This window comes from Papaver somniferum, chromosome 8 (assembly GCF_003573695.1).
Source record: "Papaver somniferum cultivar HN1 chromosome 8, ASM357369v1, whole genome shotgun sequence".
NCBI classification, from domain to species: Eukaryota; Viridiplantae; Streptophyta; class Magnoliopsida; order Ranunculales; family Papaveraceae; genus Papaver; species Papaver somniferum.
In genome coordinates this window covers 171237547-171309635 of record NC_039365.1, presented here as the reverse complement: position 1 = coordinate 171309635, position 72089 = coordinate 171237547, and the positions used below count along the sequence as shown (strand labels likewise).

General features: G+C 35.7%; 2 protein-coding genes across 2 annotated transcripts; one reads left to right on the top strand and one right to left on the bottom strand.

Moving 5' to 3' along the window:
* Nucleotides 1–22633: 22633 nt before the first annotated feature.
* On the bottom strand, nucleotides 22634–23365 carry LOC113306457. The gene has a single exon (XM_026555390.1). It carries the CDS (start codon nucleotides 23363–23365, stop codon nucleotides 22634–22636), a length of 732 nt encoding a protein of 243 aa, XP_026411175.1.
* Nucleotides 23366–27740: 4375 nt separating this feature from the next.
* On the top strand, nucleotides 27741–32906 carry LOC113303966 (ATP-dependent RNA helicase DBP2-like). The gene is made up of 9 exons (XM_026553057.1): nucleotides 27741–27773; nucleotides 30628–30720; nucleotides 30799–30963; nucleotides 31057–31152; nucleotides 31642–31716; nucleotides 31869–32030; nucleotides 32159–32239; nucleotides 32343–32441; nucleotides 32617–32906. Exons 2-9 carry the CDS (start codon nucleotides 30718–30720, stop codon nucleotides 32638–32640), a joined length of 705 nt encoding a protein of 234 aa, XP_026408842.1. The 5' UTR covers nucleotides 27741–27773; nucleotides 30628–30717; the 3' UTR covers nucleotides 32641–32906.
* Nucleotides 32907–72089: the final 39183 nt, after the last annotated feature.

The window sequence follows — 72089 nt, the reverse complement described above, 5'->3', positions numbered from 1 at the left end:
AATTCGCAAGTGAGGTTATTAGATTAGTTTGAAACTACAACTTGTGCAAAAACAAGCTTCCAAAACTGCCATCATACATTGAAGATCATCCATTGGCAGTGTACAATAATACGTATGAGAGTTTTTTTGAAACAATATATCAAGTACCATATGATAGCAAAGCCTAAAATGGTAAACCCATGAATGAAGTTGTATCAAACAAACACCATCATACCATCAGTGTAAATTTTACCACTATACTGATAGTTCCCTTACTGATTGATACCACAGATTGCAGGAAAAGCAATTACATCACCAATGAAAATTTCAGTTAGCAGTGGTTAAATAGTTATTCATACAACATGTTACAACCGTCCACAAATTCATGATTTAGAGCTAATGTTGAATCTAAAACAATGAAGCTTTTGGTGGCCATGACAAAGCAGAGGAAAACAAGGAAGAGTACTAATTATGTAATGAATGACAAGAGTTTTACCTACACTTAAACTTAGGTGGACCATGCCAATGCTCTGAACTAGGATTCAAGTAACAACTCCAACTATCTCTGAGCACAGGATCCACAAGTACTTTAGATGTTTAGTATCCGATAACCCATTCCTGAAAAAGACATAACACAAACAAGAATTAGAGAGAAACCCAACATAATACACCCAATTTTAAAACAAACAAATAAAAATTTCTCATTCACAACAAGCTACAGTAATGAAAGTATGAACCCTAATTTAACAAAAAAAAAAACAAAATCTATTCTCAAAAACCTAAGAAATCGAAATCAAAACTGAAGCAAAATACTAATTTCCATAGAATAAATCGCAAAAAATTTCATGCGTCTCAGTTCCAAATACTCTAACGACGATGAACAAAAAAAATGAGATTTTAAAACCTAAATCATACCTTTTTTTTGTTCTCAGTTACCCTAAATCGTAAGTGAAATTGACGAAAATACCTGTTTCATAATCTAAAAAACATCAAAAATTTCCCAATCCATTGCCCTGCTCTTCTTTTCTCTTCTACAAACCGAACTAAATTGAAAAACTGAGATGAAATATCAGTAAACCGCTGCACTCTCTAGGCTCTACCTTTATCCAAATCTTCTTCCCTAATATATTCTTCAAGACACGTAATTTCAATCCATATTCTGATATATATATATATATTAGTTCTTCATAAATGGAAAATTATGTATGCAGCGGATTGAATCTGAGAAGAAATTGAAAAACTGAGAAATCTCTGAAGAACGAGAGGGAAGGAAGTTGATGGAATTGAAGAACTGAACTTTAAAAATTGAGAAAGAAAAGAAGACTACTGAGAAAGAAGGAAATAAGAGAGGCGGAGATCACGAACTGCTGATTTTATTTTATTTTTGACGGAAAAAATAAGAAAAATGGATAAATATCTTTGCTGAGTTGGTAGATGAGTCTGTCAAATTTAATTGCTGAGGTGGTAGTTGACTCAATCAATAGGGTATGGACCTTTTCTAAATAAGGATATAACTGTCTATAAAACCCCAAAAGGGTGTTATCTGTATATTTCACTTAAGGGTGGCAGTTTTGGAAGCTTGTTTCCAGAGGGGGCTATTTTTATACATTAGAGTAATTATTATTTTTTTGGGTGTGAATGATGTTAAAGTTGAGGATGAGCGAGCACATGCTAAAGGTAAAGCCCCAATGGATGATGCAGGTAGAACTGATGCTAGTCCTAGGAAGCCTTTCATCCAAATTCTGATGATGATCGATGGAAGTTATATGATGTACATCCAAATTTAGTGCATTTGTGGTTCATGAGGGAATATCATTTGCCGCTGATCGATTTCTGGTAGATGGTGTTGGTCGAATCGGCTTCATGTCTATCACTATGCCGACAGATGTGAAACAATTTTTGTGGATTCTTGTAATGCAAACTTGGGATCATAATCCACCAATGCATTTCCCAGTACTTGATGCACTTTTTCCGGCTGTTGCTGATATTGGACGAGATGTTTTTGGTGTTGAACCAGTTGAAATGGCCGATCCAACAAATGAGCCCGCGATCCAGAGCATCATGCCGATCCAGTTGTTATGGCCGATCTAGAGGATGGTGATGTTACTGCACCTCATGTCCCTGGACCTCCCCAAGTTCAAACCCGAGATCGACGTATTTCATCCGGGAAACTCCATCCGAGTCACCAGGAGCCAAACTCGGAGTGTTATTCAGGGAATTCGGAGTCAGACTTGTCGTTGAAGAAAGTCGGTGGGTGAAAGAACTGTTGGCGATGAATATCATATTTTGGTTGTTACGGTTCATCACAACGAAAGGTAAGTTTGGGAAAGTGGGGATTTCAGGGGGCGTTTGATAGTTAGTTTTATTTTGGAAATATTTCTTTTTTGTGGTAATGGTGTTTGCTATTTTGGATTATATGTGGGATTTCTGGGAACAATGTGTGTGAGAAGTATTATGTTTGTTGATGATAGAGTACCCATCTTTGTTTTACAATGCTTAAATTCTGTAGGGTTTGTACAATGATTTGTGTGAATAGTGTAGGATGTGCTAGATTTAAGTTGTTCAGAGAAGCAAAGAGCATGATGGAGGTGATTCTGCTCATAGAGAGGCAAATGGTTTTGAAGTGATATAGATCAGGAGAATAAGTATGAGATCTTGTTAAGTTTTAAATAGAGTTTAGAAGACTAGTTCCACGGTATCAACTACTGAGGAAAAGAGGTTGGTGAGATTGCTCATTATCACAACATGGAAAAGCTGCAAATCATAGGTAGAACAGTAAGTATAATTGAGATTGTTATTGTTATTGTTAATTACCTTGAAGTAAGAGATCCTAGTCTCGTGAATGAAAATGATATCCTCGCTAGCGTCCATTCTGACAGTGTTGCGAGTATTATCAGAGAATGGCTTTACGATGACTTTGTAGAAGTTGAGATTCCGACGGTGATTGTGAATGTGAAAAAGCGGGGGTCTAACAACCACACCCAATATTTCGTTTAACAATCTGTATGGACTAACTCCAGTATACTTTTAAGAGAATCAACTAGACAGTCAGACTCAATCATAATAAAAGTATATCAAAAAGTTATATCTGACTTTCTCGATTTAATACTTACTCAAGCAAATAAAAATATGCGAGTCTAATTGAATACAAGAGAAATCACTTGAACGATACCAAAGACCAATGTTCAAGGATCAATCAATTTCAATTAACAACCAAAGGTTGGATTTCCCAACTGATCGATTCAACGCACAACCTGTGATATTTCAATTATATAACAAAATATAATGCAGAAAAGAAATAACACAGATACCAGAAGTTCTGTTAACGAGGAAATCGCAAATGCAGAAAAACCCCGGGACCTAGTCCATATTGAACACACACTGGATTAAGCCGCTACAGACACTAGCCTACTACAAACTAAATTCGGTCTGGACTGTGGTTGAACCCCAATCAATCTCATACTGATCCAAGGTACAGTTGCGCTCTTTACGTCTCTGATCCCAGTAGGATACTACGCATTTGATTCCCTTAGCTAATCTCACTCACAACTAAGAGTTGCTACGACCCAAAGTCGAAGACTTTAATAAACAAATATGTATCACACAGAAAAGTCTGCGGTAGAAGATAAATATGTCTCCCACAGAAATACCTACGAGTATTTGTTCCGTCTTTTGATAAATCAAGGAGAACGGGAACCAATTGATATTCCCGAAGAACAACCTATAATTATCAATCACCTCACGATAATCTTAATCGACTAGCGAAATAAGATATTGCGGAATCACAAACGATGAGATGAAGATGTTTGTGACTTCTTTTATATCTTTCCTATCGGATAAATTAATCTCAAGCCAATCTTATGATTGTACTCAAACACGATAGAAACAACAAGATCAGATCACACAACTACAAGAAAAATAGTATCGGTCTGGCTTCACAATCCCAATGAAGTCTTCAAGTCGTTAACTTACAGGGTCTCGATAGAAACCTATGTTTAAAGTAGAATCTACACTAGCTAATACAACTAGTATCACACAGGAGGTGTGGGGATTAGGTTTCCCAGTTGCTAGAGTTCTCCTTTATATAGTCTTTCAAATCAGGATTTGCAATCAATGTTAGCTTAGTAACAAAACATTCAATATTCACCGTTAGATGAAAACCTGATTAGATTCAAGCTAATATCTTTCAACCGTTAGATCGAAACTTAGCTTGTTACACATAAATAAAATGCACGTTTATCTAGGTTTGTGTATCCGTACCCAAACATGTACATTTAGTTAGTTCAACAGTAGTTAACCAAATGGTTATACATATGAGCACTTTCATATCAACCATATTCTTCTTTACCAGAACTAGTTCAAATGACTCAAACGGACTAGTTAGAGAGTTGTTCAATTGCTTAGATCTTATAGAACTATATAAGACACAATGGAAGCAAAAACGATTTGATTCACTCGAATCGATTCATGAACTTTATAGCCACGGTTTGCAAATATGCATTCCTTAGTTTATATAAGTTTAAGTTCACGAATAATCATTTTTAGAAAATAACCAACTTAAGTACGCATACTGGTACGCGGACTTAAGTACCTGGAATACGTTTGTTTTCAGTTCACAAAGTTTAGAAGAAATTCACGGGATGTCAACTTCCGACAGTATGAGTACTGGTACGTAGACTTTAGTTCCGGTTTTCCTGAGCAGCAAAGTACGCATACTTTGGTTCAAGGAATAAGGACTTACACACGTATGAGTTACCACACAATGTTTATATCCAACATGATTATATATTCTAAACTCGCATTTAAATCATTGAAACATTCTTAAAGGACGTTATATGGTTGTTGTTCACAAATCATTTTTCTTCAAAGCAATTTTCAAGTAATTGAAACTTAGTATGACTTTTGTCACTAGTAAATATGAACTTGGCCAAAGCGAAAGCTTACCAAATACATATTTAGAGAAATAGATAAGCGAGATAAACTCGGCTCGAAATAGCAAATGTATATAATCAAAGTCTATATAGCAATACGACTTTTGTCTCAAGATAGGAGATAGACTTTTGAGTGATAGATAAGTTCAAGTCTCCACATACCTTTTTAGTCGATGAAGTTCCACCAGTTCCTTGAGTAGTTCTTCATATTTGTATGATGATCTCCATGGATTCTAGAGCTCAACTACACTTTCTATCCTAGTCCGAGACTTATCTATAAGTAGATTATAAATCAAGACTTATAGTTTTGGAAACTAAATTTGACAACAAGCTTGAGATAGCACCGCTTGCGAGTTCGACCGAGCAGTGCTCTAACAATCTCCCCCTTTGTCAATTTTAGTGACAAAACTATTAATACATATGGAATACAAAATAAATAAATAAACTTTTGTAGCTTCTCTTTCACATGCCTGATCTTCTTGGTTCTTCAACATTACTCGAAATCTTCGTCACTTCCAAGTACTCCAATGATTCCAAAGGTTGTAAGTTTAACATCATCGTTGTTGAAAATACGTAGATATAACAGTGAGAAAACATGAATTCCCATGTCATTGTTACATAGTATCATAATATTATTACAAAACATCAAAGTTCAATTGTATCACAACTTCGACAACAATACTATGGTGATATGTATCACTCCCCCTTAGTCAATACTCCATCTCACATGGAAACCGCTCCCCCTTACATAATGATCCGAACACCATATGTATTTGTAGTGTGAACTACATATTAATTCTCCCCCTTTTGTCAATAAAATTGGCAAAGGTACGAAAACTAGTGGGATCCTAATGAAATTTCCATAGAGACATTTCATGACCAAAAGAAAGCACATATCAACTTTTTAGATGCAATCATATAGCCGAAGCTAAATGCTTTCATCAAGGAGTTTATAAAGATACAAGATAACCCCTATAGTTTTTCCACAGCCACACTCCCCACAAAGATTTTTTAATTAAGCACAAGTTCAATTAAGAACTCTTCCCCATAAAATGTCATTCCCGAAAGAACAATAAGAGTGACCTTACTTTCACAAGAAAAAAAGGATTTCTTTGGACATAACAAATCACATACGAATATGAATTTGAATCCAAAAATACTCAATTAAATTAACCACAAGAAAACACATGATTAATTCAATCGGAAATGCTCAACATAAGAGAACTTATGGATCCGCACAGTATGTACATAAAATATGGATCAGGGAAGATCAATACTGCGGAATAGACAAGGATTCATTCTATTTTCCATCACTATTTGCACAATGACATACAATAGACATAATCCTCGTAAAAAAAATTTCATCCTATCCTCCATCAATATTTGCATAATGACATATGATAGGCTTAAAACTTTTGTAATGTCAAAAGTTCATTCACTCTTTTATCAATACATTCATATCGACATATGAAAGACTTAACTTTTGACAAGGTATGGGACAATCTTATTTCTCAGACCAAACACACATATTCCATAACAAATTGCAATATATAAAACCATAAAGATTAATACTGCAAAAATCATCTTCCAAACAAACTTTTAGAATTTAAACAAATAAACCTAAAAACAATGAAGATGAAAACGTTGGACATAGTTATGTGTAATCACAATAATGGCTATTCCAAACTCTAGTTATTCTTCTAAACAAAGCAAGAAATAAAATTCTCATCAGAAATTTACTAGACATAATAAAATCAAAGTTCATTAAGAACCTCAACCTTTCAATGAATCCGTCAAAGAAGATATCACTGATTTCCTTTACTCTCTTGACCGTAGACACTCCATGTTCATGAGTTAGAACACTAACTTTATGATCAACAACCCGAGCAAGCTGTTTAGCCTTGACACAGTCCATGATGAGCTTCTTTTGATCCCGTATCAGAATATTTAGATTAACAAGGATTCTGGCCTGACCATCTACGAGTTGGTTTATTTGCAGTTGAAGATTTGCAAACTCGACCTTTGAATCGTTATGAAAACGAGTTAAATCCTTGAAAAAATCATTAATCCAGGAGTTTTGATCCTTTCTTGCAATCATCTTATTTAAAACCAGATCTTGAATCGACTCACATCCTTGAGTGTCTTCCTCCATATCAAGATGCACAATCTCTTGAGATTTTCCAGAGTTCTCCATAAGTTTTTTTTTCTTTTTTTTTTTTTGATAGGGATGGATTTTTACAATATAGAGCAATATATTTAATAGAGATAAGAGAAGAAACTTCTCATTAAGGAAACCCTATGAACTCATAAGAGGGGACACAGACGTTCGTGGACCAATTAAGATAAGATGGAATCCAAAACAAAAGAAAACACAAAAAGGCTCAATAATTTAAGAAGTAATTCTCGAATTAGAGTATGAGACCGACAACAACATCGAGAACTCAGATAAACGCATAAGGATCATACAACTAGTCTTGAGATTCCCAAGATTATTATCCTTGTACCCTTCAAGATAGATATAAGAATGAGATTACCTAGAATCAGGTAAATGAGTGAGATGTAATCTCACTACGAATCATGGGAGAAGGATTGTATGTTTTTTTACGCGTTTAAGTTGTGTATTTCCTTCTTTCCATCGATTATGACTAATTCCAGAAGGGTTTGTCATAAACCTTTTTAAAAAACTATCAAAAGGATTTCTCAGGGCTAAGTATAGGTCCTCTGGAAATGGGTTCCAATAGAGAAGAGAAAAAAGGTTTTCGTCTTCTTGACTTAGGTTTACCAGGCACATTCTTATAAGTCCCGGAACCATGCTTATTAATGGCACAACGGTTTGTATCAAACAGAGGAACATGCATTCTGTGATGATTACTCGAAGAGCGATCATTCTTACAAGAATTCTAGTTTTCTGTAGGGAAGGAATTCACTGAAGATGTCGTCAGACGATTTACTCCATTGATAGTAGAAATAAACAAATTATGAATATTAGAGATTTATTTCCTCCTAGAAAAACAATGAATATCATATTGATTCTTTTTGAAAAAGCGGGGGTCTAACAACACCACCCAATATTTCGCTTAGCAATCTGTATGGACTAACTCTAATATACTTTAATAGAGAATCAACTAGACAGTCAGACTCAATCTAGATTAAAGTATATCGAGGAGTTAATATCTCTCTCTTGATTTGATCTTTACTCAAGCTAACAATCAGAGAGTCTTTATCATTTACAAGGAATAACTTGTATGGTACCAAAGACCAATATCCAAGGATCAATCAATATCAATCAACAACCAAAAGTCGGATTTTCAATTGATTAATTCAAACGCATAACCTGTATTATTTCAATTATATAAACAAATATAATGCAGAAATAGAAATAACATAGACACCAAAAATTTTGTTAAAGAGGAAACCGCAAATGCAGAAAAACCTCGGGACCTAGTCCAGATTGAACACACACTGTATAAAGCCGCTACAGATACTAGCCTACTCCAAGCTAACTTCAGACTGGACTGTAGTTGAACCCCAATCAATCTCCCAATGATCCAAGGTACAATTATGCTCTTACGCCTCTGATCCCAGCAGGATACTGCGCACTTGATTCCCTTAGATGATCTCACCCACAACTAAGAGTTGCTACGACCCAAAATCGCAGGGTTTGACATTAACAAATCTATCTCACACAGACAAGTCTATCAAAGGATCAATCTGTCTCCCACAGATAAACCCTAAAGGTTTTGTTCCGTCTTTTGATAATAATCAAGGTGAACAGGAACCAATTGATAATACGATATTATATTCCCGAAGAACATCCTAGATTAATCAATCTCCTCACAATAATCTTAATCGTATGGTAGTGAAACAAGATGTTGTAGAATCACAAACGATGAGACGAAGACGTTTGTGATTACTTTTTATATCTTGCCTATCGGAGATATCAATCTCAAGCCAATCAATCTGATTGTACTCGTACGATAGAAGATGCAAGATCAGATCACACAACTACGATAAAAGTAGTATCGGTCTGGCTTCACAATCCCAATGAAGTCTTTAAGTCGTTAACCCGGTTTGAGAAAATAAAACCATATGATTAAAGGAGAATCGACTCTAGTATGAAAACTAGTATCACACGTAAGGTGTGGGGATTAGTTTTTCACAATACTAGATGTCTCATTTATATAGTCTTTCAAACCAGGGTTTTACCTTGGTCACAAACTAAACAATATCCACCGTTAGATGAAAACCTGATTTAGATTCAAGCTAATATTTCTCAACCGTTAGATCGAAAACTTAGCTTGTTATACACACTTGACAATGCACGTTTCTAGGTTTGTTAACCGTACCCAAACGTATGCAATTGTTGGTTCAATAATAGTCAACCAAAAGGTTAGCCATATGAGCATCTCATATCGACTATGTTCTTCTTCACCAGAACTCGTTAAAATGACTCAAATGAACTAGTTAGAGAGTTGTTCAATTGCAAGGAAATCTTATGTACTACACAAGACACAATTGAAGCAAGATGATTTGATTCACTCGAATCGGTTCATGAAATTTATATCCACGGTTTGCATACTGCATTCCTTAGTGTTTATAAGTTTAATTTCAAAAATCATCTTCAAATATATAACCTTCTTAAGTTCGCAAACTAGGTTTCCGGAATTAAGTAACTGCTAGAGTTTACAAAATCCAGCAGAAAATCTCGGCAAAGACCTTCCGCCGGTTCGCGGACTGGGTTCGCAGATGCAGCTAGTTTGTCAACTCCAGCAGAATTTCTCAGGATGAGAAGTTCGAAAGTTCGTGGATTGAGTTCGCGGACTTGGTAAAGCCATTCTTCCGGTTTTTCTTGATCAACAAAGTTCGCAAACTTTGGTTCAAGGAATAGGACTTATACATAAATTTGTTTCCACAACAATTCTTATGTCCATCATTGGTTATGTAATCGAAACTCTCATTTCAATCATTGAAACATTCTTAGAGGACGTTATATAGTTTTTATTCACAAACCATTTCTCGTCAAATCAATTTTCAAAGTGATTGAAACATATCATGACGTTCGTCACTAGGTAAAGATAAACTTGATTAAAGCTAAACGCTTACCAACACATATGTCGAGATATAGATAGGCGAGGTATACTCGGCTCGAAATACCAAATGTGTATAATTCAATTATATATATATATATATAGCATACGGCTTCTTGTCTCAAAGAGTAGGAGATAGAGTAGATAGAATTTTGAGTGACAGATAAGTTCAAGTCTTCACATACCTTTTTGTCGAGAAGTTCCACCGGTTCCTTGAGTAATTCTTCTTCTTTTATGATGAATCGCCATGAATTCCTTGAGCTCAACTACACTTTATATCCTAGTCCGAGACTTAGCTATAATAGACTAGAAATCATGACTTATAGTTTTGATCACTAACATTGACAAACATGCTTGAGATAACAAAGCATGCGAGGTTTACCGAGCAATGCTCTAACAATCTTCCCCTTTGTCAATTTTAGTGACAAAACTATCAATACATATGGAATACAAAAAAGATAAAGAAACTTTAGTAGCTCCTATTCCACATGTCTATTCTTCAATATTCTTCGAAATCTTCATCATTTCCAAGTACTCCAATGATCCCAAAGGTTGTAAGTTTAGTATCACCGTTGTTGAAGATCCGTAGCTATAACAATGAGAAAGCATCGGTCTCGATCATTGTTATACAGTGTCATAGTATTATTACACAGTGTCAAAGTTCTATTGTATCACAACTTTAACAATAATACTATGGTGATATGTATCACTCCCCCTTAGTCAATACTCCATCTCACATGGAAACCACTCCCCCTTACACAATGATCCGAAAACCATATGTATTTGTAGTATGAACTACATATTAATTCTCCCCCTTTATGTCAATAAAATTGGCAAAGGTACAAAAACGGGATCATAATGAAATTTCCGTAAGAGACATTTCATGACTAAAAGAAAATACATACCATATAATTTAGATGCAATCATATAGCCAACGCTAATAGCATTCATCAAGGAGTTTAAAGATACAAGATAACCCCTCTAATATTCCACAGCCGCACTCCCCTCAAGATATTACCATTAAGCACAAGTTCGAAAGAACTCTCCCCCATTTAAATGTCATTCCCGAAAGAACAACAAGAGCGGCCTTAAAGAAATGAAGGATTTCTTTGGACATATCAAATCACATACGAATATGAATTTGAATCCAAAATATACTCAATTAAATTAACCAAAAGAGAACCTATGATTAATTTAATTGGATATGCTCAACATAAGTGAACTTATGGAGACTCACAGTAATACATTATAAATTATGGATCAGGGAAGATCTTTACTGCGGAATACACAAGGATTCATTCTATTTTCCATCACTATTTGCATAACGACATACAATAGACATAATCCTTGCAAACAAAATATTTTAACCTATCTTCCATCGATAATTGACATAATAGGCCTAACTTTTGTACTTGTCAAAAGTCCATTCATTCTTATATCAATACGTGAATATCGACTTACGAAAGACTTTACTTTGACAAGGTATGGGATAATCACAATTCACAGAAGCAAACACACATATCCCATAAAACATTGCAATATATGAAACCATAAAGATTAATACTGCAAAAATCATCTTCTAATTTTTTTTAGAATTTAAACCAATAAATCTAAAAACATGAAGATGAAAACGTTGGACATAGCTATGTGTACTCACAATAATGGCTATTCCAAACTCTAGTAATCCTTCTCAAACACAATAATAAATTCTCATAAGAAGTTTCCTAGGAATCAAGACAAACTCGAATGCACATATAAGATGATTTTTCCTTAGAGGGTAGAATCAATCTTTTTCGCCCGGATTTACACCAAGAATAGTTACCAAAAGCGTATAAAAAGATTTTCTTAACAAAGAAGAACATACACAGTCATTAACGACTATGCACCATAATTCACATAAAAATGATTGTGAACATTCAAGAATCCCATAGTAATGCGTGTTACTGCCCATTCTTGAACTTCCTTCTTTGTGATTAACCAACAACATTCTTGTTAAAAGCTACAAATGAGCTTAAAAGAGTAGTACTCCAAGAATCCAAGTGCCCAAGTCCAAGAGAAGTGGAACAAGTGCGACGAGACGGAGCAAAACACTCGAAAACAAGAGGCAGGACAAATACCAATCTTAACTCATCCAAATTCAGCAATTCTCATCTCCAATTTGAATAGAGTTCAAAGAGGAATAGAATTCTAAAAGAATAGAGTCATTCCGAGTTGGTACGAAGAATTTATGGCCAAAAAAAGTTTACCGAATATCGACGTCTATAGGCAAGTATGCATACGAGTTTGCAAACGAATTTTCGTGACCTGGAGCACTATGCAAACAGGTATGCGTACTTTAGTACCTGGATTTTGATTTTAAATGATGGTATGCACACCAGGCATGTGTACCATGAAGTCCAAACATCCCGAACTACTATTTTCAAACTTAAACATATAAGAACCTTAAATACATATCAAGTTAGGTAGAAATAAATGATAAGAAAGGTATGTTGATCATTATAAGTACTCCAAGCAAATAAATAAAAGAACAAAACTTGCTCAAGTTTATAGACATACCTTTTTAGGTGAATCCAATCAAATTCTACAGCCTTACCAAACATAATATGTGCGCCCCAATTCTCGTGCTCCCCTCACCGTATACATAGCAGGGCATTCCTTGGTGAGGATGCACTTTCAACACATTCAAGTTGTGTTGAGGTGAACAATGTCTTGCTCACCACAAGTGACTTTTGGATTATCATAAAAGAGGTCGCTTTTAGAACCTTCCACATCCAAATCCAATTTTCCAAAGAACTTATTGAGTTCCAACATCATGGATAGTGCTTTCTCCATAGTCATGGAATTTTCTGGGAGATCATTCCTTTTCACACTCAAAACATCATTGAATTTCTTTGGTATCCACTTCTGATTGTGTTTAGGAACAACTGAAACCTTCTTCCCATTACTCTCTTCAAGATTTCTCGAAAGAGAATTGGATTGACTATTCTTTTGCAAGTTAGTCTTTCTCTAATTGGGAGCATCGGATCTTGTCTTCGTCTTTATGAAATTATTCTTTTGATAACCATTATGATTGTGAAAAGGCTTCGTATGACGTTTATAGGCAAATCTAGGTTTATCAAAGCACTAATTCCTTTGCCTAAAGGTTGGACAGTTACAACCTGTAACGTTAAGGGGATTAGTCTTAACATATGATCTTGGTTTCACAACTTCTTGTGATTCCCAAACAAGAATATCATGACGTTTCTCATTCCTTATACGGAAACGACATCTCCTTTCTAGGTGACCTTTATTTACGCAATAGTGGCAAACATAAGGAATGTTCTTACCCCGATCCGTGTGTGCTGACTTTGGAGGTTGATAAACTTTTCTCTTTTGAACCTTAACTGCTGGTGAAGGTATTTCACTTTTGCCATCAGTGGAAACATTTTGCTAAGAAGAATCACCAGCCTTGACAAATTTTACCTCTTTGCTAGTACTTGGAGCATCTATTCCCTTATAGCCCAATCCTCGTGTATCACGATGATTTTTACTTGATCCTAGCATAGTGGTTAACTTGCTTGAACTAGTATTGAACTTTTTCAAGTCATCTTCCAATATCTTGATTTTATCAAGAGCAGCAGCTAAATCAGCCTCAAGACGTTTTTCTCGAGCGAGAAAAACGCTTTCTCTGTCATCAAAACTAACTTGTTGAGAGTTAATCCTTGCTTCGGGTTCTGCAAGTTTCTCTTCCAACGAAAAGTACTTTTGATAAATATTATCACAATCAAGTGACTTCATATAGGTTTTCCTCAGAATCCTTGAGGATCGATTCGCAAGAACGATTCGAAAAATAAACACCTGCATAACATCTTCTCAATTTCTTGTTTTCTCGACAGAGAGGAGTCAAAAGAGGTGAGACATGAGAAGTTGTAATCTTCTTCCATGAATCCAAAAACTTAACATACTCTGAGACTTCCTCATTAACATCTCTATCAATATCTGAATCACCTTTATCAGAAAGTTCATCCAACTGTTCTTCTATGAGAGTTTCCCAATCAACAGTTTTTACATCAAGAGAATGTTTAGATATTGACTTAGATGTGACAGTTCTCTCAGGTGAATCCAAGCTTATATAATCATATGGTAATTTCTGAACTGGTACGTTATTAGAGATAGACTCATCCATAATGAGATCGATACAAACACAGACTTATAAGGTCTTTAACGTGTTTTCTTGCTCTGATACTAATTGAAAAAGCGGGGGTCTAACAACACCACCCAATATTTCTCTTAGCAATCTGTATGGACTAACTCTAATATACTTTAATAGAGAATGAACTAGACAGTCAGACTCAATCTAGATTAAAGTATATCGAGGAATTAATATCTCTCTCTTGATTTGATCTTTACTCAAGCTAACAATCAGAGAGTCTTTATCAAATACACGGAATAACTTGGATGGTACCAAAGACCAATATCCAAGGATCAATCAATATCAATCAACAACCAAAAGTCGGATTTCCAATTGATTGATTCAAACGCACAACCTGTATTATTTCAATTATATAAACAAATATAATGCGAAAATAGAAATAACATAAACACCAAAAAATTTGTTAACGAGGAAACCGAAAATGCAGAAAAACCCCGGGACCTAGTCCGGATTGAAAACACACTTTATTAAGACGCTACAGACGCTAGCCTACTCCAAGCTAACTTCGGACTGGACTGTAGTTGAACCCCAATCAATCTCCCACTGATCCAAGGTACATTTATGCTCCTACGCCTCTGATCCCAAAAGGATACTGCGCACTTGATTCCCTTAGATGATCTCACCCACCAACTAAGAGTTGCTACGACCCAAAATCGCAGGCTTTGATAATAAAAAAATCTGTCTCACACAAACAAGTCTACAAAGGATCAATCTGTCTCCCACAGATAAACCCTAAAGGTTTTGTTCCGTCTTTTGATAATAATCAAGGTGAACAAGAACCAATTGATAATCCGGTCCTATATTCCCGAAGAACAGCTTAGATTAATCAATCACCTCACAACAATCTTAATCGTATGGTAGCGAAACAAGATGTTGTGGAATCACAAACAATGAGACGAAGGCGTTTGTGATTACTTTTTATATCTTGCCTATCGGAGATATAAATCTCAAGCAAATCAATCTGATTGTACTCGTACGATAGAATTTGCAAGATCAGATCACACAACTACGATAAAAGTAGTATCGGTCTGGCTTCACAATCCCAATGAAGTCTTTAAGTCGTTAACCCGTTTTGAGAAAAGAAAACCATAGGGTTAAAGGAGAATAGACTCTAGTACGCAAACTAGTATCACACGTAAGGTGTGGGGATTAGTTTTGCACAATACTAGATGTCTCCTTTATATAGTCTTTCATATCATGGTTTTGCCTTGATCAAAAAGAAAACAATATCCACCGTTAGATGAAAACCTTATTTAGATTCAAGATAATATTTCTCAACCGTTAGATCGAAAACTTAGATTGTTATACACACTTGACAATGCATGTTTCTAAGTTTGTTAACCGTACCCAAACGTATGCACTTGTTGGTTCAATAATAGTCAACCAAAAGGTTAGACATATGAGCATCTCATATAAACCATGTTCTTCTTCACCATAACTAGTTCAAATGACTCAAATGAACTAGCTAGAGAGTTGTTCAATTGCAAGGAAATCTTATGTACTACACAAGACACAATTGAAGCAAAGATGATTTGATTCACTCGAATCGGTTCATGAACTTTATAGCCAAGGTTTTCATACTGCATTCCTTAGTCTTTATAAGTTTAAGTTCAGAAATCATCTTCAGATATATAACCTTCTTATGTTCGCAGACTAGGTTCGCGGACTTAAGCAATCGGTAGAGTTTATAAACTCCAACAGAAAATATCGGCAAAGACCTTCAGCCGGTTCGCGGACTGGGTTTGCGGACGCAGCTAGTTCGTCAACTCCAGCAGAATTTCTCGGGATGAGAAGTTCGGCAATTCGTGGATTGAGTTCGCGGACTTGGTAAAGCTATTCTTCCGGTTTTTCTTGATCAACAAAGTTCGCAAACTTTGGTTCAAGGAATAGGACTTATACATAAATGTGTTTCCACAACAATGCTTATGTCCATCATTGGTTATGTAATCTAAACTCTCATTTCAATCATTGAAACATTCTTAAATGACGTTATATAGTTGTTATTCACAAACCATTTCTCGTCAAAGTAATTTTCAAAGTGATTGAAACATATCATGACTTTCGTCACTAGGTAAAGATAAACTTGATTGAAGCGAAACGCTTAGCAACACATATTTCGAGATATAGATAGGCGAGGTATACTCGGACCGAAATACCAAATGTGTATAATCCAAGTCTATATATATAACATACGACTTCTTGTCTCAAAGAGTAGGAGATAGAGTAGATAGACTTTTGAGTAACAGATAAGTTCAAGTCTTCACATACCTTTTTGTCGAGAAGTTCCACCGGTTCCTTGAGTAGTTCTTCTTCTTTTATGATGAATCGCCATGAAGTGATTGAGCTCAACTACACTTTCTATCCTAGTCCGAGACTTAGCTATAATAGACTAGAAATCAAGACTTATAGTTTTGATCACTGACATTGACAAACATGCTTGAGATAGTAACGCATGCGAGGTTGACCGAGCAATGCTCTAACACTTTTTCCCAAAGAATGAACAGGTTCACGAAGGAGAAGCACTAACTTGCACCTGTTTTAAATTCATAGCCGTTTTAGAAGTTTATAAGACATGTAAATCATTCTTGACAGAACCCTCTTTTGGAGAACATCTCTTCGTGTGCAGTAATTCAAACTGAGAATTAGTCGGTACAGAAGAACTTCTCCTTAAATTTCCAAGGATTTGCACTGTTCATGGGCTAGAATAAGTGATGCACTTAGCCTCTCTTTTTCAACACGAAGTCTGTTTAGATCTAATGAATGCGTCTCAATCAAATGTTTTTCTCTAATTGAATCTTCCTTGATAATATCCTCAAGAACACTAATCTTTCCAAATTGATAATATCCTCACGTTGTAGAGTAGTTTCTTGAAAAGGTTTTTCGATATTGTTAGAGAAGGATTCAATGATATTATAGAGTTCCCTTTCTCGACCAAGAGACTTCCCAAATTCATCAATGAGCTGAGCATGATTCTGAAAATCAGTAGCCTCAGTTGTATTTTTTTGAGATTCTGGTGAGCTCCTTTTCAGCTTTTGCGATAGTGTCAACTGTCTCATTAGAGGAACTGATATCAACATTTGATAGAACCATATTTCTACCTCGGGATTCGGAAGAATCAACTAAGGAATGATCCTTTGAGGTGACCCCAAGACATTTGACATAGTTAAAAGCTTTCGAGGGCATTTTGGTATGCGTATATGCCAAAGATGATATTCTGTCCACAGTCTCAGATTGCTACAAACACAGACTGATAAGGTCTTTAAACGTGTTTTCCTTCCCTGACACCAATTGAAAAAGCAGGTGTCTAACTACCAAACCCAATATTTCGCTTAGCAATCTGTATGGACTAACTCCAATATACTTTTAACAGAATCAACTAGACAATCAGACTCAATCTTAATAAAAGTATATCAAAAAGTTATATCCACTTTCTATATTCAATACTTACTCAAGCAAATAGAAATCTGCGAGTCTAATTGAATACAAGAGAAATCACCTGAACGGTACCAAAGACCAATGTTCAAGGATCAATCAATTTCAATCAACAACCAAAGGTTGGATTTCCCAATTGATCGATTCAACGCACAACCTGTGATATTTCAATTATATAACAAAATATAATGCGGAAAAGAAATAACACAGACACCAGAAGTTTTGTTAACGAAGAAACCGCAAATGTAGAAAAACCCCGGGACCTAGTCCAGATTGAACACACACTGTATTAAGCCGCTACAGATACTAGCCTACTACAAACTAACTTCGGTCTGGACTGTAGTTGAACCCCAATCAATCTCACATTGAAGGTACAGTTGCACTCCTTACGTCTATGATCCCAGTAGGATACTACACACTTGATTACCTTAGCTGATCTCACTTACAACTAAGAGTTGTTACGAAGCAAAGTCGAAGACTTTAATAAAAAAAATTGTATCACACAGAAAAGTCTACGATAATAGATAAATTTGTCTCCCACAGAAATACCTACGAGTTTTTGTTTCTTTTTTCGATAAATCGAGGTGAACAAAAACCAATTGATAACCCTAACTTATATTCCCGAAGAACAACCTAGAATTATCAATCACCTCGCAATAATCTTAATCGACTAGCGAAAAAAGATATTGCGGAATCACAAACGATGAGACAAAGATGTTTGTGACTTCTTTTATATCTTGCCTATCGGAGAATTCAATCTCAAGCCAATCTTACGATTTTACTCAAACACGATAGAAACATCAAGATCAAATCACACAACTACAAGAAAAGTAGTACCGGTATGGCTTCACAATCCCAATGAAGTCTTCAAGTCGTTAACCTACAGGGTCTCGATAGAAACCTAAGGTTAAAAGAGTCGACTCTAGCTAATACAACTAGTATCACACATGAGGTTTGGGGATTAGGTTTCCCAGTTCCTAGAGTTCTCCTTTATATAGTCTTTCAAATCAGGGTTTGCAATCAATAGTATCTAAGTAACAAAGCATTCAATATTCACCATTAGATGAAAACCTGATTAGATTCAAGCTAATATCTTTCAACCGTTAGATCGAAACTTAGCTTGTTACACACAAATGAAATGGTATTTAGGTTTGTGTAACCGTACCCAAACATGTACATTTAGTTGGTTCAACAGTAGTTAACCAAATGGTTAGACATATGAGCACTTTCATATCAACCATATTCTTCTTTACCACAACTAGTTCAAGTGACTCAAATGAACTAGTTAGAGAGATGTTCAATTGCTAAGATCTTATAGAAGTATACAAGACACAATCGTAAGCAAAAACGATTTGATTCTCTAGAATCGATTCATGAACTTTATAGCCACGGTTTGCAAATATGCATTCCTTAGTTTATATAAGTTTAAGTTCAGGAATAATCGTTTTTAGAAAATAACCAACTTAAGTACGCATACTGGTACGCGGACTTAAGTACCCGGAATAAGTTTGTTTTCAGTTCACAAACCCAGCAGAAATTCACGGGATGTGAACTTACGACAGTACGCGTACTGGTACGCAGACTTTAGTTCCGGTTTTCCTGAGCAGCAAAGTATGCATACTTTGGTTCAAGGAATAAGGACTTACACACGTATGAGTCACCACACAATGTTTATATCCAACATGATTATATGTTCTAAACTCTCATTTCAATCATTGAAACATTCTTAGTGGAAGTTATATAGTTGTTGTTCACAAACCATTTTTCGTCAAAGCAATTTTCAAGTAGTTGAAATTTATTATGATTTTCGTCACTAGTAAAGATGAACTTGGCAAAAGCGAAAGCTTACCAACACATATTTCGATAAAAAGATAAGCGGGATAAACTCGGCTCGAAATAGCAAATGTGTATAATCAAAGTCTATATAGAAATACGACTTTTGTCTCAAGATATGAGATAGAGTAGATAGACTTTTGAGTGATAGATAAGTTCAAGTCTCCACATACCTTTTTAGTCGATGAAGTTCCACCAGTTCGTTGAGTAGTTCTTCGTCTTTGTATGATGATCGCCATGGAGTCTAGAGCTCAACTACTCTTTCTATCCTAGTCAGAGACTTAGCTGTAAGTAGACTAGAAATTAAGACTTATAGTTTTGGCAACTAAACTTGACAACAAGCTTGAGATAGCAACGCTTCCGAGTTCGACCGAACAATGCTCTAACAGAATGATTTGTAAAGTAAATGGGTGATTGATGTTGTTCCTCCCATCAGTAATTTTTCTGGTGTTAATAAGAATATTGTAACTCATGGACTGAGTGAAATGACTATGACTGTGATTTCTACGATTCCGGTGAGATTCACTGGTGATTTCCATAGATTTAGATACTTTGAGATATACAAATTCATACTTTCAACAAAAAACTAGTTGCATAGATAGTTTCATAGATTTTCGGTGATGAAATTCGAGTGAAAAAACGTTTAGTCGCTAGAATGGCTTCCAACGGTCATGAGAAGAAGCCGAAACGGAGAAAACTCAAACAGAATTGGGAGAGAGCGCTTTCAATCTTATAATAATTCTTAAAGAATTATTAAATAATTGTGCACAAATTAGAATTTTCCTCAAAAATAACGTTTTCCTCGAGATTACCAATGAGGAAAACGTTATTAAATTCATACTTCTTTAAGGATTGTGCATAAATTAGAATTTTAAAGAAATTATCCAATGGTGGGCGGCCACCAAACCGATCGATATTTAGGCCAGTTCCTATAGGTGTGGCAAACTCTTAAGTTTGCCATTTTTGCACCCACTATGGAGGTGGCAAACTGGCATGGCTAAGTGGCAAATTTTCCACTTAGCTAGGCCAGGTCAAGTTTCAATCGAGCGGTCGAGTCTCGACTGCTCGGTGTAGAAAACACCTGTAGGTCTTTACAAAACCGCTAACGGCTTTTATAAGACTGGACGGTCTAGTTTACACCGCTAAGTAGAATCTGATCCAACGGCCATAAATCTTTTCCACTATAAATACCACATTCCTCTACCATTTTAACTCACACCTTCTCTTCTCTACTTTTCACATTTATTAATCTAAAAGAAATTTCATCATCTAACTCTTTCATTCACTCGTATTGTATAACTTCTTTAATATATCTCAACCTAATACTCAATCTAATAGTCAAACTAAACATAAGAAGATTAGGGGTGCAAAATTTACCGTAGTCGTAGATGAAAGCATTTGCAGAAACTATGTGTTCTTTACACAAGATAGTGTCGATGGTGCCCATCAACAATCTACCAAGTTGTGGGATAACATATTTACTAAATTTCGTGATGAAACTATGAACATCAACGATCGTGATGAAAATGGATTGTCCGGTCGCTTTGTTATAATCAACGCCCAAGTTTCCTTGTATGTCGCTGCTCTAATGCAAGCTGCTCGTGGTCGAGAGAGCGGTCTTGTCGATGTTGATATCGAACGAAAGTGTCGAACTGATTGGCACCATAAACATGGGAAAAACTTTGCTTATGAAATTTGTTATCATATTTTGAAAGTGTTATCTAAATATAATCCAGAAGTGTTAGCAAACATTCAGAATGTACCTGCAAGTTCACCATATACTTCTTCTCATTCAACACCAGGTTCACAACCATCTCAAACTTCTCATATCCCTCTGGAGAATCCATTTTCTTCACCAGAAAGCACAACAAACAACAATTCCAACTTGAATGTCAATACTGCGATTAAGAGAAAATTATTAGGAAGAAACGCTGCAAGAGCAGCGAGAAAAGCTGCCCAAGAAGGAGAAGCAAGTGAAGGTGGTGGAAGTGCTTTTGATACTTTGATAGAGCATCAGACGATTGCCAGAAAAAAAAGAGCTGTAGACAGGGGCTTCTTGACTAGGGAGATGAAAAAGCATCGACAAACTCAAGAGAAATTTGTTTCAGACAATGACAAGAATAAGATTCTAAATGCAAACACCACAAAAATGAATCCCAGACAATATATGGTATGGGAGATGGAGATGGACAGGTTAGCATAGGAGTTGGAAGAAAAACTAAACAAGAGAAATTTGGAAAAACAATTTGGATTTCAAGCTAAAGATGAGGAAGACGAAGACCAAGATGAAGTAGTGCTACTTAATTAATTAATGTATCAACTTTAATTTTAATGAAGATGTAGTAGTTATGTGAATGAAATTGTTCTAGTTTTTTCATTACACTAAAACTTAAACTATTTTTTTTTCATTACATTAAAACTTAAACTTCATAACATCCATGAAAACTAATATTAAGCCTAACATCCCATACGAGTTATTAGAAACTTCTTAATAATTTGGTAATGCGCTTCGTATTCGAAATCTTTTCGTTTCCATCTTCGCTACTCGTCCCGAGTTCGTAATCCCAATACATCATTGGTCTCACCTCTAAGACGATATCGAGTGACAATCCTTTTCATAGCTATAAATCCACAAGATGTTTTTTGATAGTCATGAATCGGTAAAACAAAGCAGCACAATTCCGGTTATGAGGATTACCTGTCTCTGTGCAGAAGTCATCATGAATTTTACCCAAATAACCCATACTAGGTAAACCGTTCATCCATCGTTCTTCACCTCTCTTCGGGTAGTATATTACATAGTTTCTAGAAAGAGATAAATCTTCATCTTCAGTGAATATAGGATCATCCATAAAGTAATAACCAGAAATTAGAGAAGTTTTTGTAGAGAAGTGAGAAGTATAGAATATAGAAGTGATAAGTAGAGAATTGAAGGTGTGATTTTGAAATGGATGAAATGAATGTATATTTATAAAGGAATGTGGGCGATTGAGTCTAGACCGCTACTTTTAATGACCGTTAAAAAAATTTAAACTTAAACATATTGAAAACAAAACTATGGCACAACAAATGAAACAACACTACTCAATGAAACAACACTACTCAACAAATGAACAATAAGTTTAAACAATTAAACAATTTAAAAATAAAATAAAAATAAAATAACAAATGAAACAACACTACTCAATTCGTCCTCCATCTCTTCCAAACTCAGCCCACATATTCGCTCTGAGATCTTCCCTCAACCTGTTATACAAAGTTTTTTTCTCAAAATGACTGGTCATTTGTGCAGAGTTCCTTGCAGGTAATCCTCTTGCCGGTATAACCTCAGGCCTTAAGTCTTCATCTTGATGGTTAGTCCAATTCTTATTACGACGAGTTTCCTGGATTACCATGTTATGCATAATGATGCAAGTCAGCGTAGTCTTATGCATTTCACGAGCACTTAGATCACGATAAGGTCCACAAATGATTGCGAACTTCCGGTTCAGAATTCCAAAAGCCCGTTCCACATCCTTTATCAAATTCATTTGTCTACTATTGAAACATGAGTATGAACGAACCATTTCACCGGAAGGTGGCTGACGGTAACATTGAACTAAATTTGACCATTTTGGATAAATTCCATCTGCAAGATAATAACCATGAGTGTAGTGATTCCCGTTGATAGTGAAATTTACCTGAGGAGAAATTCCATACTTTAAATCTTCAAACAAAAGAGATTTGTGTAAAACATTTATATCGTTTTGAGATCCCGGGAGACCAAAAAAAGCATGCCATATCCAACAATCATAAGAAGCAGCATCCTCAAGGATAACCGTTGGTTTTGCGTAATGACCCTTATATTGACCGGCCCAATAGGTAGAGCATCTAGTCCATACGCAATGCATGCAGTCAAGACTACCTAGCATTCTGGGAAATCCCCTTTCCTAATTTTTCTTTAATATTTCTCTAACATCTGCATTAGTTCATTTTCGTGAATAGGTTGGACCAAAATGATTAATCATTGTTTCGCAAAAAAACGAAAAATACTTGTATGCGGTTGTTTTGCCAATGCGAAGGTACTCATCATTAGAATCTGGAGGTCTGCCATATCCTAGAATCCTCAAGGCCGAAGTAACTTTTTGTTCAGGGCTATGACCCCTAATATTCAATGCATCATATTGATAATTAAATTGAGGTTCTACCTGACAAAGCTCACCAATAATCTTTAGCACTAAATGTCGGGGCATGCAGAATCGACCTTGGAAATTTTCATCAGAGAACACACAGTCGGGAAAAAAATAATCGTACATTAGCTTCTCGTGCTATTCATCCCGACCCCGGTACGTATATCTTCTTGTGAACACTTGTTTTGGCTCTGGATCTCTAGGTATTTGCCCCGATGAATGTAGCTGCATCAAGTGGTTGGTTAGATCTTTATCTTCATCTAACTCATCATCAATTTGTTTAACTCCTGAACGAATATTCGTTGTTGTTCTTCAAATCGATCCATATGAATACACACTCCTTTGTCAGAAGAATCCACTGAGTTGAATTAAACAGATGATTAAAGGTACAGAAGAGTAAGATGATAGAATTAATGAGAAAATGAGGTGCGATTAAATTGAATTGAATTGGGAGAATTTATAGGGAGACGTGGGGGGAAATAGCCGTCACTTCACCATTTCATAATCGGCGACTACAAGACCGGTCGGTTAAGTCTCAACCTTTCAGTGGAGACTCGATCACTTAGCTTATTCCCCATAGTGGCGTGCTAGTTTTCCAGGCCAGCTGGCATGGCGAGTGGAGGGTTTAGCCAACCCCCATAAGAACCGGCCTTATAATAATTTTTACACGTGTTATCCTAGCCCATCGGCCCTATCCCGGGTATAATCGAGATAAACCAGAAATTCTTTTTTGAAAGGTACTAAAACTTTACCGTTTCCTTTTTCCATCCCACCACCGAGCCGCTCCTCGTATAAACCTTAGGAATCTATCTCCTTTGGTAAGTATCGCCCTGATTTTCAGTTATTTTCTTATTTATCAGTCTATCAGATCTGTGATTCGTGGGTCGATTTTGATTTTGTGTTAATTTATTTATTTGGAGTTTGCAACCGATTTTGATTTGATATGGGTAACAAAGCTAAATTGAGTCTCGCTAGTGAGAGTGTTTACGGGAAAAAAAAGAAGAGACATGAGAGTAATGATACCAAAAAGAGTAATAAGTGTAGTAGTGGTGGAAAATCAGAACTTGATAGTGGTAGCAATAGCAGTAGCAGAAGGGAGGAGGAACATGAAATCATTGAACAAAGTAAGAAGATTAAGATGAAGATGGGTATCAATTGGAAGCCGATGGGAAAGTGTAGTAGTGGCAACTCAAAACTTGTTATTGATAGTAATAGTTGCAGTAGCAAAAAGGAGGAAGAACATGAAATTATTGGACAGATTAAAGATAAGAAAATGGAAATGAAGATGGGTATCAATTGGAAGCCGGTGGGAAAGTGTAGTAGTGGAAACTCAAAACTTGTTATTGATAGTAGTAGTACTAGTGGAAAAAAGGAGGAAGAACATGAAATTATTGGACAGATTAAGAATACTTACTCCAACATCATCACCATACTGAGGTAAATCAACGTAAGGGTGAGCAATTACGTTGTTGTGGCTCCGAGTCATCTGATGTAACCTGTAACTAAAACTGGAACTCATGACGTCGCTGCCAGTGTTCTTCTCTAAGTTGTTCTTCATATACAAGTCCAACATTGGAAATCTAACTGTCCCGTCTTTTAGGATTGGTTTACCAACACGGAAGTAGGTATACCACCAATACTGCAAAGTACTCCATAATTTTAGTATTTTGACTAAATAATCTACATTTGTTCATAAAAATTATTTAAATTTAGTAATAATAATAGATTTAAAAATAATAATTTTGATATTTACCTGTATGATGCCCCAGAAACCAGTGAAGTTTTGATCTCCCACGGACGCTTTATCCAGCGCACAGTACAATTCTTCTAAAATTGCAGATCCCCAGTCATAATTTGGTGCTTTGTCGAGATCTTCTAAAGCTTCAATCCAACCAACATGAGCAACAACAGTTTAGTTTGGAAAGAATTCCTGACCGAATACCCATAAGATAAACATTCTTTCGAGTTCAGGATAGTCATCTACATGTTCTGGGTTTCTGGGTTTGGTTAGGAAAATATTCAAGGCCGCACATATAATCCCACCTCCTTTCAAATCTTTATAATCTCGACGCATTTCTGATTCCACAAACGAGGTACAAAGCGTCTTCCATTTACTATTTGACATCCATTCGTCTTGGTTGAATGCGGGTCTCCCATTCCACTTGGAATCCCAACAATGAAATACAAATCAAGGGGAGTAATTCCTACTACAAGTATAATATCAACTATGATTAATTCTTTTGATTATTTAAAAATTATTTAAAAAATTTAATTTAAGTTAAGTAAAAATTACCAATTTCGAAATCCATAAAATGGAATGTGTGCGTCGTCATCCACCACCTTTCTACCACTGTTTTTAGAATTTTTTTGTTATGTTTTCTAAGCTTCATTCTATAAAGCGCACGCCAAGGATATCTCTCAACCCTTTCTCAGACTGTAGGCGGTAGACCAACATAAAGAACATTTAATTCTAAAAATCCACCTCTCGTGATATAATAATCCTCAGACCGTTCATGATTCCCCGACACATGACCTGGGACTAATGATGGAGCAGCAACTATATTTGGCGAAGCAAACTCTTCTTCCCGATTTTGAAAAAAATCTACACCTGTGTGAGGCAACGGACCGATTCATTTTTCCGATCTCTTTTCTTCTTTATACTATTCTCCGCTCTTCTCACTATGTTCATATTGTATTCGAAATTTTTTATTTAGAAGAGTTTTAGAAGAAGGAAATGGCAGTGACGTGACTGAAAATGAAATCAATATAATGAACTTACATTGTTGAAATTCGACCGTTGGAAATATAGGTGTTAGAGAGTCGACCGTTAGAGACTTTGTGTCTAACGCCCGCGTTTGGACACCGAACGCCCGCGTCAGGTCTTCAAAAGCCCGAGTTCTGTCTTCCAACGCCAGAATCTGTCTTTGGGTCGCGCACCTGATGGTCCAACGCCCTACGCTTTACCACAGTAGAAAACCCAGTTTGGCCATACATGTAGGTCAACAAATGTTTGAGTTTGGCCATTGCCATAGATAGAAATTGCTCTTATGTATCAAAAAAACAAAAAACAAAAAAACAACACAAAAGTTTCATCCAATGGTGGGCCAGCCACCGAATAAGAGTTTTTATACACGTAACCCAGCCCATCCCGGGTATATAATCGAGATTAGGGGTGTGCAACGGACGGACGGTTGCGGATTAGGGGTCACCCGCGTCCAATCCGTCAATATTGCGGATTTGAAAAGTCCAACCGTGTCCGGTCCAATCACCCGCAGATTTCAAATCCGCGGATCAACGGATGATACGGACCGGATGCGGATTAACCGCAGATTTAGATAGAAAAAAAAAAGAAAAAAAGTAAAACCCAAAATAATACATGGGAGAACTAGTTTCGAGTCCTCCTTCAATTGGATATGAACCGAAACCTTTTACCTTGATTGTACTAATAGAAAGAAGGATATTTCCATCAACACCCCAAACATACGAGATCTTTAAGTTTTGCTCACGGATGCTTCATATCCTGTTAAGCACTTGGGTAGTTGGGTTCAAAACGAAAATCTAGTTCTGTACCTTCTGAAGTTTAATTGTGTTGGAATTGGCTCCATTTATTTAGGTACGTCCACTTCCTTCTCCTAATAGCGAAATCAAGAAACAATCTCAAGTGCCAGAGAATGTTGTAATCCTAATTTCAAACGATCAAGATCTGGTAATTAAATCTTTTATTGTTGGCATGTTTCATTTTGAACTGCAAACTGCTTGAGTTTACTAAGTCTGTTATTCTTACAATGGATATTTGTTCTTCTGGGTATGTGTTTTTACCGCCCCTAGAGTTTACTAAATATTCTAAATATTTCTATTAAATTCCCTTATTACCCTACGGTGCAGGTAAATCCGCGGATTGTAAAGTCCAACAGCAACCAAACCGTGTAAACGTGCGTATTTAAGAATCTCATCCATGTCCGGCCCATAACTCTTGCGGATTGAATTTCACCCGTAATTTTACGGACGGATACGGGTGAAATCGGCGGTTGCGGGTTTTTTGCACACCCCTAATCGAGATAAGCGTGAAAAAGAAGATGAAACTTTACCATTTCCTTTTCCATCCCACCGAGCCGCTCCCCGTATAAACCCTAGGCATCTACCTCCCTTGGTAAGTATCGCCCTGATTTTCAGTTATGTTCTTATTTATCAGTCTATAAGATCTGTGATTCGTGGGTCGATTTTGATTTTGTGTTAATTTATTATTTATTTGGAGTTTGCTACCGATTTTGATTTAATATGGGTAACAAAGCTAAATTGAGTCTCGCTAGTGAAAGTGTTTACGGGAAAAAAAGGAAGAGAAAGAGTAATAAGTGTAGTAGTGGTGGCAAATCAGAACTTGATAGTGGTAGCAATAGCAGCAGCAGCAGAAGGGAGGAGGAACATGAAATCATTGAACAGAGTAAGAAGATGAAGATGAAGATGGGTACCAATTGGAAGCCGATGGGAAAGTGTAGTAGTGGCAACTCAAAACTTGTTATTGATAGTAGTAGTACCAGTGGCAAAAAAGAGGAAGAACATGAAATTATTGGACAGATTAAGAATAAAAAGGTGAAGATGGATAACAATTGGAAGCCGATGGACAAGTGTAGTAGTAGTGGCAACTCAAAACTTGTTATTGATAGTAGTAGTACCAGCAGCAAAGGGGAGGAGGAACGTGAAATTATTGGACAGAGTAAGAAGATGAAGATGAAGATGGATATCAATTGGAAGCCAACGGGAAATTGTTGTAGTAGGGGCAACTCAGAATTTGTTATTGATAGTAGTAGGACCAGCAGCAAAAAGGAGGAGGAACATGAAACTATTATACAGAGTAAGAATAAGAAGATGAAGATGGATAACAATTGGAAGCCGATGGGAAAGTGTAGTGACGACAAGGTTAGGGACAGCAGCAGCAGCAGCAGCAGTATTTTCGATCACTATACAATACTGCGTGAGATATTGAGCCGGCTCCCAATCAAATCAGTCATGCGTTTCAAGTGTGTAAGCAAACATTGGCAGTTTTCAATTTGCCAAGATCAAGGTTTGATTGATTTACACTTCACTCGGTCAAAGCAGCATTGTCCAGATCTCTTTATTGTTGTTCCGCGTTATACCATGGTTGATGTCTCTAATAGAAGAAAGATTTGCGCAGAGCGCAAGAGTACAAATAGGCATGTCGATATGGGGATTATAAGTATAAACAGTCTTTTTTGCTAGGCAATTTGTTTGAAAGTGGAACATTGCAAGCCATGAGAACTACTGTTACAAAATTAGAGCAACAGTCATTTCATTATAGTGAGATTCTAAAACCTGTCAATGGTTTGATTTGTTTTGCTAACCATGGTTTAGCTGCAGTTCGCATACTGAATCCGAGTACTAGAGAATTAACACCATGGATAGCTTCATCACTTCGTCAAAACAAAAAGTACAATTTCATTGCAGATCTTGTGGTATATGGTTACCAACCTATTTCTTTGGATTTGATCCAGCCACCAAACAACACAAAGTTCTATGCGCTTGGAGGGTACGTGGACCGGTGACACGCAATTCTAACAAAGTAACTATAGGTCAAGACATACGGTGGGCTGACTTTTGTGAGGTCTTGACCGTAGGAGAGAACACTTGGAGATACGTCGACGAGAAGGTACCATTTTCGTATGCTGTAAAAGTTTCAGTTTACTCAAATGGTTTTATCTATTGGGGTCCCCGGAAAATTAAATGCATTTGACGTAGGACAAGAGAAATTCAAAGTGATTCAGGTTCCTCAAGAAATCAGAGACAAATGTAAGAATCCACCAGGAGGCTATTTGTGTGGTCCTTTCGATAGTTTAATAGACGTGGGTGGGCATATAGCTTTACTTCAACGATGGACTGGTGATGTTGTAAAGCTATGGATTTGTGGTGATGATACTTCTACTGGCAGCTACAGCAAGTGGACTGAAATTACCATGAAGTTACCATTTCAGTGGGGGGGCAGGCATGGTAGATTCCCTTACTTTCATGGTGTTGCAGGAGAGGACCGGATCATTATAGAATCCCACCCAACTTTGGCTAGAGATATAAAGAAAGTCTCTCTATATTCTTATGATTTGAAAGAGAAGACATCAACAAAAATGGCTAAAAGTGGTGTGGTTACGGATTTGGTCCCTGCTTCCTTATTTTCGAAATTAGCTTCTGTTTCCTTATTTAGATCATTTGAGGCAAGTCTTTGGCCTGTTCGAGAGTGCCGATTCAGACAGAACCAAGAAGGAGTAATTTTTTATTATGTTTGTTTTTGTTTCCTCTTGACAGTCAATAAATATTAATTCCTTAAATGTGCTTGATATATGGTGCGTGTTTGCATGCTGCAAATATAAAAGCTGTCTCAAGTTTGTACAGATTACTGTTCAATTCTTTGCAGTTTGTAGGGCTGACCTTTTGAGAGGTAAAGGAGTTCTAGAAGTGTGAATTAAACTGAAGTGATGAAAAATCAGTTGTCCTTTTTCGCAGGCAGTAATGAAACCATGTATGTGGTCTTTAGTTACTAATTATATGTTTGGTCAATGGTGTTTTGTATGATGAGTCTAGTAATTGTCGCACAGTGAATAATGAATATTGTTAACTGAGTTGCGATTCACTTTCTTAAAGTTTTTGCGTAGAGTAGGTTTTCTTGTAACTAAATCAGGAGCAAAGAACTAGAGGAAAGATGAATTAGAGAGAAAAAGTACATGACGAAAGGGCAATGTTCTGTGAAGAAAATTCTATGTGCATTTTGATAAACATGATATTTGCAGTTGGTGGCATACAACGTGGGTAAAGACCTATTTTATTTTAATGCAAACAGTCTGACATCTGACTCGTGCTGAGTCAGGGGCCGAGTCAGCGAAAAACAAACACGCTGAAAGACCTATTTTAATCAAATAGAATTTCTAGTTAACCAGAGATCGCAAATGTGATCTTTAATTCTATTTTTTATGCATTTGATATACTACGTTCTTCTACAGACTGAAGAGGTTCGTTTGCGGCTAAATGTTGATGTTACTGCTGCACCAGATTCTGCTCCTATACCTGCGCCAATTGAATCATTTACAGATATGGTACATTGTTTCCTTTTCTAGATACTACGAGTTTAACCAAGTTTCACATTGCTATAACCATGTGTAGTTTCTTTTTAGTGTTTGCACGAAAGTATCATGAAAGATATAGAGTTTCACAAGTACTCTAGACCGACCTCTATTCAGGCCCAAGCTATACCAGTTGCTCTTAATGGAAGGGATCTTTTGGGTTGTGCAGAGACTGGCAGTGGGAAAACTGCTGCTTTTGTTATTCCAATGATCCAGGTTTTCATTTTTTAGCTTTCCACCATCAATTGAGATCTGTTCATTTTTCTATTGCATTATTATATATAAGCATATTTTGTTTCGACTCTGCAGCATTGCTTAGCCCGGTCTTCTGTTCGGCGAGGTGATGGTCCTCTTGTATTAGTATTGGCACCTACCAGAGAACATGCCCAACAGATAGAGAAAGAGGTGAGGTTATTGATTATTTGCCACAAGATTAGAAATGTTTTCGCAACCGGTACTTTCGTCTTCTGTGTATTGTAAAATCAGATTTTGTGCATTTTTAAATGATGTTGCCAGGCAGCTTAGAATTATCTTCGATAATTTCCTTAGAAAAGAAAATATCTTCGTTGTTATGACTTTTTTCTATTTTATTTTTTAAACATTATAGTTACCAAAATTGAGGACATTATTCTTGGGCCGTAAGGTAACTTTTCAGGAATTTAGCACTTTTTAAAGAGCCATACAATTATCTTTCTATGAATTTTGTATACTTTATTATTATTTTACTAGTCAAATCTCAATATTGTTAGGAGCTTTGTTGTCTCTCTAGGTAGACGGCATTATAAGCTCGAGTCCACCAAATTTCGTTCAATTTGACTATTTTGAGGCCATCTTACCTTTCTTATTTACTCGTCTGCTTCTTTATTGTCCAATAATTGCTGAATATTTTCCCAGGTTAAGGCCTTCAGTAGATCCCTGGAGTCCTTCAGAACAGCTCTTGTTGTGGGTAGAACAAATATGGCAGAGCAGGTATGTTGTTGTAGCTTGTCACATGGTTGTCTTTTTGAATTTCTTGGTTTAACTGAAGTATGACGAAGAGGAATTTTAGACATGTTGTAGCTTTTGCATATCTGTGCTATTTATATTGTCTCCATTTGCACTAATGGTGTATACCATGACAGAGGTCTGAGTTGCGAGCAGGAGTAAATATTGTGGTTGCCACACCTGGAAGATTGATTGACCATTTGCAACAAGGGAACACCTGCGTCTCCAGGATCTCATTCGTTGTTTTGGATGAGGCTGACAAAATGTTGGACATGGGGTTTGAGCCACAGATAAGAGAGGTCGGCTTCATACCTAGAAATCTTGATGCTGGTTTTCATTGTCATGCAATTAGCAACTCAAGTGTTGAAACGTGCATGTGAGTGTAATAGTACATACTATTATTTATTGGTTGTTTTTTGGCTTTCAGGTGATGCGGAATATTTCCACAAAGCACCAGATGTTGATTTTTAGTGCAACTACTCCAGTAGAAATTGATGCCCTAGCACAGGTTAGATTTGGATACTGCACTTATGAATTATGATCATATATGATCATGCATTTAATAATTTTTCACCAGAAATCATTTATGCTAGTGAACCTGTGTGTAACAGAAGTACCTTACTGACCCAGTGCAAGTAATGGTTGGAAAGGCAAGTAGCCCAACAACAAATGTGCCTCAAATGCTGCAGAAGGCTCCGGAGAGTGAGAAGGTTAGCAACGTTGCTCATACTCATGATATCAGTTGTTACTGCAAAATTTTGCAAGTTTTGATATATGATATATCTTCTTTCTTAACGATACTCTTATAGTGTATGGTGGTTTATATACGTTTAAGCTGCTCTGTATGGTTCGATTAAATTGGTTCATCGGTTTTTGATTCTACAGGTGAATACGGAGGATTCTTATTAAATTATGATTCGACAATATATCATACTATGGCAAAACATGGAAGGAGAACAAACACAGCTGAATTGATGAATGATGTATCATGCTTTTAGCTTTGCCAAACACAGCTGAATTGATGAATGATGTATCATGCTTTTAGCTTTGCCAAACACAGCTGAATTCATGAATGATGTATCATGCTTTTAGCTTTGCGTGGTGATAGTTAGATGGGTGTAATGGTAAGTTATTGAATTATTGGTTGACTTTTATTTAATGCATGTATTTGTTTCTGACAATGACCCTATGGATGATCCTAATGGATACGACTTTACGGGTCTTACAGGGGTGTATTGGATTAGGATTTAGATAGATATCTGACAATTCTAAAAACTCTTAGGTATTCAATTAGGATATGTCGGGATCCATGAAATATCCGAGGTATTCAATTAGGATATATTAGGAATCTTTAAATGTCCGAGGTATTCAATTCATTTAAGATTTCTTAGTATAGTTGACGAGAAGGATATATCAGGATTGTTATAGATATTTGTAGGCAAATTATGCATATTATTATCTCAACCCAAACCACAAGAGTTACACGGATTGTAGTAGACAATTTTTTTTTTTCTTTTTTTTTTATCACATCATACTATGTCTTTTCCCCACCACTACCACACCACCAAACAACACTAGCACCACCATCGCCACCGACCACCCACCACCACCACTACTAACCACCACCATCGCCACCACACACCACCAACACTAGCGCCACCACCACCACTACTAACCACCACCATCGCCACCACACACCACCAACACTAGCGCCACCACCACCACCAACCACCACTGTCGACCATCGTCACTGACCACCACCAATAACAACCACCGCCACCACTACAAATACCACACACCACCAGCCCCACACACCACCACCATCACCTCAATTTTATTGATGGGTTTCATTTCAATTCTTATAAATCTAAATTAATCTTAGCTCAATCCAATATAATCCAAATTATATATCTATAAGAATCTATAAGATTCTTTTAAGAAACCTTATAAATCTACTAGATTCAGGTAAACTAGTATCTGTTCTTATCCATATAAATCCTGATCCAATACATCCCTGTTATTTGTATTTTTCCTTCTCGAAGTACGAAAAGTATAGATCGACGGAAGCTTTCTCCCGCAACACACCGTGTGAGACAAGGGGCCCACTTCTGCCCATTTATGATCCAGATGCTAAGAACGCTGCCCTCATCCGTTGATTCCTCTCTCGGTTGATTTCTCGGTGTTTAACCACGTTGAGTGTAGACTCTCCCCTCAAAGTATGCCATTTTGCTTGAAAAAAGTTCCTTTACTCTGTTTGATTGGTTCATAGCTCCCTAAGGATAGGGAAACGAATAAAGAGGAGAGATTATTTATTTATTATTTTTTTTATCTTTTATTTATTGAAAGCATCTGTTTAAACTTGCAGGAAGAGGTTTTAGTTGGTAGCTGATCAACAAGCACGCACCAACCCCTTTTGAATAGCAACACCCAATCTATGAAAAATAAAAGTACCTAGACCTCGGCCAGCATCATTGTTAACTAGACAATTTTTCAGACGCTTAAAAAGACAAATAGTATCTTCACTAAGCTCCCCTAAAGTAGTGAAAGCTAAAATACCCAACCATAACCATGCGGAACACATTCATCCAAGTATTTAGTGCGTTTACGCGAGATTGCTTTCGAAATAGCCTGGCCTGGAATGAAAGCTCGGACTCCCCCACCAGTGAAGGGCGAGACCCCAGTGACATCCACACACGTCTTGGCTATTTTCCCAATTAAGAACAAGGATGTCCGCTGGACGCAAGTCCTTGCTAATATTTGACGACAAACCCAAAGCAACTTCTTTACGCGCAGGAACACCAGATTTGTAGCAAATATCTATAATCACATCACGAACTAAGTCATGGCGAAATTTACTCCCAACATCATTGGCACAATGAAGCGCGTGATTCCCATAAATATCCATAGGCTTATTACAACAAGAACACGACCCGTCTTCAACAAACATAGGGATACCAAGGCGATAACAAAAAACTGTTGTGAACTGTCTAAGCCTAAGGCATTGATCTAACCCACTGATAAGGACCGCAAAAGATAATCTTGCGCATGCTTGATTTGGTTACATTGCCCCAAAATGGAGTCTCTTGCAGATAGCGTAAACTAGACAGGGATTTGCTTCTTAACTGCATCAAAATAAGTGACTTCCAGGGAGTGCATATAAGGGGGGGAAGTGTCATCAACGCAATAAGTGGAAGGCAAACCACATACCTGAATGAATTTCTGAAGAGCCAACTAATAGGCAGCACCGTAACAAAACACACCCCAAGAGCTTTATATTAAGAGAGAACCTCCTCGTGAAAGTTGATGTCTTGACTAGCAAGGCAGTTTCGTAATCTCTTAAGAAATAGAATTATGTCTTCTCCCAGTTCACCTAAGGTAGAAAAGGCTAATACGTTGAAACCACATCCATGTGCTTCGCAACTGTCCAAATGTTTGGTACGTTTACGAGTAACTACGACATTGATAGCTTGTCCTGGAGTGGAGCTACGAGTTCCAGCACTTGTTAAGGGAGAAACAACTGTAACATCAAAACATACATCCTAACCGTCTTCCCAGTTGTAGACCAGAATATCAACGGGCTTTAGATCATTTGCATTACGTGATAAAAATCCCAAGGAGACCTATTTTTTTGCAGCAACCCCTGCCTTGTAACACATGTCTGCAATAGTGTCACGAACCATATCATGCCTGAACTTCAGACCCACCTCGCTGGCGCAGTGAATAGCATGGTCGACATAAATGTCTATTGGCTTGTTGCAGATGGCACATTTACTGGCTTCGTTAGAGAATGGTATGCCAAGCCTGTACTTGAGGATGGAACTAAACTGACGTGGTCCAACAGCTTGATTCAGTCCACTTATAGGAATAGATTTGAGAAAATCCATTGCGTGCTACTTCATATTGCATTGCCACATGAAAGATTCAGTTAAAACAAAGCTAGCTGGTGACTTTTCCTTGACTGCACCAAAGTATAAAAGTGCCAAAGACTTCATATGATGAGGGGCAGTGTCATTGATGCTGAAATTGGAGGAGGATATACCACAAGCTTGCGTGAAAGTCTGGAGAGCGTGCTCATATCTTGGACTTAACATAGTTGGAAGCATACTTTATAAGGTGATGTCCTGTAAATATTTGGTATGAGCATAAGATGCTAAATAATAATACCTACATGTATCGGCCGGAGTATGGATACCAAGACCACCATCTTTAATTGGCAGGGTGGCTATATGCTGTTTAGTTAGGCCAAACCCAACGCCATCCCCAACAATCAGGCGTCGTAGATATTGCATGAGGTGTTTGTCGTAGAGAGTTATAGCATCCTATAGGAACATGGTGCTAGTAGTGTGAAGTATAATCTTGAAAACCCAGTATAGTTACGCAACAAAAAGAGTTCACTCTGCGGGTCCTGAAGCTGTTGAAACTTCTGCATTAACTGTATAGTTTTGTCAACCCTATTTAGAATCATGTCACTGCAAAATTGATCATCTAGGATAATAGGTCCTCCTAAAAGTTTCACACTACAACTTGGCTTGCCTATATCTGTAGGGAAAACATCCTCTAGACTGCTTCTAGGATCAGGTGTTGGCCAAAAGATTTGAGTCTTTCCAATGTTCATATGCAGACCTCTCTCTGGACCTTCTTGCTGTAAAATCTTCAATACTTTAGCCACTTCCATAGTATCACCTGCATGGTACCATCATCAAGATACCAAGCATGGAGATCCAAGGTGCATTTCATAGCAATCTCATTGACAAGAGGATTGAGAGTTAGAGAAAAAAGTAGGGGACCAAAGGGTCACCTTGTTGTACACCTTGATCAGATGAGAAAATTGAATCATTATAATAAAGCCTTGATGGTTTTGTGTAGCAGAATTCCACCCACCTGGATATATACTTGGACAATGTGTTCTAACCTCTCGAATCAATGTTGATCCGTCAACAAGATTAAATGCATTGCAGAAATCAATGAGCAACATAGTCTGAGTGTTACAAAGACCTTTCATCTCTAATAACCTATTTGCCGCATTATACCCTCTCCTCCACAAGGTATTCCTATACCAGATTGGTGATTTCCCAAGTAATAAGTCATGTCTTTACATACTGCAGTAGCCGCCAATTTTGAACATAATCTCTTCCATATTTTTCCGACATCAATTAGCCTTATCCCACCACCTGGTTTGAGCAGAGGAGTCAATGATGCACTTGTAATGTATTCACCCAGTATAGGAGGGCATCCACCAGAAAGCCATAGATTGATCACACCTGCGATGGACTGTAAAAGTTCTTCAGGCTGCTGCAGCTGAGCCATCCAAGGCATTTAATAAGTGTTGAGCTCTATGTGTTGATATTCCGACATCTTCTAATTCTGGGGTTGTTTAGGAATCAGTTGGTCTCATTGTGGAAATGCTTAACAGGATTTTTCAGCAATGCATAACTACCACTGTAAGCATACCTCCCCCATGTAGATTGAACTTTTTTCGAGAACCCTAAAAACATCTCTAGAAAAGGTGCTTGAACACCCTAAAAATCTAGATGCTTGGTTGCAACTTTTATTACTTCCTGCATGCACACGATATCTCTATGTACCAAAATTTTCTATGGAGGAACGTTCTGGCAATATAAAGAAACTGCAAATTGCTGCAATCAATGAAGCTCTTGTACAATGGAGAGAACTTAATGGCTATGTTATCATGGTTCAGAAACTGCTCGCATCTTCCAAGCAAACAAATATTCGCATACAGTCCAACATGAAAAAGCAAAAGAACACTAATGTTGATACTTGCAGCAGGAAGTTAAGCTACGACTATCACACAGTTTCCATTCGTATACTCTCATCCAATGGCATAACACCTTCCACACCAGATACTTTGTATGAACTCCAGCAGAAACATCCTCATGCTCCACCTCCTTATATCCATGTAGAAGATACAACTGCACTTACGATAACTACAAACACCAGGTACTTTATTTATCAAACAGTTTTATTACAATATCTTATATACCACCTCAATTGCCACACCCATTTATCCTATTTCCCACCTCATGTATTCTAGAAATAATATATCTTATATACTACCTCTTGACTTATTATTCACACCCAACATTAAAACTACCAAAATACAATCCTGAAAAAACTAACCCAAAAACAAAACAATTATACTTCTTCTCCCCACTGTCACTTTCTCCCCCATCTCTCCCAGCCGCCACCATCTCCAACCACCGATCCTCCGTAAAAAAATATTTTAAATTGCTAAGGTCAATTTGATTAATTATTGGAAGATTCATTAGAGGACATACTCGGAAAGTTGATCAGTTTCCATCCACCATTTTAATGAAACCTAAAATTAAAACTTTCTTTCTTTTTCTTTTGAAAACATGTTGATACCATTTTTTGATTGATAGATCGGAACCGATTATAAAACATGATATAAAGATAGAGTTAATGTCCCGATAGTATTAGATCATGGTTTTTCAAGATTGAAGCAAGACATCTGGTTAAGAAATTCATGACATCTAGTTTAAGAAATTTATCTTTGAACCCCGGTTCCATGAGCAGTGATTTTTGTATAATATTTGGGCGCTCTTCCCGATTAATATTTGATGAAGCACCTATCACTGATGAATCGCAAATGTTTCGTATGATGCAATTGACGGATTTAAACCCTTATAATGAATCTTATTATCCTATTACGTACTTGGTGCACTGCCTCCATACGAAGAAGTATATTTTAGATTTAACCTTTACAACTTTTTCGTCGTTAGAGTGGGAGCGGAGATAGTGGCATTTGGGTGTTGATTGGAGCTCGGAGGTGCTTTTAATGGTGCGGTGCCTCCGGATGAAGAAGTATAGTCAAATTATGTTTGACTTTTTATAGGTGGTAAATAAGAAAAAATAAAATTAAAGAAATAAAATTGTTAGAAATTCTAAGGTAGGTGGCAATTAGGAAAAGTATGGGTGGCAAATAGGTGGAACCTTCTGAGTAAGTTCAGCCACCAGAGATGAATTCTGAATTCAAGTAAAATGCTCAATCTTTCATCTTATCTGAATATATAAGACTAGGAAATTAAGAAAGAGAGATGTTAAAACATGTAACCAAGATGTGAGAGTCGGTAACCAGAGTTTTATGGTATCCACACTACTTTTATTACTGACAAGAAACATAATTCTGAATATATATGGTATCCACCACTACTTCTAATCAATTACTGACAAGAAACATAATTCTGAATATATATTTATTTGGTGTTCTATTGACATCACTTTATAAGAAAATATCATTAATGTTAGAGCATTGCTCGGTAGAACTCGCATGCGTTGCTATCTCAAGCATGTTTGTCAAGTTTAGTTGTCAAAACTATATGTCTTGATTTCTATACTACTTATAGCTAAGTCTCGATTTATGACAATTAAGTGATGTTGAGATCCAGACTCCATGGAGATCATCTTATGAAGATGAAGAACTACTCAAGGAACTAGTGGAACTTCATCCTACTAAAAGGTATGTGGAGACTTGAACTTATCTATCACTCAAAAGTCTATCTCTCTATCTCCTATTCTTGAGACAAAGTCGTATAAGTATGATAGTTTTCATACATACACATTTGCTATTTGGAGCCGATTTTACTCGCCTATCTTTTTCTCGAAATATGTGTTGGTAAGCTTTCGCTTTAACCACTTTTCATCTTAACCCGTGACGGAAGTCATGATGACGTTTCAATCTTGAAAATAGCTTTGATGACGATTGTTGTGAATAACGACTGTTATAACATTATAGAAGAATGTTTCAATTATTGAAATGTAGAGTTGAGATTACGTAACCAACTATGGATATAAGCATATATAGTGTGTTCGCACATTAGTGTATAAATCCATGTGCCGGAAACCAAGTGTGTGCTTATGTGTGCATACAATATTGGTGAAGGAGACAGGTTGGGTACGCGTACCAGCAGAAGTTTTCAAACCCAAAATTTCTGCTGAGTTTGTAAGTTTGCAAACTGTTAAACCAGTCACCTTAGGTACGCGTACCCACGGAAGTTTTCGACCTAAAATTTCTGCTGAGTTTCTAAACTCAAATCTGGTAGCTATGGTACACGTACCCGTACGCGTATCCAAGCTGGTTATATTTCTCAAATCGGAAGTTCATGAACTCACTACACGAAATCAGGGAATTCGTAACGTTGAAAAACGTTAGTATCTATATATTGTAACGTCAAAAAAAAACATTGGAAATGTGTTGTTATTATTAGTGTTACAATATTTTCTCAACGGTTCATTTCGTTACAACAAAATTTTATTAAATAACGGTTTCAATCGTTGGAATAAATACACCAACGGTTATCTAGTCAGCACAAGATTTATCTGATGTCATTTTGTTGTAACAGATAACCGTTATTGTGCAGATCGTAACAGTTGGTCTGTAACAGTTCGGTGTAACAGATACTGTAACGACGACTTTCTGTGTAACGATTAACTTATTGCCACATGTCATTCCTTGTAACAGATACAACAAAATTTTTAATCGTTGTTTAGTTGATTGTAACAGATTGGCTGTAACAGTTATTATAACGATTCACAACCATGATAACTAAGTGTAACGGCTGCCGGACGACACGTGTCAATTTGTTCTAACGTTTAAAGTAAAGGCTTCAAACATTGATGATTGATTGTAACATTTTGGATATAACAGCTTGCTGTAACGATTCGATTCGTAACAACTGACTGTAACGTTTGCCGCCACGTGTCTATCTCTTGTAACATATAGACTAACGACTTTAGAGTTGACAATTCATTGAAACAGTATTGAATTTGCCAGGTGTTCTAATTACTAACAGATGTCATAACATTGATTCGAAGTTGGTAAAAAAAATAATTTTCAAAAAAAAAAAAAACATTTTTTACTGTTATAAATAAGCTCCCATAATTGGACCCTGCAATGCAATGCAATCCATTTCTGAAGCTACATTGCAATTCATTTCTGAACCTGCAATACTGAATCTGAAACTCATAATTCATTTCTCATTCCACAGTAAGTACACTAGCAGCATAAGGAATTCATTCATTCACAAATCCATATAACAACCAATTGAACCAAGGTTTGTCTCCTAATTCATTCACATATGCGAGTATATACAGTTGTCATACTTACATTGAAAGAACTGCTTAAGCCTAAAAAAATACATGGTTCCCTATATGGTTATAATCAAATGACCAGAGTTGTGTTTTTCAGCAGTTTCTAAATATAAAAGTGTTGTTCTGCATTATACCTTGGCTGAAAAAAAGTTGTTATCAGCCAAAAGAAGCCGTCCTTTGACATCAAAGTAGCCTTAACCAGCTCATGGCATCAGCTATTTCCATCGACTCCAGTATCCTGACAAAACAACAAAAATAAAACAGAAACTCAAATTAGAAACAACTCTCGTATGAGAGAAAGATTCATTCAGTAATTTCGGCAATTCACTTACATGTTCATTGTCATTTTGAAATACATGCATTCTCATTATAGACCAACCAACTGAGCAAGATTTTTCTCATCATTCATTCAGATACCTAAGTATATGTGAGTGAAACAACTGCTCGAGGCAAAAAATCATGCACGGTTCCCTATGTTATAAGAAAATGATATGGTTATGTGTTTTCAGCAGTTTCTAATATAAGCAAGTTTCTAATGCATACATTCTCACTGTTTTTATATGAACATGGCAACCTAAGCATCAAAAGTTTATATTTGACAGACTTGTCACTGGGAATTTATATACATGGTTTCACATGTTAAATTAAGATGACAAAAAACAATGCACTGATATAGCAAGACTTTACTCACCAATTAATAGAAGTAGAGAAAAGAATGTCTCGCTTGGTACAAGTTCTTTCCCTCGCTTGGTACAGCTTTGCAAGGCAAACACTTTCTCGCTTGTTTAACCAGCTTCATGATTGACCCCCACATAGTGGGACTGATCCGCTTCAGGTGTTCGCATCAATGAATTCTCGAAAAACAAAGATAATGGTACCATCAGTCAACCAAATTTTCAGTAAGTAATGCAAGAAACTCTAATGTGTCAAGAGTTTACCCACCAACTGTAATTATGGTGGTAAGTTGTATCTTTTTGGCAGGAATCATGTGAAACACATACTCAAAGGGATCACAATAGGTAAAGCAAACAAACCTGAGATTACAATGACTTGTCAACTCTCTGCAGTAGGTATTCTCCAGCTTCAGGTGTTAGCATCAGTGAAACCTCACAAAACAAAAAGAGAATTATAGCATGTAAGTGTATCAGCCGGAGGTAGCGAATGATAACAAGGAAACTAATAATTATAATAGTTCAGTCACCAGTAAAATTAGAGAGGAGAATGTTTGGCTCGTCAGGTTAGCTGCATTAATCTCCTTCAATTACAGGGAACCTTACGACCATAACATCTCCACTCCGAAAACTCGATGGTAGTAAGTGGTTCTTTTTGGAAGAAATCATGTAACACACATACTTGAAAAGAATGAATAAATGTAGCTTGAATAGATCATAATAGGTAATGAAACAAACCTGATATTAAAATAACTTGCCAACTTTCTCCATAGTAGGTAATCTCCAGCTTCGGGTGTTAGAATCCGTGAAACCTTGCAAAACAAATAATTATTTGTCAGATGCATGGCGGCTTAATAAAGCAAATGACATATTTGAAGAGATCATAATAGGTATGGGTAACGAACCTGAGATTAAAAAGGCGACCCGTGGTATCCCATGCTCAGGGGATTTGCATATATGAAAGAAACATATCTGATAAACTTCTGTATCAACATTCTTGTCCACACCAAAGTTCCTGAAAACATACAAAAAAATGATATGAAATATCAGAAGAGGATACAAGGTTGCCCCTTTTCCCTCCTCCTTTACCTGGTCTAGGGACCGACATTTAAAATGGCGGAGTTAAAAAGGGGGGCAGTGGGACAAATAAAAGCAAGTAAATAAAAGACATCCATATATAGATACACACAAAGGAGTACAATCCAATACACTCGGAAAAGTGTATTTTTAAGAAATGTTTAAAGTGACAGAAAACTGACAGGAACTTTTTTGGGGTATACTCTAGCTAGAGAGTGAACAACGACTCCACCAAATATCAGCAACAATATGTATATGTTAGTTTAAGGAAAGCTGCACAGAAAACTATGTTTCAAACTGCTTAGTCTAGATCTTGCAGGACCAACCAGTTTGCAGGCAAGACTAAGAAGCTTTCATAGTTACACTCTAACTAAAGAGTGACTAAATCAAAAGATCACAACATAATATAAGCAGCAGCATATGTATAAAAAGTAAGGAAATCTGCACCAAAAGATAAGTTCCAAACTTCTTAATCTACCGGTTGCAAGACCAACCAGTTTGCAGTCCAGATTAAAAATCTACCTACAACATAATCAACCAATATGAAGTATTTTTCCGGGCTTTGAGGAGCATCGGTTACATGATAGTGCACATCAAAAACAGCCTCAATGCATACCTTCCTCTCTCCATGATTAACACTCATCCCGTGACATATTTATCCACGCAAGCCGGTAACCACATAACCTGTTGCGACTGTCTCCCTTTTTCTGTTAACAAGACGAACTTGAGGCTCTCCTTCAGCAGGTATAGTATTAGCAGTAGTGCCAGGTTGAAGGACGGGAGAATGGATATCAGGGACTTGTGCTCTGCTTTGATAATTGACATTGTTCTGTTGGCTTTCCATGAAACTGAAAACAACCTATAACCAAAACCAACCCATTCAATTCAATAGTTTATTAAAAAAATAATCTCTAACTATAAAAATTAAGGACGTAAATTAATTACAGATTGAAGCTCACCTTTGAGAGAACACTTAACTCCTCTTGGATCCTGTCCATCCTGCATTCATTACCAGTTGGAGTAAATGAATTGGCTTTTGCACTCGCGGATATTGAAGAACCAAATTTTCCTTGTATTGTTTGCTTCTTGGTAACAGTCGATGAAAAGCCTCGGCAATAACTTCTATTAGATTCATCACCAAAAAATTGAGTAATTGGATCATTGGTAATATCTACAACAGTCTCGAAACCAGTTGCGGATTCAGCCTTTCTCTTTTCTACGACAACCTTCACTTTTTCCTGAAATCTAAAAGAACCAAACTATGAACAATTAAATTTATTTGAACTATGAACAACATATGATGGTCCAATACTCACATATGCTTCAACTGCACTTGGATGTACAACTCCATTTTCCCTACATGAGCCAGCATCCATCTCTCACCACGGCACTCGATAACCCTACCTTCTTTTTTGGCCTGTAAAATCAATATGGTCAGTAAGGGTTGTCCAAATAAAATATTTTGATAATTTAATGTTAAGACCACTATGTTAGAAAGTACTTACAACTCTGTAGGATTTGTTGGCATGGGAGAGTCTACCTAAACAATGTCGAATCCTTCTCTTCCGCTGGTTCTCAGCATATCTAGAATACTTTGCTTGCATACCAGGCTGGTACTCATTATGCACAAATCGTTTCCAAACTGTCATCATTAACACCATAAGGGCATGCTGCATCCATCTCTTCCCGAGTTTCAAGATTTTTCAGAATGTTAAGGCGTAACTCCCATTTGAATGAACGAAACTTTTGGGGAAATATTTTTTGGACAAATGGCCTGACAAGAGACTCATCATATGCAAAACAAAATTTGCCCTGAAACGACGAAGTATTTTTGTCAGTCATAAACAATAACTAGGTAGTTGGTTTATAAATACTGATATGTATAAGTGGAGAACACCATAGAATGAAATGTATATGAGATAATAAGTTACCATGAACGTGTTCCAGACTTGGTCCTTGAATGCTGCAGGAATGAGCCTCCAGTCATTGTAGTCAATCGGAGAGTGTACTCGAATGAGTTCCCCTGCACGAGTTGCAAACTTTGATGTATATTTGCTAAATGGTCTTCCGAAATTCATCTATTTACACCAAGAGTCTGTGTGGAAGTTGTGTCTCCTCCAAGTCATAATCAGATGGAGTTTCATCATGAGATAGAAAAACTTCATGAGATAGAGATCCATTTTCATAACCACCATGAGATGGAGAACTACGAACATCAGATGCACAACCAGTTTCATTGGTAGACACAATATGATCTGAAAAGTGAGAATCCTGACTTGACAACATCTTCATACCAAACAAACCAAACAACAAACAACATATTAGGCATTTGAACTAAAATGAGAGCAAACCTAGCAGTGAACGAAAATACAAAACCCCAAATTCTGGTTGAAATCTATGGAAGGAGATTACAACCAACAAAGGTGTAGTTTTAAAGTAATAAGAACAACCTATGAAGAAAAACTTCATAACCATGTAGAAACCCTGAGATTGGTTGTAATCTATGGAAAGAGATAACAACCAAATACCAAGAATTGCAAGGAAGTAAATAACAACATACAAGTAAATCTATGAAAGGAGATACCAACCAACAAAAAACAAACCCTAATTTGAAATATATATCCGAAAGTAAAAGCTACATAGATCACCTCTGGAGAATGAACGAGGTACAGATATATATGCGAGGTAAGAGGTACGGGAGTAGAAAGGGGTATAAGTGAGAATCGCGGAAGGAGGAGGGTGAGAAAGAAGGGAAAGAAATTAAGAGGGAACTGAAATCTAAAAGATGGGGGAAATGAAATTTGAGAGGGAATAAGAAAGGGTTTCTCAAATTTGAGAGGGAATTAGAGAAGGTTTCTCAAATTTGAGAGAGAATTGAAATCTAAAAGATGTATCAGAGTGGGGATTTGAGAGGGAACAAAATTTGAGACCAAAATTGAAACCTTACTTTTTCGGACAAGGGAGAATAGTACAATAATAGATGAGAGATTTGTTTTTCTCTCAAAATATCTAGGTCAAAGGAATCCGGATCGAGGTAAAGTTGGTCAAAATTGTGGTCAAGTTGATCAAATTTGTGGTCAAGTTGGTCAAATTTGTGATCAAGTTGGTCAAAATTGTGGTCAAACACATAATCGAAAACAAAACAAGGCATACTAAGTTTGCAAGATTACCATATATAGACCTAGTGTTCTCGTCCAGGTCAGGTTTGAGAAGTCAAATATCAGGTTCGATGAAACTGCAACCTATTATGGAACTCAGCTTGCAAGATTACCATATACAGACCCAGTGTTCTCGTCTAGGTCAGGTTTGAGAAGTCAAATATCAGATTCGATGAAACTGCAACCTATTATTGAACTCAGGTTGCAAGATTACCATATACAGACCCAATGTTCTCGTCCAGGTGAGGTTTGAGAAGTCAAATATCAGATTCGATGGATCCTGAGTGGATTCTGCAACCTATTATGGAACTCATCTTGCAAGATTACTATATACAGACCCAGTATTCTCGTCCAGGTGAGGTTTAAGAAGTCAAATATCAGATTCGATGAAACTGAAACCTATTATTGAACTCAGCTTGCAAGATTACCATATATAGACCCAGTGTTCTCGTCCAGGTCAGGTTTGAGAAGTCAAATATCAGATTCGATGAAACTGCAACCTATTATGGAACTCAGATTGCAAGACTACCATATACAGACCCAGTTTTCTCGTCCAGGTAAGGTTTGAGGTGTCAAGTATATCAGATTGGATGAACTGCAACCTATTATTGAACTCAGGTTGCAAGATTACCATATACAGACCCAGTGTTCTCGTCCAGGTCAGGTTTGAGAAGTCAAATATCAATTCGATGAAACTGCAACCTATTATGGAACTCAGATTGCAAGATTACCATATACAGACCCAGTGTTCTTGTCCAGGTCCATGACGATAGTGTATATAATGTGTTCCATGACGTTCTTTTCCGTGTGCATCACGTCGACACAATGCCGTATAGTCAAGGCATAAAATGACTCAAGTTCCCAAAGAATACACTTATTGAAGAAAGCACCCGTGACAAGCTTAGAATCACCTTCCTCATCATCAGACTGATATCTCTTTCGTTTACCTGTCTCGCGGACCACTAACTTACCAGGTTTGTAATGAACATCGGCCAACTTCTCAAGCGACTGCGCTCATGTTAGTCTTAGCGGTTCACTTTTATGCTCCCGTGTCTCTAATCCAAAAAGAGTCCCATCCCTAAATGGGTGCCTTTTCTTAAGGAATATACGACAGTTAGTGTACACAATCTTGCTGCCGTAACCTAGATGGGTACTTCGAGTTTCATCAGTGCAGCAAACACACGCACAATATCCATGAATGGTAAATCCACTTAAAACACCTTGATCAGGCAAGTCATGAATGCCAAACATCAGAGTTTCTTTCAGAGTAAAATACTCCCTTTTCAAAGAATCAAAAGCTTGTACACCTTGATGCCAAAGTTTTTTTAGCGTGTTGACCAGCGGCCGCAAAAAAACATCAATGTCTTGACCCAGTGACTTACGCCCAGGTATCAATAGAGTCCTCATTTGGAATTCAGACTTCATACACATAGAAGGCGGAAGATTATAAACCACAAGTGAAAAAGCGGGGGTCTAACAACACCACCCAATATTTCGCTTAGTAATCTGTATGGACTAACTCCGCTTTACTTTTAAGAGAATCAACTAGACAACCAGACTCAATCTTAGTAAAAGTATATCAAGGGGTTAATATCTCTTCTCTTGATTTGATCTTTACTCAAGTTAATAACAATCAACGAGTCTTTATCAAATACAAGGAATAACTTGGATGGTACCAAAGACCAATATCCAAGGATCAATCAATTTAAATAAACAAACAAAGGTTGGATATTCTAATTGATAATCTTCAACACACAACATGTATTATTTCAGTTATAAAGATAAACGATATAATGCGGAAATTGAAATAACACAGACACCCGAGTTTTGTTAACGAGGAAACCGCAAATGCAGGAAAAACCCCGAGACTTAGTCCAGATTGAACACACTGTATTAAGCCGCTACAGATACTAGCCTACTACAAACTAACTTCGGTTTGGAATGTAGTTGAACCCTAATAAATATCACACTGATCCAAGGTATAGTTGCGCTCCTTACATCTCTGATCCCAGAAGGATACAACGCATTTGATTCCCTTAGTTGATCTCATCCACAACTAAGAGTTGATACGACCCAAAGTCGAAGACTTGAATAGACAAATCTGTATCACACAAACAAGTCTACCAGATAGATAAATCTGTCTCCCACACATAAACCTAATAAAGTTTATTCCGTCATTTGATAAAATCAAGGTGAACGGGAACCAATTTATAATCCGGTCTTATATTCCCGAAGAACGACATAGAGTTATCAATCACCTCACAACAATCTAAATCGTATGGTAGCGAAACTAGATGTCAGAGCATAGCTCGGTTGAACCCACCAAGCGTTGGTATTTCAACTTTGATTGTCATATTTTAGTGAACCAAAACTCATTTAAGAGTCGCTTGATTAAATGTACTAGAGTCAACTTCTTATAGTTTAGCTTGAAAGTATTAGGATATGAGACATTACAAGTATTGCGAAGACTTGAAGAAGTGAAGAAGTACGGAGATACAACCACAACATCATCCTTCCGCTTGAGGTTAGTGATATTTAACTTGAACTGTTTCATTCCCTAACGTATCTTTCAAGTCGTACATATTGAAAACAGAAAACTGCGAAGCATGAACACTCTAGATAGACATAGTATTAAGGAATACAATATGAGGTTTATTGCTTAACCATTAAACTTTGTAGATAAGACATCAACATAATCGTATGAATGCTATTGTGATTATGTATGGGTATGAGGTGAGGATTTCATCCTAGGAAACAAAGTTCTTACATGTGTTTTAAGGAAGTAAGTTCATAATCTTGTGTTGTGAACCGAAAAAGAATTCGTCAGGCGTTATTGGGGATGTTCTTCATTGCATATCTTATGAACGACCAATATATGTGATTAGTATAACCGCTCATGACTTGTTTGTGTTCTTGGTAAAACTATTCACATGGGGCCTAACTTATGTATTGGTATGACTTTTATTAGTGAAACGATCTTAAGTAATCACCTGATGGTATGATCAAGTTTGTGTGTGTAAGTCCTAACACCGGGTAAAGGGGAACCAGTCTTAGTAAGAGGTGCAACACATACATTCCTTGGAAATTATAATAAGTTGACTCTAGTACATTATGAAAACCGATTATGGAAGTGGAAATTATAAGAAGTGGACAGTGCATTCTCAGGAATTATGAAAACCGATTATGGAAATTATTAAAGAATATCTTGAGAATATTTTCGGTTTTGGAAATTCCTTGGTGTCCAAACTTCCTTGTCTATAAATACTTTGAGTTTGCATTTCGGGAAAACTAATCCTTCGTGACAGTAAACTTCCTCTGTTGTACTGTTACTGGTGAATCTGCCTATTCAGATAGGAGAGTAACCTAATTAGGTGAAATCTCTTACGACCGCTCAGTTTAAAGTCTTCTTTGGGATTGAGAAGCTCTAGCGCGTACCGTTGGTGGGAAACTAGATAATTGCAGTTTATCTTTTGTTTTCTTATTGATTGGATTGACTAATGGTGGTTGAAATTTCATTGCACCTAGTTTGTTTATGCTTGAGAATCTTCTCTTATGATATAAGATTTACTCAAACTAGTTTAAGATTTCGACAGGGATGTTTAGACTGTTGTTAGTTCTAAAGACGATCTTGTGATAATCCATTGTTAACAGATTCCATTCTGTGCGTGATTGATCACAAAAGATTCAAGTAGTTGCGTGCAGGTGTTTATTGAAGATATAAGATGATTTGAAGACAAAGAAGAGATAGAAGATTTCTGACTTGGTTATATAAATCTTTGGTGTGCACAATACTTGTTTCGGTAATAGAGGATACAATTATAATCGATTTATCCTTTTGGTATTTTGGTAGAATAGTTGTGTAGATCGACATCAATACGTTTCCTTGGGATTAAAGGTATTGATTGCAAAATCTTAACGATTACCTTTGGGTGATTGAACATAAGATAGATCTTGGAACCTGACAAAGGATTTTATGTTACGATAAACAGAAGAACCTTTGTCCAACTCATATCACTTGGTTGAAGAGAGTTGATACCAAACAGATTTGTTGTTCCTTTACTGTTTGGAAAACGAACCAAAGGAATCGGTCCAAGTACGTGACTTGTTTACAGGTCGAAGGCGTGGGAATACAGAAGGAACTAGGTGAACTATAGGTTTAGTTGCTTGGTCTCAACTATACGAAGTTGGTTTATTTTGTATAACGGCTTAATCCTGAGAGTATTCAATTCTGGACAAGGTCCCGGGGTTTTTCTACATCTGCGGTTTCCTCGTTAACAAAATCTTGCTATGTCATTTACTTTATATTTCCGCATTATAATTGTTTTATTATAATTAAAGTAAATTACACAAACATTAATTCCTATTTACTTTATAAGCAATCCTATTGTGTTTGATTAAATACGAACCTTTGTATCAAGTAAACACACTTTGTTTGTTGTATTGTCTCGATCTCATATCCATAGACGATCACACAAAGTGTGAACCGATTTGTTGTATTGTACCTCGATTCAGTCCATAGACATTCACTTTCGGATAAATGACTTATTGGAAGGAAAAGTTTTAGCTTGAGGTATATTTGGGTACCCTAGCCTTTTCAATTGGTATCAGAGCAGGCAAACACGAAAAGATCTAACAATCTGTGTTTGGTGTGATCCATCAGTTTAAAAAGGGAACTAAGTTTCTTAGTCAATTTGTTAAACTATTAGGGAAAATTGCTTCGGGTGATAGTTTTCCTTGATAACACATTAAAACTTGTAATATCGGTTTTAATGTTGGTTATCTAAAAGTGGTATATGAAATCTTCGTGCTTAACTCTTATAGGTTGTTTACAAGTTTTTTGGATTTGTAAGATCCTTTCGGTTTGACCTGTATTTGCTCGAACCTTTTTCATTTTGTGAAAAAAGGGGAGAAATATATGGAGTAAACAAGTGATTTGTAATCACTAAATAAAGGACAATTGGGCTTAAATGTTATATCTAACGAAAGAGTAAAACATTGACTAAGAGGGAAAAACATATCATATTGTTGTGTAGTCATACTATACTACAAAAGTGGAATAAAAAAGATATTCGGATTGAATATCTACTTATCTTACCTTTTAGGGGAGTATAAGCTTTGTTCTTCATATGTCAACATCGACATTTATTGATTGAATATATGCAGGTTATTGTGCTATTGAAACTTGGATCAAGCGTATGTATAATGAATTCTTGTAATTTGTTTATCCATATGTATTAAGAGCTTTCTCACTAAAATTGACAAAGGGGGAGATTGTGAGAGCAAAGCTCGGTTGAACCCACCAAGCGTTGGTATGTCAAGTTTGGTTATCATATTTTAGTGAGTCAAAACTCATCTAAGAGTCGCTTGATTATGTACTAGAGAAAACTTCGTTTAGGTTATACTAGAAAGTCTTGGAATGTTGAGATATACAAGTATTACTCGAAGACCTGAAGAACGTGAAGAAGTAATGAGCTACAACAACGACATCATCCTTCATCTTGGGGTTAGTAATATCGACTTGAATTGTTTCATTCCTAACGTATCTTTCAAGTCGTGCTATATTGAAAACATAACTGCGAAGCTGTGTGATCATAGTATTAGGGAATTAGACTACGAAGTATAACGCTTATCTTTGGAACTTCGTAGATATGACATCGACAAAATCTTATGAATGTTGTTATGATTATATGAATGGGTAAAGGTGAAGATTTCATCCTAGGAAACAATGTTTTATATTTGTTTAAAGGAATTACATTCATGAACTTGTTTTATGAATCGAAAGGAAAATCGCTAGGCTTATTGGTACGGCTATTCATTGCAAATCTTTGGATTACCAATATGTGTGAGATGGTAGAACCGATCGCACCAAACACATATATTTCTGAGTAAGTTCAGCCACCAGAGACAAATTTCAAATAAAAATGTTGAATCTTTCAACTTATCTGTAAAATACATGAAATATTAAAAGTTCTACTTCAGAAACCCTAATATTGCTGCCATATATCACTACATTCGATGAAGTTGCAGAACTACAATTCACTTCTCTTACAATAAGTGAATACATGAAATTTTTATGTTTCTGATACTGATCAGAGATATACGACTTCTAATGTGATTTTACGAATATGACCTTTGTCAAAAATTCACCATCAACGGTGAGATGCAACGTAGAACTTCGTATGAACCAAAACCTTCTTTAGAAGAGTCCCTCAAGCAGTTAACTGAAATACAAATAGGTTTGCGTTAGAAACATAGGAAAGAATTGCTCAAAATAACCTCAATTGTCAATATAGTGTTTTCCAATATTACTCTGGAAAATGAGGATATGTATTATTCACCTAATCAAGATGACGAGGTTAAAATTGGTGACACTACTTGACTTTAATAGACAACAGATCAAGATATAATTTTGTGCATCTAATATTAATTAGTGACAATCTTGAAATGACAAAATTTTTGAGTTCGACCGAACAATGCTTTAACACATTATGCTATCGAGGGGTGTACGCATGTGAAGACAAGACATTCCACGAGTAAACTTGAGATGGATTTGACTTCTCAAGATAAGGATGACCTAGTTTAAGGGCACGTAATCTACATTAATACTTCAACATGTCATAGTGACTTGTATGCATATAGATACGCCTCATTTACTTATAATCATCATTATTACTTGGGGTTTCCTTATGTGCGACAATGACTATGACTATCGTGTTATTTAATTTCCAATTACTTTCTCTATACAATAATACAACTTTATCACTTTATTCAGAAATAAATTAATAATTTCGTTAAAACAATATTAATAAAAATAACACCGTTACAGCAGATGAATTAATAAAAAAAAATATCTATGCTCAATTTACTTTGACGCGGTATAAAACAGCTGGGATACAGAAGAAACCGAATAGTATATAGGGGCTTAGAAAATCAGATCACCAATTAGTAATTTCAAAAGTTACATTAGACATGATGTAACGGAAATCGATTTTGTCGATTTTATAAAGTTAGTAATCTACTTATAAGAGATGTCCAAGACCGGTAAAGTTAGTAATTGATTTTATAAATTTAGTAATATAATTATTTTGTCGATTTTCCGGTACAAAACCGGTACCGGGATTTTACCCGTTGCAGTTATGTAGTCATCTTCATCCAAATCTATTGATACCCAAAAGATGTCCCAGACTCCAAATCGATCACATACAACGTAATCATTAATATGGGTTTGATCAGTTATTGAATTACAAAGAAATCCTCACTTTTATGTGTATTCAACAAAATCAAAAGATAACAAAAGGTACGATACTATTCTAATTAACTCAAAGAGATAAAAAAAATCAAGACAACCAATCGAGAATACAATTCATTAATAGTTTGTAGGTGTCATTCTAGTATAATGGTAAAATCACTGGGTGATGACACCAGTGACCTGAGTTCGAAACTCACCAGCATCAAATTCTTCTTTACGAAATAATTATGAAAAAAATAAAAATAAAAAGATAATTTTTTTTATAATACGACAAAATCAGATCACCAATTAGTAATTTCAAAAGCCCACGAATAATTAGTACCAATGAAAGAAACAAAAAATATGGAAAGAGCTTTACATTAAACATGGGCCAAAAGAGGAAATGGGTCTTTCTCACGTATCCACACAAGTACCAGGGTATAAATAAGAAATATGATTTTAGGCATACCAAAAACTTTCAAGGCATACAAAATAGTTTTTCCATCCTAGGTGACCTTATAAGGGGTGTCTATTGGGTAGTTCAATTACCTATATACCCTTGAACCTAAAATCAAAAAATAAACCATCCTAATCATCTCTTCTTCTTCCTCCATCCAAACCACCTTCCTTTTCTCTCAGAATTTTTTTTCATCACTGTAATTAATTATCGATTCGTGAAAGTTCGATCATCGGTTAAATTGAACTATATATTGGATCGTACAAAGAAAAAAGCAAACGTCAGGTGTTCTAAATCCTTTTCCAATCCATGAATTAAATAAGAAGAATCAATTGAAGATGAAGGTGTAAAAACTATAATTCAACCAGAAATTGAATCGCAAATTCAACCATTTGAAGCTCCAAATACTGAAATGAGGATAAGAAGTCCCTACAAACCCAATCTTTTATTTGTTGTTTTTCATGGATTGAATGGGTTAAATTGCTAAAAACTTAGGGTTTTTGACGGTTACAGTAGCGGGTTCGGCTGATAATTGAGTTGAGTTTTGAGCCGAACTGTTCTTGAAATTTCACCCTGAAAGTGTTTATGAACAGTTCGACTACACCGTAAATGTCAATTTTTAGCCGAATCCCAAAATGTGTATTAAATACGTCCCAGAACAGTGTCAGGTTCGGCTAATACCTTGCAAACCTTCCCGGCCGAACTTGAGAAATGAAATTTACCCCAGGTGGTTGTCAGGTTCGGCTGACTCGATTAGATCACTTTCAAGTCGAACATCTCTCTGTAAACACTTCAAAATATTGATTTGCAGGATCTAGGTTCGGCTATCTCGTGTTGTTGAGTTATCAGCCGAACCTTCTCTTTGCACACTCAAGTTTTTCGATCTTGTTTAGGCCATAACTTTTTCGTCCGATGTCGGAATGACCTCATTCTTTTTGCGTTGTGTTTGTTTTTTAATTATATTGAATTTGAAGATAAGATCTAATTGATTTTAATGAGTTTAATATGGACCTTGGTATTCTCCATCATTAGACTTCACTTTCTTAACACTTTTAGTAATTTCCACCTTTATTGTTTGGTTCATCCTATGAAAAGGATGCACAATAGAAAAAATATGTAATAAACATCCTAGAACAACCCCTAAATGTGTATGAACTTAAGTGTTTCATGGAAAATCAGTATCATGTTTGGCTGATGTGATTTTTTGAATATGAGCCGAACTTGGAAAAATATATAGTTCGGCTGATACGATGTTTAGAGTGAGAACCGAACCTAACTCTCAGGAATAAGTTCGGCTTGTTATTAGACTTTAATATAAGACGAACTAGGATCTTGCAAATAGGTTGGAAGTTGGAAAATGAAGGTTCGGCGTATAACGTTAACAAATTCAGCTAGCCGAACTGTTCATCAATTTAGTGGGTTCGGCTTATATTTTTAAGCCGAACATAGTCCTGGTTCGCTGAACCATGATGAAAAATACAATTTTTTGATGATTTCAAGCTACAAAAGTGAGACTAAACATAAAATAGAAGTGTACATGTGTGTTAGAAGTATTGGGTTCCTCATCTATGTATTCATCATCCGGATTTGACTCATAAAAATCATCATCTTGAGTTTGAGTTTGTGTAAAATCATTCTCATAATCTAAGAAATCAGCCATTTCTGGATCATTGTTGTAGTTGATATGTATTTCCTAGGTTTTTTAGATGAAGAATGACCCTCCTCATCCTCCATTCAATCAAGAAGAAAATTTTTCTCACTTTATCCTTCTCTCCTTCTCAATAAAAACTTTGATTTTTTTTCCCCAAATTTTTTCATCTAAACAAACCTTTATAATTCTGAGAAATATCTTAATCACTAATCCAGATTACTAACACTAATACGTAAAGGGTAGATTTGCCATTAAAAAAAAATTTGGTTAAGGGGATTTCTGAATTTGTTATTTCACATCCGTTTTTGTCTTTATTCAGTATGCCTAATAAGATTTCAGTATGCCCAAAATCATAGTTCATAAACAAGTGGTAGGTAGTGAGCGGAACAGTCAAAAGTCTGTGAGTTTAAATTGGGGAAATGTTGTAAGATTGCAGAGGAGATAAATAATTAGGGTTAGTGTTTGTGAGAGAGTTTGAAGAAGAGAGACTTGGGGTTTGAACGAATTGGATTCAGTGAAACTCTTCTTTGATCGATATGTTCCATGGGACTACCCTCGTTGGGGCAGTTCCTTACTCTGCAGTGGTTATGGGTGGAGACACCACATCAAGAATAGAAGGTAGATATGAGCTTGACCCTGAAGATAAAGATAGCATCACGGTTAAGTTTGCTGAACCAGTATTCGTTGGTAAGGTTTATATTAACTGTATTTCTTTACAGACTAGTTTTTCACCCGTCCGATGCACGGGTCTATTTCTTGCTTATGAAATGTTGGATCATGTTTTAAAATCAATTTCATTAAAAATAGATAATATATAGATTTTTTTTAATAGGGAAAGCTAAAATGTATAGAGGAAAGCTGACTACGGTCAACTAACATTGACTTTTTAAACAATATGGGTGGAAATAAAATTATATTATCAGTTCAACAAATCTAGCATATCGTCAAATGGTAACTTAGGGTTTTAATCGAATTCCCAAACATTCATGAGAGATACAATCATATAAATGTTTAATCCCTGTAATTTTTAAATCCAGTTCCTAACAGATAATGAAAAACACTTCAATTAGAAAGTAATGACTAATGAATAGAAGATGGAATAAGAAGATGGAATAAATCAGACGCTTTCTAAAAAGTAATCCATTCTTAGTCCATTCGAAGAAAACAGAATGAGATTTTTCTAGTGAGTATTAAGGAATGATTCCTTTAACAGATAATGTTCTAATGAGGCAATAGTCTCAAAAAAAATTGATTACAGTCGTTCTCATCCATAAATCCTAATGAGCGAATCGACCATTTTTTAGTGGATGATATCTTGATTTTGATTCAGTAAAAAAATCCAAAAAATCCTTTTTATTCTTGCCAAAACATCACAAATGTTAGACCCTTATATGTACGTTAAAAATGAGAAGAAAAGTATTTTGATTTGTTTTGATTAGAGTTGATCACTTTCATCATCTCAGCATTAAATATTGTCGTGAAGTATGATTCATTAATTCAGAGTAACAGACCCAAAGAACCAGTGAGATTTGTAAAAAACGACCTGCACCGTGGTCGACATTTTATGATCGGAAGTCAGCTTTCCCCTTAGATATATTAGCTTTCCCTATAAAAAAAATCAATATATATGGTCAAAAACTTATAGTGTATAAAACGTTCAATAAGATCGTGATCCTAAAGATTAATAACAAACTAATACAATAGAAAAATAAAATAATTAAATGCTATGGTTGTCCAACATTTTCAAAGATTACGACATTTAACACTTAGAGCTTCTCTAATGGAATGTATGTGAAGGTAAATGTCTAAGTCCACATAAGATAGACATTCAATTTCCCTAAAATTGTTCTCCAACCCCAATTTATTAATCAGTGTGAAGATGACATGGCTTAATTTTTGTTAGATATTGTCAAAAATAAAACATGGTTTGGATTTCTATACAAAGTATCCTCGGTATAGCCATTTTCACCATATGGGAACAACAATGGAAATTACATCGACATATAGCTTGGATGTTTTTCGTCATTAGCTTGACAATGTGAGGCTATTCTAGTAAGCTTTTGCTTACTACAATTAATTCAAATATATTAATTAACCCTTTTTAGCTCTAATAAAATCTAAAAGTTTCTAAACATAAAACATGCAATTAATCCATAAAAAATCACAAACAACACCACTGGAGCATAGCTATTTTTTTCCTCTAAATTTAAGGAGAAAATGGTATGAGGATGTCTTGTTTGTGTTGCCACCTAGGAAACACACACAACCACCATTGGAGAAACTCTTAGTATAGCTTTTCAAATTGGCTAAAAATCATGTCACTCCGATTCTTCTTTAAATTTTGACGTTCATTAAATTTTTAAAGCTCAAGATTTTGTTCTTTTGGTTTGCGAAATCATTATGTGCCTTTAATTCATCAATGAAAGTGTCTTCCAGATATACATCTATCTCCCAAAATCTTTATCAAGATTCAAAAATCGAGTAAATCCCAAAGTATAAAATACCACAGAAGTTAGACCTATTCCTTAATGATGTCTTTCCCCATAAAAAATAACTTGCGAGCTAGTATAGGCACTGGATGTATCATCTCCAAATATAGTGTTTTCTTAATCATCAAAATCAATTCAGTCAGTTCAGTTCTGCTCTTTCTACAATCCTCATGATCTCCTTGAAGTACCTTCCCTTCAACTGTGTTGCCATGTCTTTAAGTTCCATCCATTGCAGACCCATTGAGTATTAAATGTCCAGCACTTTCATCCTTACCACTACCTTATTATCGCACAATAAACATTAAGTAGCGGCAACTTTAATTCCTCTTTTCTTGCTGCATCTTCCAAGTAGTCAAACAATCTTGAATTGCAGTCGAAATGATGAAAAAACACATTTGGAAGAACTCCACACCAACAAAGGGAGAGTAGAGTATAATTGAGAAGAGTTCCCGGATAATAAGGAAAAGAAAATATAGAAAAGAAAAACAGGCTGCTATTATTCGACTTATGGAGGGAGAGTATAGTCGATCATATATATAATGAAGTTTGAGACACCGAATAGACATTTTAACTATTTTATCATTTGCACACCAAGGTTTGAGCAGAGTGCACTTCTCTCATCGGATTTTTAAAGAGTCAACAACACTTGAAACAACCTCACAGGCTAGCCACATATATTCACAATGCAAGTACAACCTTCTCATTTGAGTTGTTACATAAAAAAAAGGGTGTTCCTGTATATACCCCCATATATTACTAACGGTACCCCTTTATCTGTGTACCCATTGAATTGATCATCGTACCCCATCAAAGATATCACTTTTGCATACCCCCCGTTAAACAACCATCCACCATCATAAACTCTTTCCCCAGAACAAATCAGATCACCATTGTTAGCTCTTCCTAAAACCACTATTATTAATTCTCCCATTAAGTTAATTCTTCTAACCTCATCGTGATTTTAGGAAAAATTAGGCAAAGTTTCAAATTCAAATGCCAAACCCCCAAAATAATTCAATCCAAACCATTAGTATACCTAATATTACAGTGCTTTCTGGTAAAGATTAGAGATTATATGATGATAAAAAAAAAGATTAGGGTTAGTTTGCGGCGGGGTACTAAGATGATCATATGGGAAATCAGTTATGTAACTACTAATAGATTGTTTATTAGAGCAACAATGAAATCAGTAATTAATGTTCATAACAATTTAGGGTTTAATATCTCAACAGAAATTTATTGAGTGATTTGGGTTTTCGTGGTTTTATAAATAAAAAATTTAGGTTTTGTGTGGGTTTTATATGCGGTTGAAGAAGAAGGAGAAGACTGATGTAACTGTGGTGGTTATACCTAGTGCTCTTGGAGAAGATTTGATTATTTTTTTTTATCATGCTTGTTCAATATGAAATTTCTTAGGGTCATCTTACGGTATTCACAACCACATTATCAGTGGTCAAATCGCCTTTAAAGCAAAAAAGAAGATGATTATGATGTTTATTTTTGCGATTATGCGCAGTCTTTTCTTTTACAGGTTCAAAGAGAAGTTTTCTTTTTAGAGGGGGTATCGATATCAAAATTCTCCGATAATTAGACAATTTTTAGGCTAACTAAATCATAACTAACAACACTAACTAATGGGGTATCGTTAGTAATATATGGGGGTATATAAAGGAACGCCCTAAAAAAACCACTGAAATTCATTGTCCGTTCACCAATCCCTGCAAAACCACGCAGTGGCGTCATTAACTTTAATCTCAAATTCTGAACCAATCTTTCATCAAATTGAGCTCCCGGTTTTAAGAATAGGCTATCAAAATTCCTTCCCTATCTCCCATGCGAGTGCAAAAAAATTTACAATTGGGTACATTAAACAATTAATTTTGACATGGAAAAATTTAAATTAGAAGCTTTCATGCTCTTTGGTCTAGGTAATATACCAATGAAAATGAAAATAATAATCCATAAGAAATGGCAAGCAATCCACAAGGAATATTTTATTATAGGTTTTATGATCGAGAAGACGATAAATTGAGTATATGGGCTTTTCGTGTTGCTGATGGCGTAGATTTTCATTGTTCTTTGTTGTCACCATTTTGGATGCATGTTGGACAATATATTCCAGTGTTGCATAGGATAAGAGTCATGTAAAGTTCCCTTCGTCCGTGAATATTAAAAAATAATACTCGGTCTATTTATCAATTCTTTGTTTTATTTTAATCATTAAGACTAACTAAATATACTAACTCGAATCAAGCTGCATCAATGCCACTCCCCTCTTCTCTAGCACTCCCTTCTATCCTTGCGATGCAGATCAGCTCCGTCTCGACGGATAGACCACTGGCAATTACCACCGAAAAGCCCGTCATATTTGTTCCCTATTAACCAATTTGCATAGAAAACTTCAAACTTGCAGTCGTACCAACGATAATTCAAGATATCATACGAATGCATATTACAAATAGAAAATACAAAACCCGAAGAATGAGAAAAGGAAAAAAAATAAAATAAATAGGGTTTTGTGAACATGAAGAAGAGAACCTATATATAGGAGCAGCGAGCCTGCAAGATTTGGTTTCTCGACGATGCCGCGCAGAGAAAAATAAGGGATTGAGGGCATGGAAATTTAAGCAAGATTTTCCTCCTGGTCGGTTTTCACTCCAATCTACAGTTCTCCTTAGCTTTAGACATGAAAAATTAACCAAAAATGAAAACAAAAATATTCACATGAATGGATGAGTGAATTTATATTAGACATGGAAAGTTAACCAAAAGTGAAAAAAATATATTCACATGAATGGATGAGTTAGTTTATACCTTGATATTGCTTGAGTCATACCCGATTAAAACAGCTACAACAGGTGCATTATCAATACTTGTAAAACAAAAACAATGAAAGAAGATCAGACAAAAAAAAATCGTAAGAAAACCCTGACAGTCGGTTTTTGGAATTTGCATGAATTCTTTATATAGACCAAAATACACAATTCCATAAAATTAAAAAAAAAAGAGAAAAAAAACTGTCATGGTAATAGTATTAATCAATACCTAAAATATCTATAGTTTTTATTTATTCTTGGATATGCATATTTAACTTTTTCCAAAACATGTCAAGTATTCATAAGATCTAGGAATAAAATTAATATTTATTTTTTATGGAATTAGGAATACCGAAATTATTAAAGATATAGAAAAATATATTTTTGAATAGCAACCATAATAACCTCTTTTGTGTGAAATGAAATCTTTTTGTTATCTTTTTACGTAATTAAAAATCTAATCTTAGATAGTTTGTTTTAGAAAATATAAAAATAATATAAATGTGGGAAAATAAATTAAAAAATAACCACGATAAATAGCTGCATCCTATATAACATGTTTCAAAAGCGGTAGAGCGCATAATCTATGGCGTAAAATCACTCTTCAGTTGCACAGGCTGCGCTTATTAGTTCCATGACTTTGAAGACGTAATTAAAACTTAAAGTAGCGAAGATACATCTAAGAGAGTACACCACCTCTATGATCCTTTGGGATCAACTCCAACTGAACAAATTAATTTTTCATTGGCCACGATCTTGTTCACCAAAGCTCCAACTATGAAAACACTACTAACTCAACAAATACAAAACTGCAGACAGTAAAATTATACGAACAAAATACCCCTGCCAATGATCTCTTTTGTTACCTGATTTTATTCAACCATCCAAAAATATAAAATAAAACAAAATAAGCATAAAAATCACATGAAGTATGCAAATGATAGGTAATAAAATGGATGGAAGCAGCAACAACATCAATAAAAAACAATTTCTTCAAAAAAGAATTACCAGTTGCAAAACTCGTTTTGATGCTTCATTAAGACCTTCTAAACAAAAAAGATGGAGTACTTATACCTTGATGTTATAACTTAATATTGCTTGACTATACCGGTAATAACATGTGCATAATCGAGGATACCTGCAACAAAAAGCTAAAATACATCAAACAAAGAAAGAACAACAACAACAAAAAAAGGAAAATGCAGAAAAATAAATTAATAGAAATCAGGTTACTCGATTGCCAATATGATCATAAAAAAATAAGACATTACAATGTGTATCTATTGTATCAATTATAATTAGAACCAAGGTACAAAAATAAAAACCAAATTCTCAACCATTAGCATAATCATCAATAAATCATGCAAAAGTAAATAAATTACGTATAGGAAATAATGATGAGGAATTCAAAGCGAGAATTTTTCTTACGCTAGATGTGTGATCACAGTAGAGAAGTAGCGCCAATCAACAACACTTTTCCATATCTGCAAAACAGAAAACAACAACATATCAAACGAAGCATCCATAAAACCGAAAACCTAAAAAAAGAAAGGTAAATAGAAAATACCCAAGCCGGATTTGTGTTGGATGTTTGACTTGTGCTCTTATATAGACGGAGATAAAATACTCGGTCCGCGAGTTATAACCCCAAAGGTGTCACATCCATGCACAAAAACTCCACCAAAACAAAATGTTCACAAAAACCCCATTTAACATAAACTGTCTACATTACCCTTCTATTATTTAAATCACCACAACAAAAACAAAAATCAACCCAACCTTTAAATTTTATTATATTATCACCACGAACAACAACCCACCAGAAACATCACCACCGCTCGTCGTCGCCGCCGCCACCGACCACCTTCGTCGCCGCCGCCACCGACCACCACCGCGCCACCACCAGAAAAATGATGAAACCAAAAATTGGTTTCACCAAAATAAGATGAAACCAAATTTTGGTTTCATCATAAAAGAAAGGAGAAAGAAGAAGAAGAAAAAATGAAACACAATAAGAAGAAACCTTCCACCACCGTCAACTGCACCGCCCCCATCGCCACCACAACCATAATCACCACAACCACCACTACCATTACCTCCTTAATTAAGACTACTTTCAACAAAAAACAATCCACAATAAGATGAAACCTACCACCACCGTCAACTGCACCACCCACATCGCTGCCACAACCACCAGCACCACAACCACCACTACCATTACCCCCTCAACTACAACCAGTTTCAACAAAAAATAATCCACCTGTATCCCACCATCAAAAATTGGCTTCACAGATATTAATATTCAACAAAATGAAAAAAATACGATGAAACCTAATTAGGTTTCATCAACTTCAGCCAATTCATTACACTTTTAACAATGCAGACATACACCTCTTTAATTGTAAACCATACCAGTCTTTTATGCAACACCTGAAGCTCAAATACAACTCTCATTGCATTAGCACCACCCTTACTCAGTTAATCCATTCTTTATCACTTCCATAACTTAAGTTAAGGCCACCACTACCAACAAAACTTCTTCATCAATACCTGGAGTACCAGTACCAGACCCTGCTATACACATTCTCCCAATTCATACACACATATAATCAAAACCACCATTGTACATACAATCGAAACCACATATTGTCATTTCACCAACATAACTTCAATGATGAAACCAAACATGCCGTCTTCCAAGTCAGACCGAATAAACTAGACAAAAATCAGGTGAAACCAAAATTTGGTTTCATCATAAACTTAATTTTCATCATTAAAATCTTTGATTTCATGACAGAAAATAGGCAAGTTTACGATGAAACCAAATTTGGTTTCATCATTAGTTTACTGTTTTCACCAACCAAAACTGTCAGAATTTGATGAAACCAACTTTGGTTTCATCATAAATCTGTCATTTCCCAATAAAATATTGATTTCGACTTTGAAGATGTATCATCATTTGCTGGTGATGAAAACATCATAAGGTGGTGGTGGTGATTGTAGAGGATTGAACAAGGAGGCGGAGGTGATGTTGGGAGCGGATCTGCAGGTACTGGTGTTGATTGTAGATGAGGTGTTGTTGGTGGAAGATTTGAAGGTATTGGTGGTGGTTTTAGATGATAAAAGTAGGAGGTAGAAGTAGTGTTGGTGGCGGATCTGATGTACTGGTGGGAAAAACAAAAATAAGAGGAGGCGGTGTTGTTGATGGAAAATCTGTAGACGGAGAAGAAGAAGGTGATGATGGTGTTGATGGAGGAGAATGAGGTGATGATGGTGTTAATGGAGGAGACATAGGTTCTGTTGGTGGCGGATCTGGACACATCGGTTGGTTTGATGGTGGCGGAGCTACTGTTGGTGATAGATCTGAATAGAAATAGAAGAAAAAGAGACGAAGGTTTCGTGGAGGAGACGAAGGTGTTGCTGCTGGTGGTGACGGAGGTGTTGTTGTTGGTGGTGACGGAGGTGTTGCGATGGTGTTCATGGAGAGATATTTGTTGCTGCTGGTGTTAATGGTGGTGGGGAGATGAAGACCGCATAAATAGAAAAAAGAAAGGAGAGAAGAAGGACAAGGTAAAAAGGGTATGTTTGGCTTTTTTTAAAGTAATAAAAACTAAATTTGCACATTATTATTTGACCTGGAGTTTTTGTGTCACTTTTTAACTAAATGGTTTTTATTTATTAAAAATAATATGGCTGGACTTTTTGTACCACATGTTTGGTCACCTTGGTTTTATTTGACTAGTTTTGTAAAATAATTTATGGAATTAACATTATATTGATCAATAAAACCTAAAAAGATTATTTCTCTCTGGTTTTGGTAGATTTTAAGTTTTTGGTAGTATATTTTTAGCAAATATCCAATTTTGAATCCAATAACAAAATTTATATTAATCGATCTATTTTTTTTGGGAAATAATATCATTTTATTATCCCTTTTCAATTTTTTTTATTATATGGGAAATATTATTTTATGTATTTTTTATATAGCAAGAAAAATTATTCTATTTATTTTTATGTATTTTTTATTTATGGAAGGAAATAATAGCGAGGAAATTATTTAGAAAAGCTTTCATTGTCTTTTATTGCACTTTTCTCCATACTTTTTTATTGTCTTATTCTCAAATTTTGTTTAATGTTATGTATTGTTCATTTTCTACTAACAATGTTGATCTTCGATTTTTGTACAGGATTAACAATCACTTTTTTTTTTTGTGAAAGAGGGAACACGTTTCAACCTTCGTGTAAGTATCCGTAACTCTACATATATATTTAGGTTCTAGATTTTAATCATTTCATTGAAATTGTAATTTTAAACTATGATTAGTGTTAGTTTTATTATCAGTGTTATGCAATCCTAATTAGGGAAATTAGGATTAGTTTAATTGGACAATTGTAACTGGACAATGGACATTAGTAATTTATATTTTATGATCGATTTAATTTTATGATGGAATCGTGATGAACAACGTATTTCTTGATGCAATTTTATTTAAATTTATATATATTTTAATGATTGAAATAAATATATTATATCCAATATTTTTGGGAATGTTATATTTATTTGAGGAAAAAAAATCCTGAAAAATATTTTTGGGAAAAAAAAGATCCTACCCGAATTTTGTTTCCAGAAATACATAAATATTACCAAATAAGAAAATGGCGGGGCCAGAATCAACCAGAAGCTCCAGTTAAACACGATAAATTAAAAAATAACCACGATAAAGAGCTGCACCCTATATAACATGTTTCAAAAGCGGTAGAGCGCATAATCTATATAAAATAAAACAAAATAAATATAAACATAAACAATCACATGAAGTATGAAAATGATAGGTAATAAAATTGACGGAAGCAGCAACAACATCAATAAAAAACAATTGCTTCAAAAAAAAATTTACCAGTTGCAAAACCCGGTTTGATGCGTCAATAAGACCTGCTAAACAAAAAAGATGGAGTACTTATACCTTGATGTTATAACTTAATATTGCTTGACTATACCGGTAATAACATGTGCATAATCGAGGATACCTGCAACAAAAAGCTAAAATACATCAAACAAAGAAAGAACAACAAAGAAACGGACACCAAAAAAAAAAAAAGGAAAACCCAGAACAATTAATTAATAGAAATCAGGTTACTCAATTGCCGATATGATCACAAAAAAATAAGACATTACAATGTGTATCTATTGTATCAATTGTAATCAGAACCAAGCTACAAAAATAAAAACAAAATTCTGAATCATTAGCATAATCATCAATAAATCATGCAAAAATAAATAAATTACGTATAGGAAATAATGATGAGGAATTCAAAGCGAGAATTTTTTTCACCCTAGATGTGTGATCACAGTAGAGAAGTAGCGCCAATCAACAACACTTTTCCATATATCAGCAAAACAGAAAACAACATATCAAACGAAACATCCATAAAACCTAAACCCTAAAAAGAAAAAAAGGTAAATAGAAAAACCAAGTCGGATCTGCGTTGGATGAATGATGCTTGACTTGTGCTCTTATACAGACGAAGATAAAATAATTTCTGGAATTAGCATTATATTATCAATAAAACCTAAAAAGATTATTTGTCCCTGGTTTTGGTAGATTTTAGGTTTTTGGTAGTATATTTTTAGAAAATATCCAGTATTGAATCCAATAGCAAAATTTATATTATTCTATCTAATTTTTTTTTGGGAAATAATATCATTTATTATCCCTTTTGATTTTTTTTTATTATATGGGAGATATTATTATATTTATTTTTATGTATTTTTTATATAGCAAGAAAAATTATTTTATTTATTTTTATGTATTTTTTATTTATGGAAGGAAATAATAGTAAGGAAAATATTTTGAAAAGCTTTCGTTATCTTTTATTGCACTTTTCTCCATACTTCTTTATTGTCTTATTCTCAAATTTTGTTTAATGTTATGCATTGTTCATTTTCTACTAACAATACTGATCTTCCATTTTTGTACAGGATTAACAATCGCTTCTTTTATTTTTGTGAAAGAGGGAACACGTTTCAACCTTCGTGTAAGTATCCATAACTCTACATATATATTTAGATTCTAAATTTTAATCATTTCATTGAAATTGTAATTGTAAACTGTGATCAGTGTTAGTTTTATTATCAGTCTTTTGCAATCCTAATTAGGATAATTAGGATTAGTTTAATTGGACAATTGTAACTGGACAATGGACATTAGTAATTTATATTTTACGATCGATTTAATTTTATGATGGAATCGTGATGAACAACGTATTTCTTGATGCAATTTTATTTAAATTTATATATATTTTAACTATTGAAATAAATATATTATATCCAATATTTTTGGGAATGTTAGATTTATTTGAGGAAAAAAAATCCTGAAAAATATTTTTGGGAAAAAAAAGATCCCACCCGAATTTTGTTTCCAGAACATATATAAATATTACCAAATAAAACAAATGACGGGCCAGAATCAACCAGAAGCCCCGGTTAACCACGCTCGGAAAAACTTTGTTTTTATATAGAGAATGTGTCAAGACTGTATGTCCTTTATTTTTAGGTAAGGATCTGAAAATTATGTCACTGTATTTCTTCACAGATGTGCCTAAACTGTACAAAATGGATGATAAGATGATGTTCTCTGCTACTGGGGGCGAGAAAAGTTGCATCCTCGTCAAGGATGCTCTTCAGGACCTGGTAAGTTAAGTTACAAGTCTTTGGATTTACACCAATTATTTCCAATTAATCCATTTATTATTTTTTTACTCTGTCTTGTAGTTTAACCAATGGAAATGAGAGATTTCTTTTCGTCAATATGCGGATTTTGCCCGTGATCAAATAAGAATGCTAGAAGCTCCTGATTCAACGATTCCCGAAGTTATGCTAGGTGGGTTCGACGGGCACAAGGTAATGGTCATTTGCACTCAGTTTTTTTGTATTGCAATGTTTGAATGCAACATTATGTATACCAATTACAGATTAGGAACATATCATTATTATTATTGCCGTACCATTTACTAGAATGTATAAGATATCATGCTGACTTACAAAAGGAAACCTAAGCGATAGCATCCAGAACACTCTTGACGGATGACATTTGTTCCTGATATTCCAATATGTTCTCTTTCCATTTATGTGTATTGTCATTTATAGTTGTGTGCTTGTTATGCTCAATCATTTATGTGAAGTTCACTGCTCGTTTTCTGATTCTGGTACAATATTGTCTTCTTGCCGAAAAGCACACTCAAGAATCCAATTATGTCTAGCCCTAGCTCACACTCGAGAAGACCCAACTACTGTAATTTCTCATGCACATTCTGTATATTTGTCCTTATAATTTTTGTATCTGCATATACATTTTGCACATTGACCCTATCATTTGTATTTACCTGTAGAAGATCATTTACTAGATTGGCATAAGTATATTTTGTAGATGTAAATATCATGCACCCTTACGTACTTTCGTTCATTTTTGCACATCAGTAAATGGTTGGAATCATGGCTTTGCCATGTCACTTTTTATGGTTAAGGAGCCTTGTCCAAATTGTGTTGACTTGCAGTCATCTTTCCGGACACCTTACTTAAGACTCGGAAAGGATCTGTTATACAGTCCATGGATATAGGTTGTTATCGTCAAATATAGTCCTTGGCTTGTCCAATTATGGGATCTTTTTTTTTTCCTTGGATACTTACTTTTCTCTCTCATGAAAGCTCAAGTTCAGTCTCTGTAGATATATAAGGCACATAATCACTTTCTGTAAACATCTAAGCGGAATCATTTAGGTCTTAAGTGTCGGATTATAAGTTTGAGATTGAAGATATACATTTCAACTCTGATTTAAGAATAGCAGTGTACATTTCAACTCTGATTTAAGGATTATAAGTGCCGGATCATTCATTGCATCATGGTCACTGAAAATTTTCAACACTTGAAACTTCTAACCACTGTGTACACAATAGCAGTATTTACGACTTCCTCAGCTTTTTATCGAGTTATATTTGGATTTAGATAAAACTAGACTTCCATCTGGGTATTTTCTTAGCAACAGCTTTCTGGTGCATTCTTTCCTCCCTGGTGTTTCATCTTTTCTTTGTCGTTGGTGATGAATTTTTGAAGTTGTTTGACTTGACATATATGTTGGAAAAATATTTTAACTATATAATTCTCACAGGTTGATCAGCGTCTAGCCATGTTTGTGAAAAAGGCAGCTAAGTCAACAGTTGTAATTGTTGAAAGCGAGGTAATGATGCATTCATGTTCTGTTTTGCTTTTAAATTCTTGAAGCGTCTACGAGGTGTTCACAAGCTATATTAATTTGATCCACAAGCTAGGTGTGACGAAGTTGTAAAAGCCATGAATGCGCAACGTTGTTGGGAAGTTGCTGTTGTTTATGATGCCCGTGACAAAAATTGCGACAATTTTAAAAACGGTTCTATTGATATTCTGGTATCTCCATGTTCCTCCGTAACTTAAATTTTCCCTGGAATGTTTTCTCGTCACAGACCGATAAAACCCCAAACCCCGCCCATGGGTTGAGTTCAGGACCTCCAGGTAGTCTTGAAAAAATCATCAGCCTATCAGGGCTAGGATCCAGGCACCGGTTAATGGCAACTGCAAGATAAAACTTAGCTTATATGAAAACAACTCTCTTTATTGATGTTTAGAAAATCTCTCAAAACTAAACACAAGCTCTAATCTTGCTCATATGATCAACCACAACTTTGGTGATCATATATATATAGAACTATGAATTCCTTTTCCTAGTCCTATTACCTTATTACATGTCTTTCCTTTTCTTAGAACTAGATGACTTCTAATTCCCTTAGGATTACATCAATTTCCTAATCTTTTCCTAACCAACTTGTTAGTGACTTCTATATTGAAGTTAATCCAACATTCTCCCCCTTAAGCTTCAAATTGTGCTTGTGAAAAATCTTGTACGTATGATGGTGCTCTCGTCTCCCATGGCTCGGTGTAGACAAGCTCTGATACCAATTAATGGCAACTGCAAGATGAAACTTAGCTTATATAAAGACAATATCTTTATTGATGTTTAGAAAATCTCTCAAAACAAACACAAGCTCTAATCTTGCTCATATGATCAACCACAACTTTGGTGATCATATATATATAGAACTATGAATTCCTTTTCCTAGTCCTATTACCTTATTACATGTCTTTCCTTTTCTTAGAACTAGATGACTTCTAATTCCCTTAGGATTACATCAATTTCCTAATCTTGTCCTAACCAGCTTGTTAGTGACTTCTATGTTGAAGTTTAACCAACACCATGAAAAGTTAATGCCATTATCAAAGGCGATACTGGATACATTAAATAGTAGATTCTAGAGGAGGTTCCACTGCAGGGGTAAAATCATACCTTAGGAACATCAAAATTAATCACTCTTGCATATCTTGTTACGTCTAAACCATGATATTCAGCTTCTGTAGTAACCTGTACAACAAACTCAAAAGTTTAAGTAACTACTTATGCCTTCTACTCATAATGTCATATTCATAATATTGACAACATCCTAGTCTAACCGGTGATAAGTTTCATCTTGCAGTTGCCATTAATTGGTATCAGAGCAAGATGGTTCGTTTAGGATTGGAACTTGTATTGATGGTGGCGTGAACTGTTTTGCATCCACAATGGTGGTTTCGTTTTCCATGGCTCAGAACAAGATGGTTCGAGGGCTACCACAGATAAACGATGAATCAAGGATCTGTGAATCATGTGTAGTTGGGAAACAAACGCGTCAAGGTTTTCCAAAAGCAACATCATTCAGAGCCTCAAAGCCATTAGAGCTTCTTCATGCTGATTTATGTGGTCCTATTACACCATATACACCACAACAAAACGGAGTGGTGGAGAGGAGAAACATGACTCTAATGGAGATGACAAGAAGTTCTTTAAAGGCTATGCAGGTACCTAATTATCTATGGGGAGAAGCTGTACAACACTCCACATACCTAATAAACAGGATACCTACTAAACCTCTGAAAGACATGACTTCATATGAAAGTTTGCGATAGAGAAAACCAAACATAGATCATTTAAGAGTGTTTGGTTGCAAATCATACGCAAAAGTTGATTCTGCAACTCTTAAGAAACTAGATGATTGATCTCAGACTCTTGTGAATCTAGGAATTGAGCCTGGATCCAAAGCTTATAGATTATTCAATCCAACAACGAAAAGAGTGATAGTGAGTCGAGATGTGGTATTCGATGAAAAAGCAAACTGGAACTGGAAAGAAACTAATGATGGACCAAGTAGGGATCCAGGAATGTTTCACATGAGATGGGGTCAAGTAATTGATGAAGGCGAAGGACCCATAATCATCAATACCAATGGAAACAATGATGTTAATCAAGAAAAAGAAGAGAATAATGAAAACACCGAGAATAACGAAGAAGTAGAAGAAGAAGAAGAAGAAGAAGAAGAAGAAGAAGAAGAAGAGATCGATGAAATAACTCAACCCATTCCACTGCGAAAATCAACAAGACAGATACAAAAGCCACAGTATCTGGAGGATTATGTTCTTCAAGCTGCAGAAGAATGTGAGATAATGCTACTTTCTGTTAATGATGAACCAAGGAATTTTCAGGAAGCAAAGGTCTCGACTAAATGGACACAAGCATGTAGAGAAGAAATTATTTCAATCAACAGAAACAATACTTGGTTTCTAGTTGATAAGCCAGGTGGGGTAAAAGTGATTGGTCTTAAGTGGATCTTCAAAATAAAACGGAATGCTGATGGTACTGTCAATAAATACAAAGCAAGACTTGTAGCTAAGGGATACGTTCAAGAATCAGGCATAGACTTTGATGAAGTTTTTGCACCAGTTGCTAGAATTGAAACAATACGCTTATTAATTGCAGAGGCAGCATCAAACTCATGGGAAATTCACCACTTAGACGTTAAGACAACATTCTTACATGGTGAATTGCGAGAAGATGTGTATGTTGAACAACCAGAAGGTTTTGAAGTAAAAGGACAAGAGCATAAGGTTTATAAGTTATCAAAAGCTCTATATGGTCTAAGACAAGCTCCTCGAGCCTGGAATACAAAGTTAGATCAAATCTTAAAGGGAATGAGATTCATAAAGTGTTCTAAAAAAACTTCTGTATACAAAAGAGAAGAAAAGGGAACGCTTCTTGTGATTGCAGTCTATGTAGATGATCTATTTTTGACTGGCAACTCCCTTAAGGTGATCAATGAGTTCAAGTGAGAAATGTCATCAAAGTTTGAGATGTCAGACCTCGGAAAACTCACTTATTACCTTGGCATAGAAGTCCATCAAGGAGTAGATGGGATTCAGATTAAACAAGAAGCTTATGCAAGGAGAATTCTGAAAGAAGCAGGACTTGAAACTTGTAATCCAACTAAGATACCAATGGGGTTTGGACTTAAAGTTTCAAAGGCACAAGAAGAAGCTGAGATTCATCCAACGAGTTATAGAAGAAATCTTGGATGCCTTAGATACTTGTTGCACACAAGACCAGACTTAGGTTTCTCAGTGGGAGTAGCTAGCCGTTATATGCAGAGTCCACGCAAGTCTCATGGTGATGTAATAAAGCAGATATTGAGATATCTAAGAGGAACAATCAGCTGTGGATTGAAGTATGGTCGAGGAGGATCAAAAGGAATTGTTGGGTATAGTGACAGCAGTCATAATATTGACC

What these genes read in the sequence shown, in the direction of transcription:
- LOC113306457 (XM_026555390.1), bottom strand. Translation starts at nt 23,365, where the DNA reads ATGCTAGGTAGTCTTGACTGCATGCATTGCGTATGGACTAGATGCTCT.
- LOC113303966 (XM_026553057.1), top strand. An exon ending in GAACAAATATGGCAGAGCAG is followed by an intron (nt 31,717 to 31,868) that starts GTATGTTGTTGT and finishes ATACCATGACAG; the next exon opens with AGGTCTGAGTTGCGAGCAGG. An exon ending in AGGCTCCGGAGAGTGAGAAG is followed by an intron (nt 32,442 to 32,616) that starts GTTAGCAACGTT and finishes TTGATTCTACAG; the next exon opens with GTGAATACGGAGGATTCTTA.